At 45.4% G+C, this 53,665-nt stretch overlaps 3 protein-coding genes across 3 annotated transcripts; all 3 read right to left on the bottom strand.

Annotated features, from left to right (window-relative positions):
• Positions 1 to 1,577: 1,577 nt before the first annotated feature.
• Positions 1,578 to 8,885, bottom strand: LOC137307238 (keratin, type II cytoskeletal 8-like). Its single transcript, XM_067976665.1, has 9 exons — positions 8,339 to 8,885; positions 7,979 to 8,187; positions 6,554 to 6,614; positions 6,368 to 6,463; positions 6,083 to 6,247; positions 5,848 to 5,973; positions 5,208 to 5,428; positions 4,515 to 4,564; positions 1,578 to 2,194 (listed from the first exon to the last, which is right to left on the bottom strand). Exons 1-9 carry the CDS (start codon positions 8,777 to 8,779, stop codon positions 2,007 to 2,009), a joined length of 1,557 nt encoding a protein of 518 aa, XP_067832766.1. The 5' UTR covers positions 8,780 to 8,885; the 3' UTR covers positions 1,578 to 2,006.
• A 7,102-nt stretch (positions 8,886 to 15,987) lies between these two features.
• On the bottom strand, positions 15,988 to 22,951 carry LOC137307237 (keratin, type II cytoskeletal 8-like). Its single transcript, XM_067976664.1, has 9 exons — positions 22,405 to 22,951; positions 22,045 to 22,253; positions 20,963 to 21,023; positions 20,777 to 20,872; positions 20,492 to 20,656; positions 20,257 to 20,382; positions 19,617 to 19,837; positions 18,925 to 18,974; positions 15,988 to 16,604 (listed from the first exon to the last, which is right to left on the bottom strand). The coding sequence occupies exons 1-9, from the start codon at positions 22,843 to 22,845 to the stop codon at positions 16,417 to 16,419; spliced, it is 1,557 nt and encodes a 518-aa protein (XP_067832765.1). The 5' UTR covers positions 22,846 to 22,951; the 3' UTR covers positions 15,988 to 16,416.
• Positions 22,952 to 30,056: 7,105 nt separating this feature from the next.
• LOC137307236 (keratin, type II cytoskeletal 8-like) lies at positions 30,057 to 38,476 on the bottom strand. The gene is made up of 9 exons (XM_067976663.1): positions 37,939 to 38,476; positions 37,579 to 37,787; positions 36,525 to 36,585; positions 36,339 to 36,434; positions 36,054 to 36,218; positions 35,819 to 35,944; positions 35,179 to 35,399; positions 34,486 to 34,535; positions 30,057 to 30,673 (listed from the first exon to the last, which is right to left on the bottom strand). The coding sequence occupies exons 1-9, from the start codon at positions 38,368 to 38,370 to the stop codon at positions 30,486 to 30,488; spliced, it is 1,548 nt and encodes a 515-aa protein (XP_067832764.1). The 5' UTR covers positions 38,371 to 38,476; the 3' UTR covers positions 30,057 to 30,485.
• Between the last annotated feature and the right edge of the window lie 15,189 nt (positions 38,477 to 53,665).

Genomic DNA, 53,665 nt, shown 5'->3' with positions numbered 1-53,665 from the left:
TTATACTGAATGGTTCTATTAATAAAACCCAACACCCTGTTAACTTTAGCTACAACTTCTCTACATTGGTCATGAACCTTCAGTGATCTGTGCACAATAACACCTCGATCATTTTATCTCTTTCAGTGTTGTTCCCTGTAAATGATAAATGTATTCTGTGTTGGTCATACCAACATGCATGACATGACATTTATCTAAGTTAAATGCCATTTGCCATTGTGTGGCCCATTCCTTATGGATTCCCTGAGTTATACTGTAAGTTAATCTAAACAAATGTTAGTGCTGGGGAATGTAACACTTTCCATTTTGGTTACCCAGTCGATATCAAACATGCCCAGGTCAGTTTTGGAAGCATGGCTTGATACAGAGTAGAGCTCCTTTTCTCTGCCCCAAGAATGTGCCTCAGTCCCTATGGCATTACTGCATCGGTATGATATTTCACACAAGCTATCCTGTGGCCTCACTGAGTGAGGCTGCTTACTTAGTGTTTATTGCTGCAAAGGAATTGGATAAATACTTGAAGGGAAAAAGTTTACAGAGCTATGGGGTAAGAGAAGGAGACTAACTGGATTGTTCTTACAAAGAACTGGCACGGGCTCGATGGGCCGAATGGCCTCCTTCTGTGCTGTAACCATTCTATGATTAGGGACCGTTTTGTACTGTCGGCCTATACTTATTTGGAACAGGGTAGAGACGGCACAAACTCATTTTATGTAGGACACTTACAGCTAGTAGATAAAGGATAGTTTCCTCGATCAGTCTGGACTGGATTTGAAGACAGGCCCCAGGGCCAGTGTTCTAACCTAATGCATCTTACACTAGCCCATAGATATTTGATAGAGGTGTTCAAAATCATGAATGGTTTTGATAGAGCAAATAAGGAGAAACTGTTTCCAGTGGCAGAAGGGTTGGTAACCAGAGGACACAGATTTAAGGTGACTGGCAAAAGAAGCAGAGGCGACATGAGGACATGTTTTTTTACACCGCGAGTTGTTGTGATCTGGAATGCACTGCCTGAAAGGGTGGTGGAAGCAGATTCAATAATAACTTTCAAAAGGGACTTGGATAAATACTTGAAGGGGAAAAAATTACAGGGCTGCGGAGAAAGAGCAGAGAAGTGGGACTAATTGGATAGCTCTTTAAAGAGCCGGCACAGGCACAATGGGCTGAATGGCCTCCTTCTGTGCCGTATCATTCTCTGATTCTATGAGGTGGGCTGCTTATTTGATACACAAGCTGGATTGTGACCATTGGGAAAGGAGAATGTTCTGGAAATTCAAAAAAATCTCATGTCCAGTGTTGGTATTCTCAGATGATGGAAAAAGTAACATCATTGGTGGAGGAGAAGGTGGAGCTCAGATTGCTATTAGACTTTACTGTATCTCGATCCATGCTCTGATTGATTGCAGTAATGGTCTGGTGTGTTTTTTATATGGAATACACAAAATAATCTTTCTACATTTCATAACATTGCATCAACCTTAATGCTAAATATTTAAAAATTCTTAAATTCACTCTGTATGAAACTTGTTCTTTTCACTAACTTAATATTGTGCTTAAGCAAAAAGCAGTCCAGGTTTGTAGATTAGAAGTTTATTCAGTATAACAGGAGTGTCATAAAAGATAAATCCCCAGTACAAAATGATAGAGAATCATGAAACAGACATCAGCACCGAAAACTTTGGTTTATTTCCCATTTTAAAGGGGCCAACAAATAAAGTGTGAGTTTCTTGACCGGTTTTCCCACAAACCCAAACTATAGGCCTTTACTAGGTTTAATTTTCTCTGTGCGATGTTTTTAGTGCACTGGTTAAGCTATTGATGTTAATTTCATGTCGTTTAACTATTTAAAATGAACAGGTTAATGATGGTGTTCCAAATAGCAGACATGAAGTTAATCCAAACCTGTTAACCACTGCATTAAAATCAGCAGGTAGAGGAAATACAGCCTCTGAAAATGTGGGCCAGTAAGAGACATTGCTGGCACGAGTTTATCCCTCATTGATTCAAGATGTACTTGTATATCCACCACTGGTATGCTCCACTGATTTCACAATCAAGGTTTTGCTGACACCTCCGCCACTACTGAAACCAGATTTGCCTCCTGAAACATTAGAGGTTTCCATGCCATGCCCGCTGCTTTGGACATATCCAGTTATTCCACCACTCATTGAACTAAAATCCTGAAAATTACCTGTAAAGGGGGAAAAACACCCTTAAAATCAATTAAAAGTACAAGTACAACAACTTGCAATTATATAGCGCCTTTAATGTAGTAAAACAGCCCAAGGCAAGGAGTGATCATCAAACAAAATTTGACACCGAGCCGCATAAGGAGAAATTAGGACAGGACACCCAAAGTTTGCTCAAAAGGGTAGGTTTTAAGGAGCGTCTTAAAGGAGGTGGAGAGGCGGATAGGTTTAGGGAGGGAATTCCAGAACTTAGGGCCTAGGCAGCTGACCGCGGCCGCCACTGGCGATGGAAATCGGGGATGCGTAAGAGGCCAGAATTGGAGGAGTGCAGCGATCTCAGAGCTTTGACATTCAAATGCCCCCTTTACATTCAATGGCATTACCATCGCCGAAACCCCTACCATCAACATCTTGGAGGTCACCATTGACCAGAAACTTAACTGGACCAGCCACATAAATACTGTGGCTACAAGAGCAGGTCAGAGGCTGGTTATTCTGTGGCAAGTGACTCAGCTCCTGACTCCCCAAAGCCTTTCCCCCATTTACAAGGCACAAGTCAGGAGTGTGATGGAATACTCTCCACTTGCCTGGATGAGTGCAGCTCCAACAACACTCAAGAAGCTCGATGCCATCCAGGACAAAGCAGCCCACTTGATTGGCACCCCATCCACCACCCTAAACATTCACTCCCTTCTCCACCGGCGCAACATGGCTGCAGTGTGTACCATCTACAAGATGCACTGCAGCAGCTTGCCAAGGCTTCTTCAACAGTACCTCCCAAACCCGCAACCTCTATCATCGAGAAGGACAAGGGCAGCAGGCGCATGGGAACAACACCACCTGCATGTTCCCCTCCAAGTCACACACCATCCTGACTTGGAAATATATCACTGTTCCTTCATCGTCGCTGGGTCAAAATCCTGGAACTCTCTCCCTCACAGCACTGTGGGAGTACCTTCACCACACGGACTGCAGCGGTTCAAGAAGGCGGCTCACCACCACCTTCTCAAGGGCAATTAGGGATGGGCAATAAATGCTGGCCTTGCCAGCGACGCCCACATCCCATGAATGAATTTTTAAAAATTGTAATGCTGCAGGAGGTTACAGAGATAGGGAGGGCGATGCCATTGATTGATTTGAACACAAGGATGATAAATTTATATTCGAGTTGTTGCCAAACCAGGAGTCAACGTAAGTTATCGAGCACAGGGGTGATGGGTGAACGTGACTTGATGCGAGTTAGGATATGTGCAGCAGAGTATTGGATGAGCTGAAGTTTATTGAGGGTGGAAGGCGGGAGGCCGGCCAAGAGAGCATTGGAATAGTGGAGTCTAGAGATAAAAAAGGCATGAGGTAGAGGAGGGTGTCATCAGTGTACATGTGGAATCTGACGTTGCGTTTTCGGATGATGTCGCTGAGGAGCAGCAGGTAGATAGAAATAGGAGTGGTCCAAGGATAGATCCTTGGGAGACTCCAGAGCTAATGGTGCAGGAAATTCTCTGGCCATGACTGGACGGATAGGAATGGAACCAGGAGAGGGCAGTCCCATTCAGCTAACCAAAGGAGAAGAGGTGTTGGAGGAGGATGGTGTGGTCAACTGTGTCAAAGGCTGAAGACAGGTCAAGAAGGAGGAGGAATTTACCATGATAAATCACGTAGGATGTCATTTGTGACTTTGATTAGGGCCGTTTCAGTACTGTGGCAGGGGCAGAAATCTGATGGAAGAGGTCCAAACATGGAGTTGCGGGAAAGATGAGCACAGATTTTGCAGGCGACAGCACGTTCAAGGACTTTGGTGAGGAAAGGGAGGTTGGAGATGGGGCGGTAGTTTGCAAGGACAGAGGGTCAAGGGTGGGTTTTTTGAGGAGGAGGGTGATGATAGCTGATATGAAATGCAGGGGGACAGTACCAGAGGAGAGGGAACCATTAATAATATCAGCTAGCATGGGGGCCAGGAAGGGAAGTTCAGTTTTATTAGAAGTAATTGCTTCTTGCCCTGACATTAAAAAGCTGTTAATCTCATCATTAAACACAGCGACATTGATAACAATTATGAATTATTAAAATGAGAACAGAAAGTGCTGGAAATACACAGCAGGTCCGTCAGCCTCTGAAAACAGAACAAAGAGAGGTTGAGGTTCGGGGGGCACTGCAGACCAATCATCAGAACACAGGCACTGTGCCCAAGGCTCTATACTTGAAATGAGAACCTGCCTTTTCACTTTTCATGCGGTTAACTATGTATTTCCAGAATTTTCCATTTTTGTTTCAGATTTCCAGTTTTCCCCATTTATCCCAACTATGAATTATTAGTTCTCTTACCCTGCCCTTGTATTTGCTGGATGCTGATGGTTTGTATCCCAGAATCTATCCTGTTAATAAGGGAAACACATTCACATTACAACAGGTATTTGCAGTATATTCACAAACATATTATCCTCTAGTTTACCAATCTTCTCCCCCTCCCAGCAACATTGACCTCTGCCGGGCACAGTCACCCTCCAGCCCCTCACCCAAAGTGTCCATTCCTCATGTGTCAGCACACTCAGCAAGTGCCAGCAGACTATTTGACCATGGGGAAGGAACAAAAATACCTTCCCGCAGAACTCACTGCATAGCAATCAGGAACAGGATTCTTGGCTGCTTTTACCCTCCCTTGCTCGGGGCACAGAGCACAACTGTACACCCCAACTGCTGCCCTGGTGGACCATCTGGTCAGTTCCACAATGCCTTTACCCACTGAGCCATCAGGAGAGCTTTACTGGTCCAGCTCTATAAAAGGAAGAACTAATCACCGTCCAGGTGTTCATTCTGGGATGACTGTGATGTTAGTGTCTGGTTAGATACTAACCAGCCTTTAAACCAAAGTTAGTGATTGTAGACTACCCTGCCATTCCTTCATCCCATTAATAGAGATCAAATAAAATGCAAGTACAGATTGTAATCTGTCAGTATATGAAACGCTGATCTGTACTCAGTGTGATGGCTGGAATTTGTAACTGCCCCATGTCCTACCTGGACTCCTCTCCCTCCAGTAGTTTCCTGTAGGTGGTAATTTCAATATCCAGAGCCAGCTTGACATTCATCAGCTCCTGGTATTCGCGGACTTGGTTGACCATCTCTTGTTTTGCTTTGGTGATGGCAGCTTCCAGATCAGCAATCCTAATCCTCGCGTCTTTGAGAGACATCTCACCGCGCTCCTCAGCTTCTCCGATTGCAGCCTCCAGTTTGATCCGCTGAGTGGCACAAATATTAATGGTCAGTTTCATCGGCATTTCGAGTATCAGAGCAGCGCTCAAAACGAGTCATCCAGAAAGCAGACGAACCCTCTGCTTCTCTCCCATGTCAATGAAATGGGGACAGCCGTGCGGTGAGGATTGCATGCTGATTGGGATTGGATTCACATCACAATGTTTCCTTCGAGAGGTCCAAATGTAATCATTACTGAGAGACCAAGTGTGACAGAAATATACCAGATTGAGCTGATATTTCAACCGTCTCTTGCCCATTTTGGGAGGGAGGGAGGGTGATGTATTTGTGTGTGTGTTTGTGTGTGTGGAGATGAGGGGGTGTGGGGGGCGCAGAGAGAGAGAGGGATTTACAACAGTTATTCAATTGGTGCCAATATCCTGTTTGCTTTCAGTTCTTTACCTACCTGCTGCTTAAGATTGTCGATATCACCATTGAGAATACGGATTTTGTTGGTCAGCTCAGTAATCTGTGCTTTCAGCCCGCGGAGGTCATCACTACATTGTCCAGATGACAAGGACAGTTCCTGCATCTGCAATGAAACATTGGCAACTGGTCAGTGAAAGGTTTCTCAATTCACCACCGGGTGCGGACCTATCAATACACGTGTTACATGGGGATCGGGGTTTGAAACAGCTCACCTTGGTCGCTTTCCATTGGTCAGCTTCTGCACGGCTGTTTCTTGCAAGTGATTCGTACTGAAGTTTGACTTGAGAAACGATCTCGTCCACATTCAGATTGCGGCTGGTGTCCACTTCCACGCTGACAGCAGTGTTCTGAATCTGTGCCTGCAGCTCACGGATTTCCTAAAGGTCGGTGGGGAAAGAAAGATTGAAACGAGATTGGAAGCATTCGAGCTGGATTGGATCAGTCTGGATTGGATTAAATAGCAAAAGGCCAACTTTTGGATCGTGACACATTTTTACCTCTTCAAAGATTGTTCTGAGGAAGTCGATTTCATCGGTGAGACTTTCCAGTTTAGCTTCCAGCTCTACCTTGTTCATGTAGGAGTCATCGACATCCTAAAGAGGAGAGGGACACAGTACTTTGAAAAGCTCTGCCAAGGGATCCGTTTGCAATGGCCCTGCAGACAGATATACAATAATGCTCACCTTCTTCACCAGGACAAACTCATTTTCCATTTCTGTGCGCTTGTTAATTTCATCTTCGTATCTGGAATCAAACAGATTATTTTACTGGTAATTCCATGGAGATAAATCTTTCTGCCCCGATTCCATGGTAAACCGATTCAGGGTTGTTGATCTGAACCCCTTACACTGAGTAAATACTGTCCATGCTCCCCGTCACCGAGCCACGATTTCCTCACTCCTGAAATATCAACTATTCATCCACGGATGCACTATTCTTCATACATTTCCCTCCACAAAATACACACCGTCCCAAATATGTTCAACCTTTGCTCTTAGAAGCAGAAGTCCTGCTGGTGCTTAAAAGGAATGGATTGCTCAGACCAGACCCCCAGTTTACCAAACCCACCAACCCCTCCGTTACCAAAATCAACTCATCGATGTCACTGACCTCAGCAAAGCTCTGGGAGACTCCGCCCTTACCACAGCTCACAGTCAACAGGCAACACCCGAGACCTCCACACTCAGGTACTTCTCCGCCCCATCGTGTGCTCCCCAGATCACCACACTCAGGTACTTCTCCGCCCCATCGTGTACTCCCCAGATCACCACACTCAGGTACTTCTCCGCCCCATCGTGTACTCCCCAGATCACCACACTCAGGTACTTCTCCGCCCCATCGTGTACTCCCCAGATCACCACACTCAGGTACTTCTCCGCCCCATCGTGTACTCCCCAGATCACCACACTCAGGTACTTCTCCGCCCCATCGTGTACTCCCCAGATCACCACACTCAGGTACTTCTCCGCCCCATCGTGTACTCCCCAGATCACCACACTCAGGTACTTCTCCGCCCCATCGTGTACTCCCCAGATCTCCACACTCAGGTACTTCTCCGCCCCATCGCACAGTCAGGTACTTGTCTGCTCCATTGTATACTCCCCAGAGCACCATACTCAGGTACTTTCCTGCCCCATTGTATACTCCCCAGATCTCCACACTCAGGTACTTCTCCGCCCCATCGCACAGTCAGGTACTTGTCTGCTCCATTGTATACTCCCCAGATCACCACACTCAGGTACTTCTCCGCCCCATCGTGTACTCCCCAGATCTCCACACTCAGGTACTTCTCCGCCCCATCGCACAGTCAGGTACTTGTCTGCTCCATTGTATACTCCCCAGAGCACCATACTCAGGTACTTTCCTGCCCCATCGTGTACTCCCCAGACCTCCAGTAACACTGGCAGACTCAGCACAGACTAATGTAACTGTAACTAGTACAGACAGTTATTTTCACTCCTTCAGTTTACTATAATTGAGTATCCTGCGGATTATTTTGATCGGTCCTGCTCAACTTGTCAAGGTGTGAACCTGGAACTTTGTTTCGCGTGAGAAACGATACAGGATCAGAACAAATGGGATAAAAATATCAGCAGCACCACACTTACTTGCCCTTAAAGTCCTCAACTAGACTTTGCATTTGCAGAAGGTCAGACTCGAACTTTTGCTTCTCCTGCTCTAGAGTTCCCAGTTGCCTTTTGAGGTTCTCAATGTAATCCTGGAACATTTTGTCGATGTTGGATTTGTAAGTTCCCTGTTCGTTCAGTAACTTCAGATTGACATCCAGTTGCTTATTTCTCTCTTCCAGCCTACGAACCTGACGGTGTAAAATGAATGTACAGTTAGCTTTGAACTGAACTGGGAGGCAAGTGAGAAGAGCCATTCCCAGAGTCACACCAGGTCATTGGGCAAAGACACAAAACACTCGGTTACAAACACGACCGACTGGAGAGAGCTCTTCAAATTACCTTGTCAATGAAATCGGCAAATCTGTTGTTGAGCCCCTCGAGCTGGCCCTTCTCAACCGCCCGGATCTGCTGCAGGCTGGTGTCATTTTTGGGGAGAGGGGTGTTCAGGTCAAGGGCAGTGGATGCCTGGATCATCCCCGAGGACAGACCGCTACTGAAACCGGCGCTGCTGGACCGGCCACCGGCACCGAAACCACCACCGTAACCACCACCGTAACCACCGTAACCACCACCGTAACCACCGTAACCAGCCATGCGGCTACCGGCTGAGCTTGTCCGACTGCGACTTTGGATCATACTTAGTGCGCGGGGTATAACCACATTCGTGCCGCTGGTGCGCGACCCGAAGGACCTCATACTGGAGACGGAGGATCTCCCGCTGCCGCCCCAGTTACCGCTGCCGCTCAAGGACGAGGAAGTGTAGGATTTGGTTTTGAGCATGATGCTGTTGTTTGAGTGAGCGGAGAGTCGGAAACTGATGGACTGGTGGAGGTGAGGGCGGTTTTTGCTGCTTTTATGGGCTGTGTGGATCTGGGCTTGGTCAGGGTGTCAGATAACAGGGATGGGAATGGAGCAGCCGATATAGAGGAGGGGCCACCCGCCCCCCTCTCCCATGGGTTCCAACCTGTCCCTTTGCCGGGCAGCAACACCTGGTTATTGCTTTCACTGCCACAGGCCAACTTGGCGTCAGCAAAAATGTGTGGATCTTGGAAGCAGACTCCTGCCTTCAGACCATCAGCTGTGTGTAGAGCTGGTCGGCTCCAAGTGACCATGTGAAGGAGCTGTTTGATAGCCCACCAATTCCGGTGGACATCATCATTATAAATGGATTTTACAACACCAAGTTATAGTCCAACGATTTTATTTGAAATCTACAAGCCTTCAGACATTTACCTGAAGGAGGAAGCCTCCGAAAGCTTGTAGATTTCAAATAAAAATCGTTGGACTATAACTTGGTGTTGTAAAATTGTTTACAATTGTCAACCCCAGTCCATCACCGGCATCTCCACATCATTATAAATGGAGATAGTAGATCGGATAGTCCATTAGTGAGGGACATTCCGCGGCTTTAAGTGTGGGTGGTGATCTTTTATTGGTGTATGAATAGCTCGCTTGCTTTCTGTGCGTAAAGAAATTAGTTTATGGATTTGTCGATCTTTAAGTCACTTTTTCCCTGTTGGTAGCTGCATGTTGCGGCACATAAAGGGTTAAATCGTGATGTAGGGATTGTCTGAGCTCCCATCTCGGTCACACCCTGCGGCTGTTTCTGAGACTGTTTGCTTGGGCGGGGTTACAGCTGGCGGACCCGCAACAGAAGAAAAGTCATTTCACCTCCAACATAATGGTGTTCAAAATCATGAACGGATTGATAGAGTTTTTTTATTCATTCATGGGATGTGGGCGTCGCTGGCAAGTCCAGCATTTATTGGCCATCCCCAATTGCCCTTGAGAAGGTGGTGGTGAGCCGCCTTCTTGAACCGCTGCAGTCCATGTGGTGAAGGTTCTCCCACAGTGCTGTTGGGAAGGGAGTTCCTGGATTTTGACCCAGCGACGATGGTGGAGGGAGTGAATGTTTAGGGTGGTGGATAGGCTGCCAATCAAGCGGGCTGCTTTGTCCTGGATGGTGTCAAGCTTCTTGAGTGTTGTTGGAGCTGCACTCATCCAGACAAGTGGAGAGTATTCCATCACACTCCTGACGTGTGCCATGTAGATGGTGGAAAGGCTTTGGGGAGTCAGGAGGTGAGATACTCGCTGCAGAATACCCAGCCTCTGACCTGCTCTTGTAGCCACAGTATTTATGTGACTGGTCCAGTTAAGTTTCTGGTCAATGGTGACCCCCAGGATGTTGATGGTGCGGGGTTTGGCGATGGTAATGCCGTTGAATGTCAAGGGGAGGTGGTTCGACTCTTGTTTGAGATGGTCATTGCCTGCCACTTGTCTGGTGCGAATGTTACTTGCCACTTATGAGCCCAAGCCTGGATGTTGTCCAGGTCATGCTGCATGCAGGCACCGACTGCTTCATTATCTGAGGGGTTGCGAACGGAACTGAACACTGTGCAATCATCAGCGAACATCCCCATTTCTGACCTTATGATGGAGGGAAGGTCATTGATGAAGCAGCTGAAGATGGTTGGGCCGAGGACACTACCCTGAGGAACTCCTGCAGCAACGTCCTGGGGCTCAGATCATTGGCCTCCAACAACCACTACCATCTTCCTTTGTAAATAAGGAGAAACTATTTCCAGTGGCAGAGGGATCGGTGACCAGAGGACACATTTTTAATGTGATCTGCAAAAGAGCCAAGGGCAACACGAGGAAACAATGTTTTATGCAGGAGTTGTAATGATCTGGAATTCACTCCCTGAAACGGTGGTGGAAGCAGATTCAATTGTAACTTTCAAATGGGAATTGGATAAATACTTGAAGGGAAAAATGTACAGGGCTATGGAGAAAGAGCAGGGGAATGGGACTAATTGGATAGCTCTTTCAACCAGCCGGCACAGGCACGATGGGCTGAATGGCCTCCTCCTTTGCTGTACCTACCATTTTACTGTCAAAAGAGGCAAAACCAAGAAACCTTCCCAGTCTGGGATCAAAACAATCTTCGAAAGCTTTTCCAGACCAGTCGGAAATTCAAGTGTAAGAGTTAATCATAAACAGTCTCTGGTCAATCAGGAAAGAATATTGCAACGGGCTTATTTTAGAACAGTCCAAAGTGGGAGAAATGTTTATTAGGCCAGGAAGCATTGACTCATCTGGGAAGAAAGGGTTAAAATACTCCTTGAGGAATAGAGGAGAACCGTCAGGTGTGATTGAAATCGTGGTTCCATTGTTGGTGGGATTTCACTCCTCTGTCACAATTGAATGGTCAGTCTCGTGTGAGAGTTGATGTTTCTGTTCACAACCCGGGCGTCATAATTGGTCCTGAGGTGAGCTTCCGACCCCGTATCCTCTCCATCACAAAGAGCACCTACTTGCACCTGTCTCCGCCCCTGCCTCATCTGCTGCTAAAACCCAATGCTTTCCTGGCCGGCCTCACATCCTCCACTCTCCATAAAGTTGAGCTCATCCAAAACTCTGCTGCCCGTATCATAACTTGCACCAAACCCCGTTCGCCCATCACCCCTGTACCCGCTGACCTACATTGGCTCCCAGTCCCTGAACACCTCGATTTTAAAGCTCTCATCCTCGTATTCAAATCCCTCCATGGCCTCGCCCCTCCTTATCACTGTAAACTCCTCCAGCCCTACAACCCTTCGAGATCTCTGCGCTCCTCCAATTCTGGCCTCTTGTACATCTCCCCACTTCCTTCGCCCCATCATTGGCAGTGATATCTTCAGCTGCCTAGGCCCTAAGCTCTGGAATTCCCACCCTAAACCTCTCTACCTCTCTCTCCTATTTTAAAACCCTCCTTAAAACCTACCTCTTCACCTGTCCTAATGTCTCCTTCTGTGGCTCGGTGTCAATTTTTATCTGACTGCCCTCCTGTGAAGCGCCTTGGGATGTTTTACCACGTTAAAAGCGCAATATAACTGCAAGTTGTCGTTTGTAGCAGAGTTCCCTCGCCACAATCAGCTGAGGATTAAACTCGCTTTTGCTCTTTCAGGTTCACAGAATTGATAGCAGCAGAGTGTGACAGCAGATTGAACGAATCGACCGCTTGGCCGAACACCAGAGCAATAAAATGCCCAGTCTGCTATGTCCCAAGAGCTCCACCAGCTGGTATAGTGTGGAAGCACACCAGGATCCCTGGTGCGTCCTGTTCACCCAGTGGTAACTTTAAGATTGCTGAAGTGTGGGGAACAGATAGTTCAAATAAGAATGATTTAAAGGGAAAAGAGGATCCATATATACGTGGCCAATTCCGAGGAGGAATATTCCTATTCCATGCAATCTGGTTGTTTGTGATCTTGGGTATTTGGGCCGATGGAATCAAATGCAGCTTGTGGACCAATTTGTTGTGTTAGTGGATTTTTAACGGGTATTTTCATGTTGATTTTTCCCATTTCACTCTCAGTGGTTTTCTTAGTTTATTCTTACAGGAAATTTGAAATGCCCAGACTGATCTGGGATCACATAGTGCATCTCACAAAGGGTGAAAATAGTCCCTGAAAAACTGGTATCACTAAAATCACAAATGTAGGTTTGTTTTTCTCGTTCATGGGATGTGGGTGTCGCTGGCAAGGCCAGCATTTGTTGCCCATCCCTGCCGCTTGTCTGGCCCAAATGTTACTTGCCACTTATCGGCCCAAGCCTGGATGTTGTCCAGGTCTTGCTGCATCCCCATTTCTGACCTAATGATGGAGGGAAGGTAATTGATGAAGCAACTGAAGATGGTTGGGCCTAGGTCACTGCCCTGAGGAACTCCTGCAGCAATGTCCTGAGGCTGAGATGATTGGCCTCCAACAACCACTAATATCTTCCTTTGTGCTCGGTATGACTCCAGCCACTGGAGAGTTTTCCCCCTGATTCCCTTTTACTTCAATTTTACTCGGGCTCCTTGGTGCCACACTCAGTCAAATGCTGCCTTGATGTCAAGGGCAGTCACTCTCAGCTCACCTCTGTAATTCAGATCTTTTGTCCATGTTTGGACCAAGGCTGTAATGAGGTCTGGAGCTGAGTGGTCCAGGTGGAACCCAAACTGAACATCAGTGAGCAGGTTATTGGTGAATAAGTGCCGCTTGATAGCACTGTTGTCGACACCTTCCATCACTTTGCTGATGATTGAGAGTGGACGGATGGGGCGGTAATTGGCCGGATTGGAATTGTCCTGCTTTTTGTGGATAGGACATACCTGGGCAATTTTCCGCATTGTCGGGTAGATGCCAGTGTTGTAGCTGTACTGGAAGAGTTTGGCTAGAGGCACAGCTAGTTCTGGAACATTGCAGGGGGGCCATTGAGCCCATCTAAATCTACCTTCCGTAGAAGTTTATGACCCTCCAGACCATACAATTGCCTCTTGAACAAGGACAAAGTTTTTGATTCCATTTCCTAACCAAAAAGACCATTCCAGTTATTGATTACTCTTTGTGTGATTCCAACATCAGAGATTAAGACGTCTTACCCTGCATACAAACATATGAAAATAACATGATGTGGAGATGCCGGTGATGGACTGGGGTTGACAAATGTAAGGAATCTTACAACACCAGGTTATAGTCCAACTGTTTTATTTGAAAATCACAAGCTTTCGGAGGCTTCCATGCAATCCCACACTCACCTGACGAAGGAGAAAGCCTCCGAAAGCTTGTGATTTTCAAATAAAACAGTTGGACTATAACCTGGTGTTGTAAGATTCCTTACATTTGAAAATAACAGGCAGGAAATGACCAGCTGGTCCATCAAGCCTGTCCCACACTCATGATGGCTGGAGCATCATGACCAGACACTTCCTAAAAACCCTCCCCACACCAACCCCCCCAAGCCCACAACTTCCCACCCCCTCTGCAGGCATGTAATCCTCTGGGAGAGGTGAAAACCCAGGGCTAATAAGGGAAAAACTGCTCTGCAAAATTCTTCTCTGACCCCCTCAGGCAATCTAAACCAAACCAGGAAATTACATGGACCAAGTGTTATCTATCAAGCCATTTACCTTCCATACGATTCGACCTCTGCCCCAGTCAAGAACCTGTCCAGCTTCCCATTGAAAGCAGAGAGTCAGCACACACCACACCAGCCAGCAATGTGTTCCAGAGACTCACTACTCTCTGGGAAAAGAAGAACCGCCTAACATCCAATCTATCAGTCTATTCCCACTCTTATATAGTTTAAATTCCTGTCCCCTGGTCCTCCCCAATCTGTTTAATTGGAATAATCTATTGATAGGGACGCTATCCAGCCTTTAATTATTTTATAGACCTCTATCAGGTCACCTTTAAGCCTACGCTCTTTTCACATAAATTGACCCAGCTCTTTAACCCCAATGAGTGACTATGATTGTTGAAGATAGGAACCATTCTTGTAGCTCTCCTCTGAACCTTTTCCAAGACCATTCATCACCCACCATGTGGGGGGACCAAAACTGGGCACAGTACAAGTGACCTGTATAATGACAGAATGGTGTCCTTTGATTTATACTGAATGGTTCTATTAATAAAACCCAACACCCTGTTAACTTTAGCTACAACTTCTCTACATTGGTCATGAACCTTCAGTGATCTGTGCACAATAACACCTCGATCATTTTATCTCTTTCAGTGTTGTTCCCTGTAAATGATAAATGTATTCTGTGTTGGTCATACCAACATGCATGACATGACATTTATCTAAGTTAAATGCCATTTGCCATTGTGTGGCCCATTCCTTATGGATTCCCTGAGTTATACTGTAAGTTAATCTAAACAAATGTTAGTGCTGGGGAATGTAACACTTTCCATTTTGGTTACCCAGTCGATATCAAACATGCCCAGGTCAGTTTTGGAAGCATGGCTTGATACAGAGTAGAGCTCCTTTTCTCTGCCCCAAGAATGTGCCTCAGTCCCTATGGCATTACTGCATCGGTATGATATTTCACACAAGCTATCCTGTGGCCTCACTGAGTGAGGCTGCTTACTTAGTGTTTATTGCTGCAAAGGAATTGGATAAATACTTGAAGGGAAAAAGTTTACAGAGCTATGGGGTAAGAGAAGGAGACTAACTGGATTGTTCTTACAAAGAACTGGCACGGGCTCGATGGGCCGAATGGCCTCCTTCTGTGCTGTAACCATTCTATGATTAGGGACCGTTTTGTACTGTCGGCCTATACTTATTTGGAACAGGGTAGAGACGGCACAAACTCATTTTATGTAGGACACTTACAGCTAGTAGATAAAGGATAGTTTCCTCGATCAGTCTGGACTGGATTTGAAGACAGGCCCCAGGGCCAGTGTTCTAACCTAATGCATCTTACACTAGCCCATAGATATTTGATAGAGGTGTTCAAAATCATGAATGGTTTTGATAGAGCAAATAAGGAGAAACTGTTTCCAGTGGCAGAAGGGTTGGTAACCAGAGGACACAGATTTAAGGTGACTGGCAAAAGAAGCAGAGGCGACATGAGGACATGTTTTTTTACACCGCGAGTTGTTGTGATCTGGAATGCACTGCCTGAAAGGGTGGTGGAAGCAGATTCAATAATAACTTTCAAAAGGGACTTGGATAAATACTTGAAGGGGAAAAAATTACAGGGCTGCGGAGAAAGAGCAGAGAAGTGGGACTAATTGGATAGCTCTTTAAAGAGCCGGCACAGGCACAATGGGCTGAATGGCCTCCTTCTGTGCCGTATCATTCTCTGATTCTATGAGGTGGGCTGCTTATTTGATACACAAGCTGGATTGTGACCATTGGGAAAGGAGAATGTTCTGGAAATTCAAAAAAATCTCATGTCCAGTGTTGGTATTCTCAGATGATGGAAAAAGTAACATCATTGGTGGAGGAGAAGGTGGAGCTCAGATTGCTATTAGACTTTACTGTATCTCGATCCATGCTCTGATTGATTGCAGTAATGGTCTGGTGTGTTTTTTATATGGAATACACAAAATAATCTTTCTACATTTCATAACATTGCATCAACCTTAATGCTAAATATTAAAAAATTCTTAAATTCACTCTGTATGAAACTTGTTCTTTTCACTAACTTAATATTGTGCTTAAGCAAAAAGCAGTCCAGGTTTGTAGATTAGAAGTTTATTCAGTATAACAGGAGTGTCATAAAAGATAAATCCCCAGTACAAAATGATAGAGAATCATGAAACAGACATCAGCACCGAAAACTTTGGTTTATTTCCCATTTTAAAGGGGCCAACAAATAAAGTGTGAGTTTCTTGACCGGTTTTCCCACAAACCCAAACTATAGGCCTTTACTAGGTTTAATTTTCTCTGTGCGATGTTTTTAGTGCACTGGTTAAGCTATTGATGTTAATTTCATGTCGTTTAACTATTTAAAATGAACAGGTTAATGATGGTGTTCCAAATAGCAGACATGAAGTTAATCCAAACCTGTTAACCACTGCATTAAAATCAGCAGGTAGAGGAAATACAGCCTCTGAAAATGTGGGCCAGTAAGAGACATTGCTGGCACGAGTTTATCCCTCATTGATTCAAGATGTACTTGTATATCCACCACTGGTATGCTCCACTGATTTCACAATCAAGGTTTTGCTGACACCTCCGCCACTACTGAAACCAGATTTGCCTCCTGAAACATTAGAGGTTTCCATGCCATGCCCGCTGCTTTGGACATATCCAGTTATTCCACCACTCATTGAACTAAAATCCTGAAAATTACCTGTAAAGGGGGAAAAACACCCTTAAAATCAATTAAAAGTACAAGTACAACAACTTGCAATTATATAGCGCCTTTAATGTAGTAAAACAGCCCAAGGCAAGGAGTGATCATCAAACAAAATTTGACACCGAGCCGCATAAGGAGAAATTAGGACAGGACACCCAAAGTTTGCTCAAAAAGGTAGGTTTTAAGGAGCGTCTTAAAGGAGGTGGAGAGGCGGATAGGTTTAGGGAGGGAATTCCAGAACTTAGGGCCTAGGCAGCTGACCGCGGCCGCCACTGGCGATGGAAATCGGGGATGCGTAAGAGGCCAGAATTGGAGGAGTGCAGCGATCTCAGAGCTTTGACATTCAAATGCCCCCTTTACATTCAATGGCAATACCATCGCCGAAACCCCTACCATCAACATCTTGGAGGTCACCATTGACCAGAAACTTAACTGGACCAGCCACATAAATACTGTGGCTACAAGAGCAGGTCAGAGGCTGGTTATTCTGTGGCAAGTGACTCAGCTCCTGATTCCCCAAAGCCTTTCCCCCATTTACAAGGCACAAGTCAGGAGTGTGATGGAATACTCTCCACTTGCCTGGATGAGTGCAGCTCCAACAACACTCAAGAAGCTCGATGCCATCCAGGACAAAGCAGCCCACTTGATTGGCACCCCATCCACCACCCTAAACATTCACTCCCTTCTCCACCGGCGCAACATGGCTGCAGTGTGTACCATCTACAAGATGCACTGCAGCAGCTTGCCAAGGCTTCTTCAACAGTACCTCCCAAACCCGCAACCTCTATCATCGAGAAGGACAAGGGCAGCAGGCGCATGGGAACAACACCACCTGCATGTTCCCCTCCAAGTCACACACCATCCTGACTTGGAAATATATCACTGTTCCTTCATCGTCGCTGGGTCAAAATCCTGGAACTCTCTCCCTCACAGCACTGTGGGAGAACCTTCACCACACGGACTGCAGCGGTTCAAGAAGGCGGCTCACCACCACCTTCTCAAGGGCAATTAGGGATGGGCAATAAATGCTGGCCTTGCCAGCGACGCCCACATCCCATGAATGAATTTTTAAAAATTGTAATGCTGCAGGAGGTTACAGAGATAGGGAGGGCGATGCCATTGATTGATTTGAACACAAGGATGATAAATTTATATTCGAGTTGTTGCCAAACCAGGAGTCAACGTAAGTTATCGAGCACAGGGGTGATGGGTGAACGTGACTTGATGCGAGTTAGGATATGTGCAGCAGAGTATTGGATGAGCTGAAGTTTATTGAGGGTGGAAGGCAGGAGGCCGGCCAAGAGAGCATTGGAATAGTGGAGTCTAGAGATAAAAAAGGCATGAGGTAGAGGAGGGTGTCATCAGTGTACATGTGGAATCTGACGTTGCGTTTTCGGATGATGTCGCTGAGGAGCAGCAGGTAGATAGAAATAGGAGTGGTCCAAGGATAGATCCTTGGGAGACTCCAGAGCTAATGGTGCAGGAAATTCTCTGGCCATGACTGGACGGATAGGAATGGAACCAGGAGAAGGCAGTCCCATTCAGCTAACCAAAGGAGAAGAGGTGTTGGAGGAGGATGGTGTGGTCAACTGTGTCAAAGGCTGAAGACAGGTCAAGAAGGAGGAGGAATTTACCATGATAAATCACGTAGGATGTCATTTGTGACTTTGATTAGGGCCGTTTCAGTACTGTGGCAGGGGCAGAAATCTGATGGAAGAGGTCCAAACATGGAGTTGCGGGAAAGATGAGCACAGATTTTGCAGGCGACAGCACGTTCAAGGACTTTGGTGAGGAAAGGGAGGTTGGAGATGGGGCGGTAGTTTGCAAGGACAGAGGGTCAAGGGTGGGTTTTTTGAGGAGGAGGGTGATGATAGCTGATATGAAATGCAGGGGGACAGTACCAGAGGAGAGGGAACCATTAATAATATCAGCTAGCATGGGGGCCAGGAAGGGAAGTTCAGTTTTATTAGAAGTAATTGCTTCTTGCCCTGACATTAAAAAGCTGTTAATCTCATCATTAAACACAGCGACATTGATAACAATTATGAATTATTAAAATGAGAACAGAAAGTGCTGGAAATACACAGCAGGTCCGTCAGCCTCTGAAAACAGAACAAAGAGAGGTTGAGGTTCGGGGGGGCACTGCAGACCAATCATCAGAACACAGGCACCTGCCCAAGGCTCTATACTTGAAATGAGAACCTGCCTTTTCACTTTTCATGCGGTTAACTATGTATTTCCAGAATTTTCCATTTTTGTTTCAGATTTCCAGTTTTCCCCATTTATCCCAACTTTGAATTATTAGTTCTCTTACCCTGCCCTTGTATTTGCTGGATGCTGATGGTTTGTATCCCAGAATCTATCCTGTTAATAAGGGAAACACATTCACATTACAACAGGTATTTGCAGTATATTCACAGACATATTATCCTTCAGTTTACCAATCTTCTCCCCCTCCCAGCAACATTGACCTCTGCCGGGCACAGTCACCCTCCAGCCCCTCACCCAAAGTGTCCATTCCTCATGTGTCAGCACACTCAGCAAGTGCCAGCAGACTATTTGACCATGGGGAAGGAACAAAAATACCTTCCCGCAGAACTCACTGCATAGCAATCAGGAACAGGATTCTTGGCTGCTTTTACCCTCCCTTGCTCGGGGCACAGAGCACAACTGTACACCCCAACTGCTGCCCTGGTGGACCATCTGGTCAGTTCCACAATGCCTTTACCCACTGAGCCATCAGGAGAGCTTTACTGGTCCAGCTCGAAAAAGGAAGAACTAATCACCGTCCAGGTGTTCATTCTGGGATGACTGTGATGTTAGTGTCTGGTTAGATACTAACCAGCCTTTAAACCAAAGTTAGTGATTGTAGACTACCCTGCCATTCCTTCATCCCATTAATAGAGATCAAATAAAATGCAAGTACAGATTGTAATCTGTCAGTATATGAAACGCTGATCTGTACTCAGTGTGATGGCTGGAATTTGTAACTGCCCCATGTCCTACCTGGACTCCTCTCCCTCCAGTAGTTTCCTGTAGGTGGTAATTTCAATATCCAGAGCCAGCTTGACATTCATCAGCTCCTGGTATTCGCGGACTTGGTTGACCATCTCTTGTTTTGCTTTGGTGATGGCAGCTTCCAGATCAGCAATCCTAATCCTCGCGTCTTTGAGAGACATCTCACCGCGCTCCTCAGCTTCTCCGATTGCAGCCTCCAGTTTGATACGCTGAGTGGCACAAATATTAATGGTCAGTTTCATCGGCATTTCGAGTATCAGAGCAGCGCTCAAAACGAGTCATCCAGAAAGCAGACGAACCCTCTGCTTCTCTCCCATGTCAATGAAATGGGGACAGCCGTGCGGTGAGGATTGCATGCTGATTGGGATTGGATTCACATCACAATGTTTCCTTCGAGAGGTCCAAATGTAATCATTACTGAGAGACCAAGTGTGACAGAAATATACCAGATTGAGCTGATATTTCAACCGTCTCTTGCCCATTTTGGGAGGGAGGGAGGGTGATGTATTTGTGTGTGTGTTTGTGTGTGTGGAGATGAGGGGGTGTGGGGGGCGCAGAGAGAGAGAGGGATTTACAACAGTTATTCAATTGGTACCAATATCCTGTTTGCTTTCAGTTCTTTACCTACCTGCTGCTTAAGATTTTCGATATCACCATTGAGAATACGGATTTTGTTGGTCAGCTCAGTAATCTGTGCTTTCAGCCCGCGGAGGTCATCACTACATTGTCCAGATGACAAGGACAGTTCCTGCATCTGCAATGAAACATTGGCAACTGGTCAGTGAAAGGTTTCTCAATTCACCACCGGGTGCGGACCTATCAATACACGTGTTACATGGGGATCGGGGTTTGAAACAGCTCACCTTGGTCGCTTTCCATTGGTCAGCTTCTGCACGGCTGTTTCTTGCAAGTGATTCGTACTGAAGTTTGACTTGAGAAACGATCTCGTCCACATTCAGATTGCGGCTGGTGTCCACTTCCACGCTGACAGCAGTGTTCTGAATCTGTGCCTGCAGCTCACGGATTTCCTAAAGGTCGGTGGGGAAAGAAAGATTGAAACGAGATTGGAAGCATTCGAGCTGGATTGGATCAGTCTGGATTGGATTAAATAGCAAAAGGCCAACTTTTGGATCGTGACACATTTTTACCTCTTCAAAGATTGTTCTGAGGAAGTCGATTTCATCGGTGAGACTTTCCAGTTTAGCTTCCAGCTCTACCTTGTTCATGTAGGAGTCATCGACATCCTAAAGAGGAGAGGGACACAGTACTTTGAAAAGCTCTGCCAAGGGATCCGTTTGCAATGGCCCTGCAGACAGATATACAATAATGCTCACCTTCTTCACCAGGACAAACTCATTTTCCATTTCTGTGCGCTTGTTAATTTCATCTTCGTATCTGGAATCAAACAGATTATTTTACTGGTAATTCCATGGAGATAAATCTTTCTGCCCCGATTCCATGGTAAACCGATTCAGGGTTGTTGATCTGAACCCCTTACACTGAGTAAATACTGTCCATGCTCCCCGTCACCGAGCCACGATTTCCTCACTCCTGAAATATCAACTATTCATCCACGGATGCACTATTCTTCATACATTTCCCTCCACAAAATACACACCGTCCCAAATATGTTCAACCTTTGCTCTTAGAAGCAGAAGTCCTGCTGGTGCTTAAAAGGAATGGATTGCTCAGACCAGACCCCCAGTTTACCAAACCCACCAACCCCTCCGTTACCAAAATCAACTCATCTATGTCACTGACCTCAGCAAAGCTCTGGGAGACTCCGCCCTTACCACAGCTCACAGTCAACAGGCAACACCCGAGACCTCCACACTCAGGTACTTCTCCGCCCCATCGTGTACTCCCCAGATCACCACACTCAGGTACTTCTCCGCCCCATGGTGTACTCCCCAGATCACCACACTCAGGTACTTCTCCGCCCCATCGTGTACTCCCCAGATCTCCACACTCAGGTACTTCTCCGCCCCATCGCACAGTCAGGTACTTGTCTGCTCCATTGTATACTCCCCAGAGCACCATACTCAGGTACTTTCCTGCCCCATCGTGTACTCCCCAGATCTCCACACTCAGGTACTTCTCCGCCCCATCGCACAGTCAGGTACTTGTCTGCTCCATTGTATACTCCCCAGAGCACCATACTCAGGTACTTTCCTGCCCCATCGTGTACTCCCCAGACCTCCAGTCACACTGGCAGACTCAGCACAGACTAATGTAACTGTAACTAGTACAGACAGTTATTTTCACTCCTTCAGTTTACTATAATTGAGTATCCTGCGGATTATTTTGATCGGTCCTGCTCAACTTGTCAAGGTGTGAACCTGGGACTTTGTTTCGCGTGAGAAACGATACAGGATCAGAACAAATGGGATAAAAATATCACCAGCACCACACTTACTTGCCCTTAAAGTCCTCAACTAGACTTTGCATTTGCAGAAGGTCAGACTCGAACTTTTGCTTCTCCTGCTCTAGAGTTCCCAGTTGCCTTTTGAGGTTCTCAATGTAAGCCTGGAACATTTTGTCGATGTTGGATTTGTAAGTTCCCTGTTCGTTCAGTAACTTCAGATTGACATCCAGTTGCTTATTTCTCTCTTCCAGCCTACGAACCTGACGGTGTAAAATGAATGTACAGTTAGCTTTGAACTGAACTGGGAGGCAAGTGAGAAGAGCCATTCCCAGAGTCACACCAGGTCATTGGGCAAAGACACAAAACACTCGGTTACAAACACGACCGACTGGAGAGAGCTCTTCAAATTACCTTGTCAATGAAATCGGCAAATCTGTTGTTGAGCCCCTCGAGCTGGCCCTTCTCAACCGCCCGGATCTGCTGCAGGCTGGTGTCATTTTTGGGGAGAGGGGTGTTCAGGTCAAGGGCAGTGGATGCCTGGATCATCCCCGAGGACAGACCGCTACTGAAACCGGCGCTGCTGGACCGGCCACCGGCACCGTAACCACCACCGTAACCACCACCGTAACCACCGTAACCACCACCGTAACCACCGTAACCAGCCATGCGGCTACCGGCTGAGCTTGTCCGACTGCGACTTTGGATCATACTTAGTGCGCGGGGTATAACCACATTCGTGCCGCTGGTGCGCGACCCGAAGGACCTCATACTGGAGACGGAGGATCTCCCGCTGCCGCCCCAGTTACCGCTGCCGCTCAAGGACGAGGAAGTGTAGGATTTGGTTTTGAGCATGATGCTGTTGTTTGAGTGAGCGGAGAGTCGGAAACTGATGGACTGGTGGAGGTGAGGGCGGTTTTTGCTGCTTTTATGGGCTGTGTGGATCTGGGCTTGGTCAGGGTGTCAGATAACAGGGATGGGAATGGAGCAGCCGATATAGAGGAGGGGCCACCCGCCCCCCTCTCCCATGGGTTCCAACCTGTCCCTTTGCCGGGCAGCAACACCTGGTTATTGCTTTCACTGCCACAGGCCAACTTGGCGTCAGCAAAAATGTGTGGATCTTGGAAGCAGACTCCTGCCTTCAGACCATCAGCTGTGTGTAGAGCTGGTCGGCTCCAAGTGACCATGTGAAGGAGCTGTTTGATAGCCCACCAATTCCGGTGGACATCATTATTATAAATGGATTTTACAACACCAAGTTATAGTCCAACGATTTTATTTGAAATCTACAAGCCTTCAGACATTTACCTGAAGGAGGAAGCCTCCGAAAGCTTGTAGATTTCAAATAAAAATCGTTGGACTATAACTTGGTGTTGTAAAATTGTTTACAATTGTCAACCCCAGTCCATCACCGGCATCTCCACATCATTATAAATGGAGATAGTAGATCGGATAGTCCATTAGTGAGGGACATTCCGCGGCTTTAAGTGTGGGTGGTGATCTTTTATTGGTGTATGAATAGCTCGCTTGCTTTCTGTGCGTAAAGAAATTAGTTTATGGATTTGTCGATCTTTAAGTCACTTTTTCCCTGTTGGTAGCTGCATGTTGCGGCACATAAAGGGTTAAATCGTGATGTAGGGATTGTCTGAGCTCCCATCTCGGTCACACCCTGCGGCTGTTTCTGAGACTGTTTGCTTGGGCGGGGTTACAGCTGGCGGACCCGCAACAGAAGAAAAGTCATTTCACCTCCAACATAATGGTGTTCAAAATCATGAACGGATTGATAGAGTTTTTTTATTCATTCATGGGATGTGGGCGTCGCTGGCAAGTCCAGCATTTATTGGCCATCCCCAATTGCCCTTGAGAAGGTGGTGGTGAGCCGCCTTCTTGAACCGCTGCAGTCCATGTGGTGAAGGTTCTCCCACAGTGCTGTTGGGAAGGGAGTTCCTGGATTTTGACCCAGCGACGATGGTGGAGGGAGTGAATGTTTAGGGTGGTGGATAGGCTGCCAATCAAGCGGGCTGCTTTGTCCTGGATGGTGTCAAGCTTCTTGAGTGTTGTTGGAGCTGCACTCATCCAGACAAGTGGAGAGTATTCCATCACACTCCTGACTTGTGCCATGTAGATGGTGGAAAGGCTTTGGGGAGTCAGGAGGTGAGATACTCGCTGCAGAATACCCAGCCTCTGACCTGCTCTTGTAGCCACAGTATTTATGTGACTGGTCCAGTTAAGTTTCTGGTCAATGGTGACCCCCAGGATGTTGATGGTGGGGGGTTTGGCGATGGTAATGCCGTTGAATGTCAAGGGGAGGTGGTTCGACTCTTGTTTGAGATGGTCATTGCCTGCCACTTGTCTGGTGCGAATGTTACTTGCCACTTATGAGCCCAAGCCTGGATGTTGTCCAGGTCATGCTGCATGCAGGCACCGACTGCTTCATTATCTGAGGGGTTGCGAACGGAACTGAACACTGTGCAATCATCAGCGAACATCCCCATTTCTGACCTTATGATGGAGGGAAGGTCATTGATGAAGCAGCTGAAGATGGTTGGGCCGAGGACACTACCCTGAGGAACTCCTGCAGCAATGTCCTGGGGCTCAGATCATTGGCCTCCAACAACCACTACCATCTTCCTTTGTAAATAAGGAGAAACTATTTCCAGTGGCAGAGGGATCGGTGACCAGAGGACACATTTTTAATGTGTTCCGCAAAAGAGCCAAGGGCAACACGAGGAAACAATGTTTTATGCAGGAGTTGTAATGATCTGGAATTCACTCCCTGAAAGGGTGGTGGAAGCAGATTCAATTGTAACTTTCAAATGGGAATTGGATAAATACTTGAAGGGAAAAATGTACAGGGCTATGGAGAAAGAGCAGGGGAATGGGACTAATTGGATAGCTCTTTCAACCAGCCGGCACAGGCACGATGGGCTGAATGGCCTCCTCCTTTGCTGTACCTACCATTTTACTGTCAAAAGAGGCAAAACCAAGAAACCTTCCCAGTCTGGGATCAAAACAATCTTCGAAAGCTTTTCCAGACCAGTCGGAAATTCAAGTGTAAGAGTTAATCATAAACAGTCTCTGGTCAATCAGGAAAGAATATTGCAACGGGCTTATTTTAGAACAGTCCAAAGTGGGAGAAATGTTTATTAGGCCAGGAAGCATTGACTCATCTGGGAAGAAAGGGTTAAAATACTCCTTGAGCACTGGGGAATAGAGGAGAACCGTCAGGTGTGATTGAAATCGTGGTTCCATTGTTGGTGGGATTTCACTCCTCTGTCACAATTGAATGGTCAGTCTCGTGTGAGAGTTGATGTTTCTGTTCACAACCCGGGCGTCATAATTGGTCCTGAGGTGAGCTTCCGACCCCGTATCCTCTCCATCACAAAGAGCACCTACTTGCACCTCTGTGCTATCACCTGTCTCCGCCCCTGCCTCATCTGCTGCTAAAACCCAATGCTTTCCTGGCCGGCCTCACATCTTCCACTCTCCATAAAGTTGAGCTCATCCAAAACTCTGCTGCCCGTATCATAACTTGCACCAAACCCCGTTCGCCCATCACCCCTGTACCCGCTGACCTACATTGGCTCCCAGTCCCTGAACACCTCGATTTTAAAGCTCTCATCCTCGTATTCAAATCCCTCCATGGCCTCGCCCCTCCTTATCACTGTAAACTCCTCCAGCCCTACAACCCTTCGAGATCTCTGCGCTCCTCCAATTCTGGCCTCTTGTACATCTCCCCACTTCCTTCGCCCCATCATTGGCAGTGATATCTTCAGCTGCCTAGGCCCTAAGCTCTGGAATTCCCACCCTAAACCTCTCTACCTCTCTCTCCTATTTTAAAACCCTCCTTAAAACCTACCTCTTCACCTGTCCTAATGTCTCCTTCTGTGGCTCGGTGTCAATTTTTATCTGACTGCCCTCCTGTGAAGCGCCTTGGGATGTTTTACCACGTTAAAAGCGCAATATAACTGCAAGTTGTCGTTTGTAGCAGAGTTCCCTCGCCACAATCAGCTGAGGATTAAACTCGCTTTTGCTCTTTCAGGTTCACAGAATAGATAGCAGCAGAGTGTGACAGCAGATTGAACGAATCGACCGCTTGGCCGAACACCAGAGCAATAAAATGCCCAGTCTGCTATGTCCCAAGAGCTCCACCAGCTGGTATAGTGTGGAAGCACACCAGGATCCCTGGTGCGTCCTGTTCACCCAGTGGTAACTTTAAGATTGCTGAAGTGTGGGGAACAGATAGTTTAAATAAGAATGATTTAAAGGGAAAAGAGAATCCATATATACGTGGCCAATTCCGAGGAGGAATATTCCTATTCCATGCAATCTGGTTGTTTGTGATCTTGGGTATTTGGGCCGATGGAATCAAATGCAGCTTGTGGACCAATTTGTTGTGTTAGTGGATTTTTAACGGGTATTTTCATGTTGATTTTTCCTATTTCACTCTCAGTGGTTTTCTTAGTTTATTCTTACAGGAAATTTGAAATGCCCAGACTGATCTGGGATCACATAGTGCATCTCACAAAGGGTGAAAATAGTCCCTGAAAAACTGGTATCACTAAAATCACAAATGTAGGTTTGTTTTTCTCGTTCATGGGATGTGGGTGTCGCTGGCAAGGCCAGCATTTGTTGCCCATCCCTGCCGCTTGTCTGGCCCAAATGTTACTTGCCACTTATCGGCCCAAGCCTGGATGTTGTCCAGGTCTTGCTGCATCCCCATTTCTGACCTAATGATGGAGGGAAGGTAATTGATGAAGCAACTGAAGATGGTTGGGCCTAGGTCACTGCCCTGAGGAACTCCTGCAGCAATGTCCTGAGGCTGAGATGATTGGCCTCCAACAACCACTAATATCTTCCTTTGTGCTCGGTATGACTCCAGCCACTGGAGAGTTTTCCCCCTGATTCCCTTTTACTTCAATTTTACTCGGGCTCCTTGGTGCCACACTCAGTCAAATGCTGCCTTGATGTCAAGGGCAGTCACTCTCAGCTCACCTCTGTAATTCAGATCTTTTGTCCATGTTTGGACCAAGGCTGTAATGAGGTCTGGAGCTGAGTGGTCCAGGTGGAACCCAAACTGAATATCAGTGAGCAGGTTATTGGTGAATAAGTGCCGCTTGATAGCACTGTTGTCGACACCTTCCATCACTTTGCTGATGATTGAGAGTGGACGGATGGGGCGGTAATTGGCCGGATTGGAATTGTCCTGCTTTTTGTGGATAGGACATACCTGGGCAATTTTCCGCATTGTCGGGTAGATGCCAGTGTTGTAGCTGTACTGGAACAGTTTGGCTAGAGGCACAGCTAGTTCTGGAACATTGCAGGGGGGCCATTGAGCCCATCTAAATCTACCTTCCATAGAAGTTTATGACCCTCCAGACCATACAATTGCCTCTTGAACAAGGACAAAGTTTTTGATTCCATTTCCGAACCAAAAAGACCATTCCAGTTATTGATTACTCTTTGTGTGATTCCAACATCAGAGATTATGACGTCTTACCCTGCATACAAACATATGAAAATAACATGATGTGGAGATGCCGGTGATGGACTGGGGTTGACAAATGTAAGGAATCTTACAACACCAGGTTATAGTCCAACTGTTTTATTTGAAAATCACAAGCTTTCGGAGGCTTCCATGCAATCCCACACTCACCTGACGAAGGAGAAAGCCTCCGAAAGCTTGTGATTTTCAAATAAAACAGTTGGACTATAACCTGGTGTTGTAAGATTCCTTACATATGAAAATAACAGGCTGGAAATGACCAGCTGGTCCATCAAGCCTGTCCCACACTCATGACGGCTGGAGCATCATGACCAGACACTTCCTAAAAACCCTCCCCACACCAACCCCCCCAAGCCCACAACTTCCCACCCCCTCTGCAGGCATGTAATCTTCTGGGAGAGGTGAAAACCCAGGGCTAATAAGGGAAAAACTGCTCTGCAAAATTCTTCTCTGACCCCCTCAGGCAATCTAAACCAAACCAGGAAATTACATGGACCAAGTGTTATCTATCAAGCCATTTACCTTCCATACGATTCGACCTCTGCCCCAGTCAAGAACCTGTCCAGCTTCCCATTGAAAGCAGAGAGCCAGCAATGTGTTCCAGAGACTCACTACTCTCTGGGAAAAGAAGAACCGCCTAACATCCAATCTATCAGTCTATTCCCACTCTTATATAGTTTAAATTCCTGTCCCCTGGTCCTCCCCAATCTGTTTAATTGGAATAATCTATTGATAGGGACGCTATCCAGCCTTTAATTATTTTATAGACCTCTATCAGGTCACCTTTAAGCCTACGCTCTTTTCACATAAATTGACCCAGCTCTTTAACCCCAATGAGTGACTATGATTGTTGAAGATAGGAACCATTCTTGTAGCTCTCCTCTGAACCTTTTCCAAGACCATTCATCACCCACCATGTGGGGGAACCAAAACTGGGCACAGTACAAGTGACCTGTATAATGACAGAATGGTGTCCTTTGATTTATACTGAATGGTTCTATTAATAAAACCCCAACACCCTGTTAACTTTAGCTACAACTTCTCTACATTGGTCATGAACCTTCAGTGATCTGTGCACAATAACACCTCGATCATTTTATCTCTTTCAGTGTTGTTCCCTGTAAATGATAAATGTATTCTGTGTTGGTCATACCAACATGCATGACATGACATTTATCTAAGTTAAATGCCATTTGCCATTGTGTGGCCCATTCCTTATGGATTCCCTGAGTTATACTGTAAGTTAATCTAAACAAATGTTAGTGCTGGGGAATGTAACACTTTCCATTTTGGTTACCCAGTCGATATCAAACATGCCCAGGTCAGTTTTGGAAGCATGGCTTGATACAGAGTAGAGCTCCTTTTCTCTGCCCCAAGAATGTGCCTCAGTCCCTATGGCATTACTGCATCGGTATGATATTTCACACAAGCTATCCTGTGGCCTCACTGAGTGAGGCTGCTTACTTAGTGTTTATTGCTGCAAAGGAATTGGATAAATACTTGAAGGGAAAAAGTTTACAGGACTATGGGGTAAGAGAAGGGGACTAACTGGATTGTTCTTACAAAGAACTGCCACGGGCTCGATGGGCCGAATGGCCTCCTTCTGTGCTGTAACCATTCTATGATTAGGGACCGTTTTGTACTGTCGGCCTATACTTATTTGGAACAGGGTAGAGACGGCACAAACCCATTTTATGTAGGACACTTACAGCTAGTAGATAAAGGATAGTTTCCTCGATCAGTCTGGACTGGATTTGAAGACAGGCCCCAGGGCCAGTGTTCTAACCTAATGCATCTTACACTAGCCCATAGATATTTGATAGAGGTGTTCAAAATCATGAATGGTTTTGATAGAGCAAATAAGGAGAAACTGTTTCCAGTGGCAGAAGGGTTGGTAACCAGAGGACACAGATTTAAGGTGACTGGCAAAAGAAGCAGAGGCGACATGAGGACATGTTTTTTTACACCGCGAGTTGTTATGATCTGGAATGCACTGCCTGAAAGGGTGGTGGAAGCAGATTCAATAATAACTTTCAAAAGGGACTTGGATAAATACTTGAAGGGGAAAAAATTACAGGGCTGCGGAGAAAGAGCAGAGAAGTGGGACTAATTGGATAGCTCTTTAAAGAGCCGGCACAGGCACAATGGGCTGAATGGCCTCCTTCTGTGCCGTATCATTCTCTGATTCTATGAGGTGGGCTGCTTATTTGATACACAAGCTGGATTGTGACCATTGGGAAAGGAGAATGTTCTGGAAATTCAAAAAAATCTCATGTCCAGTGTTGGTATTCTCAGATGATGGAAAAAGTAACATCATTGGTGGAGGAGAAGGTGGAGCTCAGATTGCTATTAGACTTTACTGTATCTCGATCCATGCTCTGATTGATTGCAGTAATGGTCTGGTGTGTTTTTTATATGGAATACACAAAGTAATCTTTCTACATTTCATAACATTGCATCAACCTTAATGCTAAATATTTAAAAATTCTTAAATTCACTCTGTATGAAACTTGTTCTTTTCACTAACTTAATATTGTGCTTAAGCAAAAAGCAGTCCAGGTTTGTAGATTAGAAGTTTATTCAGTATAACAGGAGTGTCATAAAAGATAAATCCCCAGTACAAAATGATAGAGAATCATGAAACAGACATCAGCACCGAAAACTTTGGTTTATTTCCCATTTTAAAGGGGCCAACAAATAAAGTGTGAGTTTCTTGACCGGTTTTCCCACAAACCCAAACTATAGGCCTTTACTAGGTTTAATTTTCTCTGTGCGATGTTTTTAGTGCACTGGTTAAGCTATTGATGTTAATTTCATGTCGTTTAACTATTTAAAATGAACAGGTTAATGATGGTGTTCCAAATAGCAGACATGAAGTTAATCCAAACCTGTTAACCACTGCATTAAAATCAGCAGGTAGAGGAAATACAGCCTCTGAAAATGTGGGCCAGTAAGAGACATTGCTGGCACGAGTTTATCCCTCATTGATTCAAGATGTACTTGTATATCCACCACTGGTATGCTCCACTGATTTCACAATCAAGGTTTTGCTGACACCTCCGCCACTACTGAAACCAGATTTGCCTCCTGAAACATTAGAGGTTTCCATGCCATGCCCGCTGCTTTGGACATATCCAGTTATTCCACCACTCATTGAACTAAAATCCTGAAAATTACCTGTAAAGGGGGAAAAACACCCTTAAAATCAATTAAAAGTACAAGTACAACAACTTGCAATTATATAGCGCCTTTAATGTAGTAAAACAGCCCAAGGCAAGGAGTGATCATCAAACAAAATTTGACACCGAGCCGCATAAGGAGAAATTAGGACAGGACACCCAAAGTTTGCTCAAAAAGGTAGGTTTTAAGGAGCGTCTTAAAGGAGGTGGAGAGGCGGATAGGTTTAGGGAGGGAATTCCAGAACTTAGGGCCTAGGCAGCTGACCGCGGCCGCCACTGGCGATGGAAATCGGGGATGCGTAAGAGGCCAGAATTGGAGGAGTGCAGCGATCTCAGAGCTTTGACATTCAAATGCCCCCTTTACATTCAATGGCATTACCATCGCCGAAACCCCTACCATCAACATCTTGGAGGTCACCATTGACCAGAAACTTAACTGGACCAGCCACATAAATACTGTGGCTACAAGAGCAGGTCAGAGGCTGGTTATTCTGTGGCAAGTGACTCAGCTCCTGACTCCCCAAAGCCTTTCCCCCATTTACAAGGCACAAGTCAGGAGTGTGATGGAATACTCTCCACTTGCCTGGATGAGTGCAGCTCCAACAACACTCAAGAAGCTCGACGCCATCCAGGACAAAGCAGCTCACTTGATTGGCACCCCATCCACCACCCTAAACATTCACTCCCTTCACCACCGGCGCCACATTGCTGCAGTGTGTACCATCCACAGGATGCACTGCAGCAGCTTGCCAAGGCTTCTTCAACAGTACCTCCCAAACCCGCTACCTCTATCATCTAGAAGGACAAGGGCAGCAGGCGCATGGGAACAACACCACCTGCATGTTCCCCTCCAAGTCACACACCATCCTGACTTGGAAATATATCACTGTTCCTTCACCGTCGCTGGGTCAAAATCCTGGAACTCTCTCCCTCACAGCACTGTTGGAGTACCTTCACCACATGGAGGAGATTGCGGGGGCTCTAACACATATATTCAGAACCTCTCTGGCCACAGGGGATGTGCCAGAGGACTGGAGAACCGCTGATGTAGTACCATTATTCAAGAAGGGGAGTAGGGAAAAACCGGGGAACTACAGGCCAGTGAGCCTAACATCAGTGGTAGGAAAATTATTTGAAAAAATTCTGAAGGACAAAATTAGTCTCCACTTGGAGAAGCAAGGATTAATCAGGGATAGTCAACATGGCTTTGTCAAGGGGAGATCATGTCTGACTAATTTGATTGAATTTTTTGAGGGGGTGACTAGGCGTGTGGATGAAGGTAACGCAGTGGATGTGGTATACATGGATTTCAGTAAGGCCTTCGATGAAGTCCCCCACAGGAGACTGGTCAAGAAGGTACGAGCCCGTGGAATCCAGGGTTCCTTGGCACTTTGGATACAAAACTGGCTTAGTGGCAGAAGGCAGAGGGTGATGGTCGAAGGTTGTTTTTGTGACTGGAAGCCTGTGGCCAGTGGGGTACCACAGGGATCGGTGCTGGGTCCCTTGCTGTTTGTGGTCTACATTAATGACTTGGATATGAATGTAAAAGGTATGATCAGTAAGTTCGCTGATGATACAAAAATTGGTAGGGTGGTAAATAGCGAGGAGGATAGCCTCAGTCTGCAGGACGATATAGATGGGTTGGTCAGATGGGCGGAACAGTGGCAAATGGAATTTAACCCGGAAAAGTGCGAGGTGATACACTTTGGAGGGACTAACAAGGCAAGGGAATACACAATGAATGGGAGGACCCTAGGCAAGACAGAGGGTCAGAGGGATCTTGGTGTGCAAGTTCACAGATCCCTGAAGGCGGCGGAATAAGGTGGTAAAGAAGGCATATGGGATACTTGCCTTTATTAGCCGAGGCATAGAATATAAGAGCAAGGAGGTTATGATGGAGCTGTATAAAACACTGGTTAGGCCACAGCTGGAGTACTGTGTGCAGTTCTGGTCGCCACACTACAGGAAGGATGTGATCGCTTTGGAGAGGGTGCAGAGGAGATTCACCAGGATGTTACCAGGGCTGGAGCGCTTCAGCTATGAAGAGAGACTGGGAAGATTGGGTTTGTTTTCCTTGGAGCAGAGGAGGCTGAGGGGGGACATGATTGAGGTGTACAAAATTATGAGGGGCACAGATAGGATGGATACTAAGGAGCTTTTTCCCTTCGTTGAGGGTTCTATAACAAGGGGACATAGATTCAAGGTAAAAGGCGAGAGGTTTAGAGGGGATTTGAGAAAGAACATTTTCACCCAGAGGGTGGTTGGAGTCTGGAACTCACTGCCTGAAAGGGTTGTGGAGGCAGGAACCCTCACAACATTCAAGAAGCATTTGGATGAGCACTTGAAATGCCATAGCATACAAGGCTACGGACCAAATGCTGGAATATGGGATGAGAGAAGACAGGGCTTGATGGCCGGCGCGGACACGATGGGCCGAAGGGCATCTATCCGTGCTGTATAACTCAATGACTCTATGACTGCAGCAGTTCAAGAAGGCGGCTCACCACCACCTTCTCAAGGGCAATTAGGGATGGGCAATAAATGCTGGCCTTGCCAGCGACGCCCACATCCCATGAATGAATTTTTAAAAATTGTAATGCTGCAGGAGGTTACAGAGATAGGGAGGGCGATGCCATTGATTGATTTGAACACAAGGATGATAAATTTATATTCGAGTTGTTGCCAAACCAGGAGTCAACGTAAGTTATCGAGCACAGGGGTGATGGGTGAACGTGACTTGATGCGAGTTAGGATATGTGCAGCAGAGTATTGGATGAGCTGAAGTTTATTGAGGGTGGAAGGCGGGAGGCCGGCCAAGAGAGCATTGGAATAGTGGAGTCTAGAGATAAAAAAGGCATGAGGTGGAGGAGGGTGTCATCAGTGTACATGTGGAATCTGACGTTGCGTTTTCGGATGATGTCGCTGAGGAGCAGCAGGTAGATAGAAATAGGAGGGGTCCAAGGATAGATCCTTGGGAGACTCCAGAGCTAATGGTGCAGGAAATTCTCTGGCCATGACTGGACGGATAGGAATGGAACCAGGAGAGGGCAGTCCCATTCAGCTAACCAAAGGAGAAGAGGTGTTGGAGGAGGATGGTGTGGTCAACTGTGTCAAAGGCTGAAGACAGGTCAAGAAGGAGGAGGAATTTACCATGATAAATCACGTAGGATGTCATTTGTGACTTTGATTAGGGCCGTTTCAGTACTGTGGCAGGGGCAGAAATCTGATGGAAGAGGTCCAAACATGGAGTTGCGGGAAAGATGGGCACAGATTTTGCAGGCGACAGCACGTTCAAGGACTTTGGTGAGGAAAGGGAGGTTGGAGATGGGGCGGTAGTTTGCAAGGACAGAGGGTCAAGGGTGGGTTTTTTGAGGAGGAGGGTGATGATAGCTGATATGAAATGGAGGGGGACAGTACCAGAGGAGAGGGAACCATTAATAATATCAGCTAGCATGGGGGCCAGGAAGGGAAGTTCAGTTTTATTAGAAGTAATTGCTTCTTGCCCTGACATTAAAAAGCTGTTAATCTCATCATTAAACACAGCGACATTGATAACAATTATGAATTATTAAAATGAGAACAGAAAGTGCTGGAAATACACAGCAGGTCCGTCAGCCTCTGAAGTATTCGGGGGGCACTGCAGACCAATCATCAGAACACAGGCACTGTGCCCAAGGCTCTATACTTGAAATGAGAACCTGCCTTTTCACTTTTCATGCGGTTAACTATGTATTTCCAGAATTTTCCATTTTTGTTTCAGATTTCCAGTTTTCCCCATTTATCCCAACTATGAATTATTAGTTCTCTTACCCTGCCCTTGTATTTGGTGGATGCTGATGGTTTGTATCCCAGAATCTATCCTGTTAATAAGGGAAACACATTCACATTACAACAGGTATTTGCAGTATATTCACAAACATATTATCCTCTAGTTTACCAATCTTCTCCCCCTCCCAGCAACATTGACCTCTGCCGGGCACAGTCACCCTCCAGCCCCTCACCCAAAGTGTCCATTCCTCATGTGTCAGCACACTCAGCAAGTGCCAGCAGACTATTTGACCATGGGGAAGGAACAAAAATACCTTCCCGCAGAACTCACTGCATAGCAATCAGGAACAGGATTCTTGGCTGCTTTTACCCTCCCTTGCTCGGGGCACAGAGCACAACTGTACACCCCAACTGCTGCCCTGGTGGACCATCTGGTCAGTTCCACAATGCCTTTACCCACTGAGCCATCAGGAGAGCTTTACTGGTCCAGCTCTATAAAAGGAAGAACTAATCACCGTCCAGGTGTTCATTCTGGGATGACTGTGATGTTAGTGTCTGGTTAGATACTAACCAGCCTTTAAACCAAAGTTAGTGATTGTAGACTACCCTGCCATTCCTTCATCCCATTAATAGAGATCAAATAAAATGCAAGTACAGATTGTAATCTGTCAGTATATGAAACGCTGATCTGTACTCAGTGTGATGGCTGGAATTTGTAACTGCCCCATGTCCTACCTGGACTCCTCTCCCTCCAGTAGTTTCCTGTAGGTGGTAATTTCAATATCCAGAGCCAGCTTGACATTCATCAGCTCCTGGTATTCGCGGACTTGGTTGACCATCTCTTGTTTTGCTTTGGTGATGGCAGCTTCCAGATCAGCAATCCTAATCCTCGCGTCTTTGAGAGACATCTCACCGCGCTCCTCAGCTTCTCCGATTGCAGCCTCCAGTTTGATCCGCTGAGTGGCACAAATATTAATGGTCAGTTTCATCGGCATTTCGAGTATCAGAGCAGCGCTCAAAACGAGTCATCCAGAAAGCAGACGAACCCTCTGCTTCTCTCCCATGTCAATGAAATGGGGACAGCCGTGCGGTGAGGATTGCATGCTGATTGGGATTGGATTCACATCACAATGTTTCCTTCGAGAGGTCCAAATGTAATCATTACTGAGAGACCAAGTGTGACAGAAATATACCAGATTGAGCTGATATTTCAACCGTCTCTTGCCCATTTTGGGAGGGAGGGAGGGTGATGTATTTGTGTGTGTGTTTGTGTGTGTGGAGATGAGGGGGTGTGGGGGGCGCAGAGAGAGAGAGGGATTTACAACAGTTATTCAATTGGTGCCAATATCCTGTTTGCTTTCAGTTCTTTACCTACCTGCTGCTTAAGATTTTCGATATCACCATTGAGAATACGGATTTTGTTGGTCAGCTCAGTAATCTGTGCTTTCAGCCCGCGGAGGTCATCACTACATTGTCCAGATGACAAGGACAGTTCCTGCATCTGCAATGAAACATTGGCAACTGGTCAGTGAAAGGTTTCTCAATTCACCACCGGGTGCGGACCTATCAATACACGTGTTACATGGGGATCGGGGTTTGAAACAGCTCACCTTGGTCGCTTTCCATTGGTCAGCTTCTGCACGGCTGTTTCTTGCAAGTGATTCGTACTGAAGTTTGACTTGAGAAACGATCTCGTCCACATTCAGATTGCGGCTGGTGTCCACTTCCACGCTGACAGCAGTGTTCTGAATCTGTGCCTGCAGCTCACGGATTTCCTAAAGGTCGGTGGGGAAAGAAAGATTGAAACGAGATTGGAAGCATTCGAGCTGGATTGGATCAGTCTGGATTGGATTAAATAGCAAAAGGCCAACTTTTGGATCGTGACACATTTTTACCTCTTCAAAGATTGTTCTGAGGAAGTCGATTTCATCGGTGAGACTTTCCAGTTTAGCTTCCAGCTCTACCTTGTTCATGTAGGAGTCATCGACATCCTAAAGAGGAGAGGGACACAGTACTTTGAAAAGCTCTGCCAAGGGATCCGTTTGCAATGGCCCTGCAGACAGATATACAATAATGCTCACCTTCTTCACCAGGACAAACTCATTTTCCATTTCTGTGCGCTTGTTAATTTCATCTTCGTATCTGGAATCAAACAGATTATTTTACTGGTAATTCCATGGAGATAAATCTTTCTGCCCCGATTCCATGGTAAACCGATTCAGGGTTGTTGATCTGAACCCCTTACACTGAGTAAATACTGTCCATGCTCCCCGTCACCGAGCCACGATTTCCTCACTCCTGAAATATCAACTATTCATCCACGGATGCACTATTCTTCATACATTTCCCTCCACAAAATACACACCGTCCCAAATATGTTCAACCTTTGCTCTTAGAAGCAGAAGTCCTGCTGGTGCTTAAAAGGAATGGATTGCTCAGACTAGACCCCCAGTTTACCAAACCCACCAACCCCTCCGTTACCAAAATCAACTCATCTATGTCACTGACCTCAGCAAAGCTCTGGGAGACTCCGCCCTTACCACAGCTCACAGTCAACAGGCAACACCCGAGACCTCCACACTCAGGTACTTCTCCGCCCCATCGTGTGCTCCCCAGATCTCCACACTCAGGTACTTCTCCGCCCCATCGTGTACTCCCCAGATCACCACACTCAGGTACTTCTCCGCCCCATCGTGTACTCCCCAGATCTCCACACTCAGGCACTTTCCTGCCCCATTGTATACTCCCCAGAGCACCACACTCAGGTACTTTCCTGCTCCATCGTGTACTCCCCAGATCTCCACACTCAGGTACTTCTCCGCCCCATCGCACAGTCAGGTACTTGTCTGCTCCATTGTATACTCCCCAGAGCACCATACTCAGGTACTTTCCTGCCCCATCGTGTACTCCCCAGACCTCCAGTAACACTGGCAGACTCAGCACAGACTAATGTAACTGTAACTAGTACAGACAGTTATTTTCACTCCTTCAGTTTACTATAATTGAGTATCCTGCGGATTATTTTGATCGGTCCTGCTCAACTTGTCAAGGTGTGAACCTGGGACTTTGTTTAGCGTGAGAAACGATACAGGATCAGAACAAATGGGATAAAAATATCACCAGCACCACACTTACTTGCCCTTAAAGTCCTCAACTAGACTTTGCATTTGCAGAAGGTCAGACTCGAACTTTTGCTTCTCCTGCTCTAGAGTTCCCAGTTGCCTTTTGAGGTTCTCAATGTAAGCCTGGAACATTTTGTCGATGTTGGATTTGTAAGTTCCCTGTTCGTTCAGTAACTTCAGATTGACATCCAGTTGCTTATTTCTCTCTTCCAGCCTACGAACCTGACGGTGTAAAATGAATGTACAGTTAGCTTTGAACTGAACTGGGAGGCAAGTGAGAAGAGCCATTCCCAGAGTCACACCAGGTCATTGGGCAAAGACACAAAACACTCGGTTACAAACACGACCGACTGGAGAGAGCTCTTCAAATTACCTTGTCAATGAAATCGGCAAATCTGTTGTTGAGCCCCTCGAGCTGGCCCTTCTCAACCGCCCGGATCTGCTGCAGGCTGGTGTCATTTTTGGGGAGAGGGGTGTTCAGGTCAAGGGCAGTGGATGCCTGGATCATCCCCGAGGACAGACCGCTACTGAAACCGGCGCTGCTGGACCGGCCACCGGCACCGAAACCACCACCGTAACCACCACCGTAACCACCACCGTAACCACCGTAACCAGCCATGCGGCTACCGGCTGAGCTTGTCCGACTGCGACTTTGGATCATACTTAGTGCGCGGGGTATAACCACATTCGTGCCGCTGGTGCGCGACCCGAAGGACCTCATACTGGAGACGGAGGATCTCCCGCTGCCGCCCCAGTTACCGCTGCCGCTCAAGGACGAGGAAGTGTAGGATTTGGTTTTGAGCATGATGCTGTTGTTTGAGTGAGCGGAGAGTCGGAAACTGATGGACTGGTGGAGGTGAGGGCGGTTTTTGCTGCTTTTATGGGCTGTGTGGATCTGGGCTTGGTCAGGGTGTCAGATAACAGGGATGGGAATGGAGCAGCCGATATAGAGGAGGGGCCACCCGCCCCCCTCTCCCATGGGTTCCAACCTGTCCCTTTGCCGGGCAGCAACACCTGGTTATTGCTTTCACTGCCACAGGCCAACTTGGCGTCAGCAAAAATGTGTGGATCTTGGAAGCAGACTCCTGCCTTCAGACCATCAGCTGTGTGTAGAGCTGGTCGGCTCCAAGTGACCATGTGAAGGAGCTGTTTGATAGCCCACCAATTCCGGTGGACATCATCATTATAAATGGAGATAGTAGATCGGATCGTCCATTAGTGAGGGACATTCCGCGGCTTTAAGTGTGGGTGGTGATCTTTTATTGGTGTATGAATAGCTCGCTTGCTTTCTGTGCGTAAAGAAATTAGTTTATGGATTTGTCGATCTTTAAATCACTTTTTCCCTGTTGGTAGCTGCATGTTGCGGCACATAAAGGGTTAAATCGTGATGGAGGGATTGTCTGAGCTCCCATCTCGGTCACACCCTGCGGCTGTTTCTGAGACTGTTTGCTTGGGCGGGGTTACAGCTGGCGGACCCGCTACAGAAGAAATATTATTTCTTGCAGAATAGCTCCCAAGCCAAGTGTATTTGGAGAATTCAGTGCAGAACAACACGGGGAGACTGTGGGTAAAGTGTGTGGAGCTGCTTCATCGCTCTCCAATGGGACATCTCAACCGTGTGCACCTTACTGTGTTCAAAGCAAAATACCGCGGATGCTGGAAATCTGAAATAAAAACAGACAATGCTGGAAATACTCAGCAAGTGAGGCATCGGTGGAGAAAGAAAGATTTAATGTTTCAGGTCAATGACCTTTCATGCAGACCTATATTTTTGTTTCGCTCAGTTTTTATGTGTGATTGACACAATCTTGCTAAAATTGAATCACCAAATCCAATTAAATGGAATGATTGACCACAAAATATAAATTAGTACAGAATTTTTAAACAGCGTGCATCATTCTTCCTGCTTTTAATTTTTTTTTTGCCTGGGATGTCTGATGGAAATTGGCAGTGTAATTAACAAGGTTGCCATTACAATTCTGAGAGAGGATTGTACCTTAATTCCGAAATTCTACAAATTCTATGAAATAATTGAGAACACTTAGTTACTTCGATTTATGGGAATTATTGTTTCACACCTCTCCTGTATATAGTATAATTTTTTAGATGCGAGATGGCAATTAGTGGTAATCTACTATTTGCACGATGTCCATTGTTCCATTTGAAAATTTTAAATCTGTGATTTAGATTAGCATAAATTCACCAATCTCCAATCTTCTTCAATCATGGCCTTCAAAAGGGAACTGGATAAGTACTTGAAAGGAAAAATTTTGCAGGGCTACGGGAAAGGGTGGGGGAGTGGGACTAGCTGGATTGCTCTTGCATAGAGCCGGCACTGACTCAATGGGCCAAATGGCCCCCTTCCGTGCTGTAACCTTTCTATGATTCTATGATTCCAACCGTGTGCCAACCTGTCTTCTTTCATTCGTGACTAAGGCAGTGTTCCCACCCATCACCCTGGAGCTGTCTCAGCAAGGCAAACCGGTACAGCAGGTTCGCGCAGGGTGTTGTCTCTAACAAATAATTGTTTCACTGTCAACTAGCCTGACCCAGTTTAAAAAAAGAAAATTCATCTAAAATTTAAATGGATATTCGAATGACTCCGAAAGGGAAATTGTCAACCTTGAACATCAAAATATAGAATGATGATCTGGCCCATCAACCCCTCTCCATTCACTGGCAATGCACAATATGGACTTTACAACAAAACAGCTTGCATTTATATAGTGCCTTTAACATAGTAAAATGTCCTAAGATGCTTCACAGGAGCTTTTTGAGACAAACTTTGAAACCGAGCCACATAAGGAGATATTAGGACAGGTGACCAAAAGCTTGGTCAAAGAGGTAGATTTTAAGGAGCACCTTAAAGGAGGAGAAAGTGAGGTAGAGAGGTTTAGGGAGGGAATTCCAGAGCTTAGGGCCTAGGCAGCTGAAGGCATGACTGCCAATGGTGGAGCGATTAAAATCGGGGATGCACAAGTGGCCAGAATTGGAAGAGCGCAGAGTTAACAGAGGGTTGTAGGGCTGGAGGGGGTTACAGAGATAGGGAGGAGCGAGGCCATGGAGGGATTTGAACACGAGGATGAGAATTTTAAATTTGAGGCCATTTCATTTCCCTCCCACCCATTACATCTTCTGAGATAAGATTTGCAGAATCGCTTCACACGCTATCAAGAGAAACTCTAGAATATTTATCCATCAATTCAACTTCAACTCGCTCCCCTTCGCAGACAATATCTATTTACTATCTCACAACAGAAAGCTCTGAGAGGACATTTGGGGTGCCAAGGCTATGGAGAGGGTGCAGAAGAGATTTAGTAAGAAGATAGCAGGGATGAGCAGTTTTAGTTATGAGGAGACACAAGAGGAACTTGATCTCTAGCCTGACTGCTCTTGCTTTCCAATTGCCAGTTTGCCCTTCCACACAGCTGCCCCCCCCCCCCGAAACCTCACGTACCTTGTCCACTGCTCCTGTACCAGAAGATAAGAGCTCAAAGGGAAAGGCCAGAACCGACTGTCATGCCAATTTCTGCAATGCTGCTTCTCCTGCCCTACTTTTCAAAATGGCTACAGGAACTTTCTGAGAATCTCTGTGACCTTTTTAAAATTGTTTTTTTTTGTTCTTTCTGTGTGCGTGAGGCAGGGAAAGAAAAGGCATCAGTATAGCACCAAAAAGAGAGCCAGAAAAGAAAGTACAGAGCTAAGAATGAGAGAGAGAGAGAGAGAGAGCCCCAAAAGAAGTATGGGAACAATGAAATTTGGACACTTTGGTTCAAGTTGTGCATATACAATGAAATATACAGAAAAAGTATCAAGAAATGTGGCATATAATGAATCCTAGGGTTGATTTTATTTGATTCAGGTTATTCCAGGGTCATCAAGTTGGCTTGTTCCTTTTAAAAGCAGAATGGCATTGCCCAGACACTGTTGTTGTGCCATCAACTTTCAGATGGCATGGTTTTATTCAAACTGAATGATAAATTTCTGAGAACGTTCCAAAGTTTAAAGAAGTTCCCCAGTATAAAGGCCTGCAGTGGACCTGTGCTCAATTATTCCTTGCAATAATACCTCATGTCATCAAAAAAAATGTGTTTAAAAATTGTAAAGTCAAAAAATAGTCGTCCTTTGCCTCACAATCAGGCTCCTGCTGAAAGAAAGAAATGTATTTCTATAGCCCCTTTCACGACCTCAGGACGTCTTAAAGCGCTTTACAGACAATGGAGTACTTTTGAAGTGCAGTCACTGTTGTAATGTAGGGAAATATGGCAGCCAATTTGCACGGTCTCACAAACAGCGATGTGATAACGACTAGATTATCTGCTTTAGTTGAGGGATAAATATTGGTTAGTGGTATCACTCTCACCTCTGAGTCAGAAGGTTGTGGGTTCAAGCCCCACTCCATGAAACTTGAGCACATAATCCAGGCTGACACTTCAGTGCGGTACTGAGGGAGTGCTGCACTGTCGGAGGTACTGCCTTTCAGGTGAGGCGTTAAACTGAGGCCCCGTCTGCCCTCTCAGGTGGACGTAAAAGATCCCATGGCACTATTCAAATAAGAACAGGGGCATTCTTTTGGTGGCCTGGCTAATATTTATACTTGTAAACAATTTTACAACACCAAGTTATAGTCCAGCAATTTTATTTTAAATTCACAAGCTTTCGGAGATTTTCTCCTTCCTCAGGCAAACATTTGCCTGAGGAAGGAGAAAATCTCCGAAAGCTTGTGAATTTAAAATAAAATTGCTGGACTATAACTTGGTGTTGTAAAATTGTTTACAATTGTCAACCCCAGTCCATCACCGGCATCTCCACATCATAATATTTATACCTCAGACAACACCTAAAAAACAGATTATCTGGCCATTATCACATTGATGTTTGTGGGATCTTGCTGTGCGCAAATTGGCTGTCGCATTGCCTACATTACAACAGTGACTACATTTCAAAAGTACTTAATTGGCTGTAAAGCGCTTTGGGATATCCTGAGGTTGTGAAAGGCGCTGTGTAAATACAAGTCTTTATTTCTTTCTATCCTTCACTCTTTCAATCGGGCAGCCAGCCATTGTGTGCCAAGTGTTATAAAAAAAACTTAAAATTCTTTTTAATTAGATAGAGGACTATTTTCCTCATGGATTCTGGAGGATAATGGCAGTATATCTTGAAATGTAAAATTTCATGCAAAAGTCAGAATTAATTGGTGAACTGCCACAAAAACTTGCTGTTCATTTAAAGTTAAACCATGCCATCTACAGGCCACAGGCAGTTGTGACAACCCGTGGAGACAACCAAGATGGAGACTCACAATCTCCGACTGGTTTCAAAAGCAAACAGTTCAAATTATTTTGATTAATTAGCATCCTTCTAATTTTTCAGACTATTTCTCTTGACTTAGAAGATATGTGTTGAGTTGTAGTCTATATTCTTTGCAAAATTTGTTACAAAGAATTACGTTGACCGTTTAATGTCCTTTTATTTTTTCTTAATCTTTATTCACAAGATCACAAGATAATTATGGATGAGGAAGGTGATTTGGTCCATATTTGGTCATTCACCCAGAAGCACCCTAAAGTCTCCCCATTGCAGGATTTAATTGTTTGGGCTTTCCATCTCCACTAGTCTGCCCTGAAGTCCATTCCAAGTGTTGATCACCCTCTGTTTGAAGAACCTCCCGACATCAGTCCTGGGATGATGTGAGTTATCTATTTTTAAGGTTCAGTCTTTAATCAAATTGCCTCTGAGGTGTTCTGTTTCAAAGTATAATAGCTTTTTAAAAAAGTTATAATAAGTAGCAAAGATATTAAAATACAAGAGAACACTTAAACACACTAATAAGATGTTCGAATGCAACCTGGCAAAGTTTATCACCACACAAGGCTTTGGGGTGCACCCCTCAAAGGCCCTTGATATTATTTCCAGTCTCCAGTGTCCAGTCTCACTCCAAGAACCTTCTAACACTTACAATTTAATCCTCATCTTATATATGTTTTTAGACATGTTAGCTCTATATGGGCCTCCCATCAGTCATCCTCCCTGTCTCACGAATCTGCCATCTGCTTTACCCCCTTACATTCCAGATGACACACAACATCTGACATCATGCCTCCTATATGATTACTTGTCTCGAATTATCAACTACACTTATCTTTGTCCAAAGCATAACTCCCTTTACCCATTTTATGCACATGAGATAAGAATGACACAGGATGCTCATTACTCAAGGGGGCCTCTTTTCACAAGGTAACCAAAAAGCCTGTTGATGCTAATTATACAGAGAGCAGAAAACCTTGTTCACAGGAAAAGCTGATATAATGCTTTCCCTAACAAGGTTAGCAATATTTGCGAGGGAGAAAATGAGCTGAATTTGTCTTGCATAGAGCCAGCGCGGACTCGATGGGCTGAATGGCCTCCTTCCGTGCTGTGACCTTTCTATGATTCTATTATCTGGAAAGCTTGTATAATGATTTTCTTACAGATTACATTTTGCTAGTTTGAACCTATATACTTCCACAATTTAATTTAAAGTAATATTCTGGATTAACTCTTTCCATACCATTCTCTATCTTGTTACATTTCTATAAGATCACCTCTCAGACGCTTTCTTTCCAGGCTGAAAAGCCCGTGTCGCTCCAGACTATCCTCATATTAAACCCCTGACACCAGGGATCAGCCTTGTGGCTCTGCTCTGCACTGCCACTGGTGCTTAAATAGCTCCCTGTATCTTGGTGACCAGAACTGAATGCAGTATTCAAGGTGCGGGCTGACCAGAGCCCTGTACAGTTTGATCATGGCTTCCTCTGACTCAGATCATACTGTGGAGATGCCGGTGATGGACTGGGGTTAACAATTGTAAACAATTTTACAACACCAAGTTATAGACCAACGATTTTATTTTTAATCCCACAAGCTTTCGGGGGCTTTCCCCTTCCTCAGCCACACTGCCTGAGGAAGGGGAAAGCCCCCGAAAGCTTGTGGGATTAAAAATAAAATCGTCAGATCATACTGTTATGGCTATGTAGTTCAACATTCTATTGGTTTCGTTGATGCATTGGTTGGACATATTTAGTGTTGCGTCTACTAAGACTCCCAGATGTCTTTCAACTTCATCCTTAGCTTTCAACAACATTCATGGAGTACATGTGTAGCTTATTTTTCCATCCAATGTGCAGTACTGTGCACTTGTCTGCATTCAATTCCATCTGCATTGTCAGCCCACATACTTATTTTGTCCAACTCACTCTGTAATTTTTGATTGAATCCCCTCCACCCTGACATAACTCCTCTAACAAGTTCTTGTTGTTTTCTACCCTTCGACCAGTCTCTAATCAATTCCTAGGATTTGCCTTGAATTCTCAACGCTTTGAGCTTGAGTAACAGCCTTTCATTTGGACTTTGTGAAATGATTTTCGGAAGTCTAAGTACACTATGTCATAAGGGCTTTCCACAGGTCACTTGGGATGTTACTTCCTCAAAGAAGTTGAGGAGATTGGGAGAGTAATTTGTTTAGAGGAGTCAGTAAGGCTGACAATGTGAGAGAACTGGTTTGCACTGGCAAGTTCATTCAGGGAAATTGAATAAAATCTTCAGGGTTGAACTGATACTCTGGATCATTCCTGTTTCCACTGTTGGGCCCGTAATGTCCAATGTATTGGTAATGTTACTTTAAGATTGTTCTGGAATCGTTACGTCATGCCTAGCTGTTGGCGATGCATTCTACACGTTTTGGCTAAATACATAAGCAGAGGGAACACGTTCAAATCAGTTGTGCGACAAGCACAAAAAAAATGGAGTAAAAGATCTAACTTCCTCAACCTGCATAGCCTTATATTAATATGTCTCTACATAAAGCACACACACACACACAAACACACACAGACACTCACACACACAGACCCACACACACACTCACACACAGACACTCACACACAGACACAGACACACAAACACACAGACACACACAGACACAGACACACACAGACACTCACACACACTCACACACACACAAACACACACAGACACTCACACACACAGACCCACACACACACTCACACACAGACACTCACACACAGACACAGACACACAAACACACAGACACACACAGACACAGACACACACAGACACTCACACACACTCACACACACACAAACACACACACACACAGACCCACACACACACTCACACAGACACACAAACACACAGACACACACAGACACAGACACACACAGACACTCACACACAGACACTCACACACAGACACAGACACACAAACACACAGACACACACAGACACAGACACACACAGACACTCACACACACTCACACACACACAAACACACACACACACAGACCCACACACACACTCACACAGACACACAAACACACAGACACACACAGACACAGACACACACAGACACTCACACACACTCACACACACACAAACACACACACACACTCACACACACAGACACACACACACACACGCACACACACAGACACACTCACACACACAGACACTCACACACACACACACACACTCACACACACACAAACACATGCACAAACACACACAGACACACTCACACACACACTCACACACACAGACACTCACACACACAGACCCACACACACACTCACACACACACAAACACACGCACAAACACACACAGACACACTCACACACACACTCACACACACAGACACACACACACACAGACACACACACACACAGACACACACATTCACACACACACACAGACACACACATTCACACTCACACACACACACACTCACACGCACACACACACACAAACACACACAGACACTCACACACACAGACCCACACACACACTCACACTCACACACACACAAACACACGCACAAACACACACAGACACACTCACACACACACACACACACTCACACACACAGACACAGACACACACATTCACACACACACACACATTCACACACACAGACACACACAGACACACACACACAGACACACACACAGACACACACACATTCACACACAGACACTCACACACACACACACATTCACACAGACACACACACATTCACACTCACACACAGACACAAACACTCACACACAGACACACACACACACACACACACATTCACACAGACACACACGTTCACACAGACACACACACATTCACACTCACAAACACACACACATTCACACAGACACACACACAGACACAGACACTCACACACTCACACAGACACACACACATTCACACTCACACACACACACACATTCACACAGACACACACACAGACACTCACACAGACACACACACAGACACAAACACTCACACACAGACACTCACACACTCACAAACACACACACATTCACACAGACACACACACATTCACACACACACTCACACATTCACACAGACACACACATTCACACTCGCAAACACACACACATTCACACAGACACACACACATTCACACAGACACACACACATTCACACTCACAAACACACACACATTCACACTTGCAAACACACACATTCACACAGACACACACACATTCACACACACACACATTATAGGGCCACTTTGCTCAATGATGTCATCCACACTATCCAACAGGTACAATGTACTTGCTACCTGTGAGGATGAGGATGTAGGCTGCAGGGTGGACAGCCAGAATTCTAACAATGGCACCATGGAGCAGGAGGCAGTCCAAGGGGAGGGGGGGGAGGAGCAGAATAGAAAGGTTGTAGTCATAGGGGAGTCGATAATTATGGGGATAGATAGTGTCCTCTGCAGTCGCGACCGAGAGTCCAGGAGGGTGTGTTGCCTACCTGGTGCAAGGGTATAAGATATCGCGGAGCAACTGGAGAGGAATTTGAAAAGGGAGGGGGAAAATCCAGTTGTTGTGGTCCATGTTGCGACCAATGACATAGGGAAGAAAAGGGAGGAGCTCCTGCTAACAGAATATCAGAAGTTAGGAACTAAATTAAAAAGCAGGACCTCAGGGGTGTTAATCTCGGGATTACTACCCGAGCCACATGCTAATTGGTATAGAGATAGACATATCAGGAAGGTGAAAGTGTGGCTGAAAGACTGGGGTGGGAAGGAGGGGTTCCATTTCATGGGACACTGGCACCAGTACTGGGACAGGAAGGAGCTGTACCATTGGGATGGGCTCTACCTGAACAGGAATGGGACCAGTGTCCTAACGGAGAGGATAAATAGGGCTGCAAATAGGACTTTAAACTAATAAGACGGGGGGGGGGACAGGGGGGGGGAATCTGGTGAAAATAACATAAGTCTGAAGATAAAAGAAATAGAAAATGAGAGTAAAGGTCAGACCAAGGTAAGGAATAAAAGTAACATAAATGGTCAGAAAACAAATACATTTATAGAACGTAAGTACAAAATGATTGTTAAAAATAAAGTGAGGGGAACAATTATTAAAAACAAATTAAATTGCCTCTACAGCAATGTGCACAGCATCCGAAACCAAACGGGGAACTGGAGGCAATAATTCGTAGCGAGGAGCCAGATGTAGTAGGGATAACTGAAATATGGCTACATAAAGAACAGGACTGGCGGTTAATTATTGCATGATATAATGTATTTAGAGAGGATAGGGAAGGAAGAAGGGCAGAGTGGGGGCTGGTGAGTATCTATACCAATTTTAGACAACATAATGGCAACAGAAAAAAGGGACATCAGTAACATTAAGATAGAAACAGAATCCATAGGTATTGAGACAAAGGATAAGAAGGGATCGATCACATTAATAGGCATATTCTACAGACCACCTAATAGTGGAAGGGAAGTGGAGGAAGAAATATGTAGGCAAATCTATGAAATGAGTAAAAAAAACATCGAATGATAAACATGGGAGATTTCAAATACCCCCAAATAAACTGGCAAGAAGAGATAGGGAAAGGGGAATGGAGTTTTTACAGTATGTACAAGGCTCCTTTCTTACCCAGTATGTGAGGAGCCCAACAAGAGAGGAATCAGATGCAAAATACTGCGGATGCTGGAAATCTGAAATAAAAACAGAAAATACTGGAAATACTCAGCAGGTCAGGCAGCATCTGTGGAGAAAGAAACAGTTAACGTTTCAGATCGATGACCTTTGGTCAGAACTGGAAGACGTAAAGATTTAACAGTTTTTAAGCAAGTACAGAGCCAAAGAAGGGGAGGAGAGAACAAAGGGGAAGGTCTGTGATGGGGTGGAGGGCAGGAGTGATTGAATGACAAAAGGGATGATGGTGCAAGACAAAGGGGGTGGTAATGGGACAAGTAAAGAAACAAAAGATGGGTCTGGAAGAGCTGCAAATGGCAACAGCAGTACCATTACCAGCACTTGCTGCTGAAAAAATGGGAGCAGCGGTTATGGTCTGAAGTTATTGAAATCAATGCTGGATCTAGCAATGGGAAATGAACCAGAGCAGATAAGAGAAGTAAGCGTAGGGGAACATCAAGGCAATAGCGATCATAACATAATAAGGTTTAAAATAATGATTGAAAAAGACATAAGAAAGACAAATTGGATTGGAAAAAAGCTTGGGGATGAGAATGGAATTAGGGAAGGTAAACTGGGATAAAAAATTGACAGACAAAGAAATAGAACAGCAGTGGGAAATATTTAAAATGGTGGTCAATAGAGTTCAGGAGAAATATATTCCTCTAAAAAACAAGAACAAACAAGCCAATAATGAAACACCATGGATGAATAAAGAGATAAGGGTAAAATTGAAACTGAAGAAAATCGCGTACTCTAAGCACATAGACAATAAAGGAGAGGATGACAAAAGTTATGTTAAACTTGTACAGAACCTTGGTTAGACCACACTTGGAGTACTGTGCACAGTTCTGGTCTCCATATTACAAAAACGATATAGAGGCATTGGAGAAGGTGCAAAAAAGATTCACAAGGATGATACCAGAGCTGAGAGGATATACTTATCAGGAAAGGCTGAACAGGCTGGGGCTAAGAGAAGGCTGAGGGGTGACCTGATGGAGGTATTTAAGATAATGAATGGGTTTGATACGGTAGATGTAGATAAAGTGTTTCCAATTGTGAGGGAATCCAAAACTAGAGGTCATCAGTATAAGACAGTCCCTAATAAATCCAATAGGGAATTCAGGAGAAACTTCTTTACCCAAAGAGTGGTGAGAATGTGGAACTCGCTACCACAAGGAGTGGTTGAGGCGAATAGATGGATGCATTTAAGGGGAAGCTGGATAAGCACATGAAAGAGAAAGGAATAGAAGGATATGCTGATAGGGCTAGATGAAGTAGGGAGTGAGGAGGCTCGTGTGGAGCATAAACACTGGCATAGACCAGTTGGGCCGAATGGCCTGATTCTGTGCTGTAGATTCGATGTAACTCGATGTAACATTAACTGTTAACAAAAGTGTTCAAAAAATCAAATGAAATCTGAGAAAAAGAATGTTAAAGGAATCAAATCATCTTTAACCTTTGGTTTGTGAAGACTCCTACTTTAACATCATATCTTTCCTGAATTTCTTCCATTTTTGAAGACAACTTTACTTAAATGCGCAGTTTCTGTGACATAATTGAGGTTGCTAATCATGGTAAGTGTACTGGGGGGTGTAAAGTCTTTCTACTGTTTGTGTGCAAAGAATCAGTGAGGGTCCTATTTCATTATTTATAGGTCAGGCTTGGCATAGGTAGAACATTGTTCATTGCAAGGTAATGCTCCTACTACAATGTGCCTTAACCACCACCTCAAAAGTTTTGTGCTGTTTACTCATGTCCACTATAAACTGGGTTGAGACTGCCAAGCTCATTTCACTTTGGCCCTTCTAGCTATCAGAGTGTCATCCTATCGATTTGTGCTTGGAACTGAACCTCGAGCTTTGATCTAACCCATTGCACCATCCAATGGCCAATATGATATTGTTGATACAAAAACAGATATAGATGGAGCAAAGCTTCAAAATGAGGGAAAATGTATTTTATGTAAGTGACCTAGTGTTACCTTCCTCTCACTAGAGCAGAGAAGGCTGAGAGGAGATTTGATAGAGGTGTACAAAATTATGAGAGGTCTAGACAGAGTAGATAGAGAGAAACTGTTCCCATTGGCGGAAGGGTCAAGAACCAGAGGGCACAAATTTAAGGTAATTGGCAAAAGAACCAAAGGCGACATGAGGAAAAACTTTTTTACGCAGCGAGTGATTATGATCTGGAATGCACTACCTGAAAGGGTGGTGGAGGCAGATCCAATCATGGCTTTCAAAAAGAATTGGATAAATACTTGAAGGGAAAAAATTTGCAGGGCTCTGGGGAAAGGGCGGGGGAGTGGGACTAGCTGGATTGCTCTTGAAGAGAGCCAGCACGGGCTCGAGGGGACGAATGGCCTCCTTCTGTGCTATAACCATTCTATAATTCTATGACAAACATTCAAGTCTAACCACTGCGCTGGTATATGCACTAGTGCCACAAACACACTCTTGTGGTGATAGCTAAGACATATCATTTCCTGTAAAGTACTTTGTCTTTGCCACAAAGAGGCAGTGTTGTTTAAAAAAATTGAATAATTCTGGGATCAGATTTTAGTCCCATTAATGTTTTTTTTACCTTGAAAGAAAGACGTGTTTGTATAGGGTTTATTACATCTCTCAAAAACATCCCAGGGCACTTTACACACAATGAATTGCTTTGCAGTGCAGTCACTGTTGTTAAGTAAGCAAACACAGCAGCCATTTTCCACACAGCCTGTTCCCATAAGCAACAATAGGATGAATGACCAGTTATTCTGTTTTTGGTGGGTTTTTTTATTCGTTCACGGGATGTGGGCATCACTGGCGAGGCCAGCATTTGTTGCCCATCCCTAATTGCCCTTAAGAAGGTGGTGGTGAGCCGCCTTCTTGAACCGCTGCAGTCCGTGTGGTGAAGGTTCTCCCACAGTGCTGTTAGGAAGGGAGTTCCTGGATTTTGACCCAGCGACGACGAAGGAACGGCGATATATTTCCAAGTCGGGATGTTGTGTGACTTGGAGGGGAACGTGCAGGTGGTGTTGTTGTCATGTGCCTGCTGCTCTTGTCCTTCTAGGTAGTCGAGGTCACAGGTTTGGGAGGTGCTGTCGAAGAAGCCTTGGCGAGTTGCTGCAGTGCATCCTGTGGATGGTACACACTGCAGCCACGGTGCGCCGGTGGTGGAGGGAGTGAATATTTAGGGTGGTGGATGGGGTGCCAATCAAGCAGGCTGCTTTGTCCTGTATGGTGTCGAGCTTCTTGAGTGTTGTTGGAGCTGTACTCATGCAGGCAAGTGGAGAGTATTCCATCACACTCCTGACTTGTGCCTTGTAGATGGTGGAAAGGCTTTGGGGAGTCAGGAGGTGAGTCACTCGCTGCAGAATACCCAGCCTCTGACCTGCTCTTGTAGCCACAGTATTTATGTGGCTGGTGTTGGTTATTGGAACAATACTGGCCAGGTCTTTTTTCTGTTAAATTTAAAATATTGGACGTGTGGGAATGGATTGAGTAAATAATCCAACCAGATGTTAATTGTATCCCTGTGATTTATATCAATTAGTGTTAATTGTATTCAGGTGGTGTGTATCAATTGGGGCTCTCTTGTATCCATTTATATGAGAGCTTATCTAGGGTGTGGGTTGTGTGGATCTCTGAGAATAAAGGCTTGGAAGCAACTGAAGATCAGGCTCTAGTATTCTATCCTTCACCACTGGGCTATCCAGTTTATTACACCAGAGTTCAGATAAAATTATAAACTGCAAAACCAAACATTGAGGGATTTGTTCGTCACAGAGGCCTGAATCGGAATTGCCACCTGTTATGCTGTACTGCCCATCCAGAATTCAGCATATTATACAGAATTGTATGTTTTAATCTCTGTCGTGTTTCTTCCATTGCTGTTGGTGATAATCCAAGTCATCACAGAACACAGAGTGTATGGCACAACATTCTAAAGGAATTCACCATCCTGGACATATTAAAGATAAGTTTGACTGTTTTATCTTTAAGTTTTCTTGCATTTCTAGTCAGGACACCTCCAAGCAGTTTAGTTTCCAATATCATGGCAAGCACTTCTTCACCCTCAACAAGTCTTAGCATCTCTCTCGCTCACCTGGGCAGGTAATCACATAATAGGCAATTCCACTCTCACCTCTAGCCTCCAGCCTCTCTCTCTCAATCACATCCTCTCTTGTCTCCATTTGATCGTTGCTTCTCTGAACATTCCTCTCGCTCTTGCTAAGCTGCAGCAATGCCATCCTCTCCAACTCATCCTCCTCACTGTATTGAAATCAAGGCTCCTCGCACCATGTCCTACTCTATTTCCTAGACATTAAAACCACAGAACTCCTCACCTCCCTCAGCTTTTCCTGCCTACAAGCAATCTGCAAGCTTGTAAAAACTTTAAAAGAACATACCGAGTGACCTGCAGTCGCACTGTAGCAATGGGGAGTGACACATTGTGCATTGCATGTGCTCCTGTCCTTGAGGAGTGTGTTCATTGGTCTATTGTGAGCAGTGCCCTGTGTTATGTTCTGTTTGCACCATTAATAATCACAATAGTCTGAAAAATGACTCATCACTTTTTTTCCAACTGGAGTGAAGGATTCTGCAGTGGGATTTGAAGTAGATAAGATTGAGGTGAATAAACCCAGACTAAACTTGAAGAGGAATTCGTTATTCAACACTAGGCCTGTCTTTTTCACTCTTCTGTAGCTGTCGATCCATGCTGGGGTATGGTTCTACGGCAGACTCCCTTTGGTGCCTCACTTCGGCAGATAGTCTCTGTGTGCTGGAGGACGAGGGGAAGTCATGGCTGAGCCTGATTCTTCTGGCCAATGTCCAGGCACATTCACTTTGCTGCACGGATCACTGGATAGTGATCCAAGAGCTAGCTGACATAATTATGGGGAGGATACAAAAGAAAGAAAAAATAAACTTGCATTTATGCAGCAGCTGGGACACCTCAAAGCACTTTTCAGCCAATTGATTATTTTTGAAATGCGGTTACTGCTGTTATGCAGGTAAACTATCAAGTTGCACACAGCAAGGACCAGCACTGTTCACAAACAGTGAAGGAGATGAATCACTCAACAGTATGTTTTTTGG

Source organism: Heptranchias perlo, chromosome X, assembly GCF_035084215.1.
Source record: "Heptranchias perlo isolate sHepPer1 chromosome X, sHepPer1.hap1, whole genome shotgun sequence".
Taxonomy (NCBI): Eukaryota; Metazoa; Chordata; class Chondrichthyes; order Hexanchiformes; family Hexanchidae; genus Heptranchias; species Heptranchias perlo.
This window is presented reverse-complemented; position numbering and strand designations above follow the sequence as displayed.

What these genes read in the sequence shown, in the direction of transcription:
- LOC137307238 (XM_067976665.1), bottom strand. Translation starts at nt 8,779, where the DNA reads ATGCTCAAAACCAAATCCTACACTTCCTCGTCCTTGAGCGGCAGCGGT. An exon ending in AGTTTGTCCTGGTGAAGAAG is followed by an intron (nt 6,464 to 6,553) that starts GTGAGCATTATT and finishes TCTCCTCTTTAG; the next exon opens with GATGTCGATGACTCCTACAT. An exon ending in TCAGAACAATCTTTGAAGAG is followed by an intron (nt 6,248 to 6,367) that starts GTAAAAATGTGT and finishes ACCGACCTTTAG; the next exon opens with GAAATCCGTGAGCTGCAGGC.
- LOC137307237 (XM_067976664.1), bottom strand. Translation starts at nt 22,845, where the DNA reads ATGCTCAAAACCAAATCCTACACTTCCTCGTCCTTGAGCGGCAGCGGT. An exon ending in TTGCCGATTTCATTGACAAG is followed by an intron (nt 22,254 to 22,404) that starts GTAATTTGAAGA and finishes TTACACCGTCAG; the next exon opens with GTTCGTAGGCTGGAAGAGAG. An exon ending in AGTTTGTCCTGGTGAAGAAG is followed by an intron (nt 20,873 to 20,962) that starts GTGAGCATTATT and finishes TCTCCTCTTTAG; the next exon opens with GATGTCGATGACTCCTACAT.
- LOC137307236 (XM_067976663.1), bottom strand. Translation starts at nt 38,370, where the DNA reads ATGCTCAAAACCAAATCCTACACTTCCTCGTCCTTGAGCGGCAGCGGT. An exon ending in TTGCCGATTTCATTGACAAG is followed by an intron (nt 37,788 to 37,938) that starts GTAATTTGAAGA and finishes TTACACCGTCAG; the next exon opens with GTTCGTAGGCTGGAAGAGAG. An exon ending in CTGGAGGGAGAGGAGTCCAG is followed by an intron (nt 34,536 to 35,178) that starts GTAGGACATGGG and finishes CCTTATTAACAG; the next exon opens with GATAGATTCTGGGATACAAA.